This window comes from Adiantum capillus-veneris, chromosome 3, assembly GCF_014529385.1.
Source record: "Adiantum capillus-veneris isolate H3 chromosome 3, ASM1452938v2, whole genome shotgun sequence".
NCBI classification, from domain to species: domain Eukaryota; kingdom Viridiplantae; phylum Streptophyta; class Polypodiopsida; order Polypodiales; family Pteridaceae; genus Adiantum; species Adiantum capillus-veneris.
In genome coordinates this window covers 96346589-96418677 of record NC_140933.1, presented here as the reverse complement: position 1 = coordinate 96418677, position 72089 = coordinate 96346589, and the positions used below count along the sequence as shown (strand labels likewise).

Genomic DNA, 72089 nt, shown 5'->3' with positions numbered 1-72089 from the left:
GTTTAGGTTGTGAAATGTTGTGCAAGGACAAGGTTAAAGATGGAATTGATATTCCCAAAAAAATGTCGAGTTTTTTTCAGCTAATGAGACAACTTTTTAGATAGATAGCACCTCAAAATCAATAATTCAATGAAAATGGTCACTTAACAGGACATAAAAGTGTCCCATTACCAACCTAGTGTTAACACCAACATAAGTCAACTTCGATCGGTGAAGGTCAATTTTGAAGAAGTGTGAGCCCATCTTATACTATCTTCTGTACCGGATAGTTGGGGACAACCTTGTGATGGCTATAAGTAACTCTGTCTATGATACAAAAATTCTTAAGTTTGATGATGTTGTGGGTGTTCTCCTAAGCGAGGAAATGCGAACGAGAAGCATAGGTGAATCATCAAGTGCTGCACTATTAGTCAAAACAAGATTTTTTCCGCAAACCTCAAGACTGGCCGAGAATTTTTGGTTTTCCAAGAATGAATTTGCTTCATGCATGATGGCTTCTCCTCATAAATTCATAATGGCGTCCTTACAAATGTGCATTTTTAATACAAAGAATTACAAGGGGTAACTCAAGCTCCATACTTAACAAAAAGCTCCACTCTAGGCCTGCTTTTGAACATTTGTTGAATCCGATGGATAAGTGAAAAATGTCTCAATACCTTCTTGCAGGGTGAGGGAGCCATGCTCACACCGCTCTTGTAGCGTGTATCTCCTTAAATAGGATAGGAAGTAGAGATTGCTTCCTCGTTGTGGTAGAGTATGCAATCATTGATGCAAGCATGGATATGCTCATCTCTCCATGCCAAGTGCAGTGACATATGACCTCGCTTCTCAACGATCCGAAGGCATGTGGTGATTTGTGGGAAGCATCTTGTCCATTAAACTACAACAAAATAAGGAATTAATTAATACAAATACTAGGAGGATCTAAAGAATTAATTGATACAAAATTCATTTATTCGAGTAGTGCATTGACACTTGTATTGCTCCAACCAAATTTGCTTGCAATTTGAGGACTTCCAATGATGCTCGAAGCAACGAGTACTGTGCGCCATTGTAGAGGGGTGTTCGGGTGCTCAATAGCAACATGTCCTCCATTTTTTGTGCCCGATTAGTGCATGGTCTGCAATCCTGTTCACACATGTTTGCCTCGTGTTCCAACAAATCCTCAACCATATTGAACATATACTCATACTCAAACTCAGAGTGCCCCTCAGGTGTTTGTTGAGGAGCTAATGAGTTAGAATCCCTGTCATGCACCATGCATTGGGTGAAGCTCTCTTGCCATTGTACTTTGGCCTTTCGTGCCATTGCATCACCGTCAAACACCGACCAATGAGGAGCATCATCAAGGAAGGGGGGACGGTGCTCCCATAAGTGGCTCGAGCACTCTACCGAGGGATCCAAAGCCCATCCTTCTCCACATGCTCCACGGCAACGCGTCTCAAGCGAGGAATTGTCCTTTTGCACTTGGCGCAAGGGTACGGGAGTTTATCCTTGAGCCAACAATCGCCGTCTAGATCATGCAGAAGGCCACGATCGTCCCAATCCTCTTGCACGCACGTGAAATGGTGTTAGATTTTTAGAATCTTCATAAAAGTAATAGGACCTACAAATAAATAGTTCATATTCTATAACACCTAAATTTCCAATAGCGATAACACTAAATGACAATTAAATAGTTTGTAGAGACCCTAAACCCTAAATTTTCAATAGTGCAATGACTTTATAATTATTGAAAAAGCAATGATAAAAATAAAACAAAAAAATATTTTAAAAATTTTAATGGCACAAAAGGGATGTTGAAGCGATTGGAGGTTGAAAAAAAGAGGTATCTACAATATCAGATACCTGGCAACGTCCCTTTTATTGTACGCAATAATAACTGGAAAAATTTAAAAGACTAACAACAAGGCATGCCACGTATTCGGCATGCCCTGTTGTTCTACTTCTTTCCCCGCCATCGCACCTACTCTATACATAATCTTCATTTTCAATTAGTCTTTGTATTTGACATGTTTTTGCATAATTTCTGCCTCCAATTAATCTCTCCATCAGCATGTTTTCATAGCATTACTTGTGTGTGGAAGAAGCTTTGACCAAGAGCATTATGTTGACTATGTCCTTGCTGCATGTAGACTCCGTCAATGCAATTTATTTCTCAACCAAATTTTTCATAATTAGTGCGTAATTAGTCTCTGTCATTTCTGTAGAATTGCAGCTCAAAGCATTTGTGTGTGTGTGTGTGTGGGGGGGGGGGGGGGGGGGGGGGGGGGATCATTTAACAAAAAGATAAAGAACTCTCTCGAGCCTCAGGGGCCATGTGAATATCCTCCTAACACTAGGAGGATCAAGCCCTAAAATGGTGCCTACACACACCAAATTGCACCTAAAGCGGAGTTCAAATTAAGCCTCTAACTCATCAAACGTATCCGCCTTCCTGGCCTGCAACACCATACAGTGTTGTCGTCAACCTACGTTATCACACGTCTTGATTGGCACACACTTAATAACGAAGCTTCAAGTTTTTTTTCTAAGTGCAGCGTGACGCTTTCATTGCGCATCGACTCCACCTAAGCACGCATTCTCGTGGCTTGGAGCTTGAAAGCATTCAACAAAGCAAGTATTTCCACGGCTTGCCATTTTTTAGGGGAGTAGTCCCACAACACATTTCACACTTCCACAGTCCCTTACAAAGTCTATGTTCCCACAGCCACTTGAGCCCAACTTCCCCACCTACACCTTAGAGGAGGTTCCAAGTTGTTGTTTTGCCATGTCAAGAGGAAGTCTCCACAAAGTCATTGTCCCATACCTCGGGCCTAAGAACCTAGCCTAGTGTCATCACCAAGCACTAGCTACATTGATATGTATGGCACTTTGATCATATGATGAGCTTTATACAAGGGATAGACACTTCCATTGGGAGTGGTAAGACCTCTCTTCACACAGATTTTGGCACAATCATGTTATGTATGCCATACCTATTTGTTGAGAATTACACTAAGCTCTTGTGCTTCATACATGGAAAGAAGCACAAAATCTCGACACACACATTTTTATGGACACAAAGCATGACCATGCTTGGCTTCACAAAAGAAAATTTTGTACAAGGATCAGACAATGCCCGACATTGGGTAAGGCCATCCTCACTTGCACACATATTTGCACAACATTTTGGCACACATGTCATGCCAACATCAGCATTTTCATTGAAGATTTTGACTAAACTTTTGGAGGAGGAAAAGCATTGACGACAATGACAATTCACACTCGACATTGGCAACACAACACAAATTCTATGAACATTTACAGTAGAAATTCACCTCCGATCTCCAGCATTGGAGAAGTCCCATTTTTATCTGACCTACCACCTAGTTGTTTACCATTCTCTAAACCCTTTTCTTAAATTCTCAAGGGACAAGCACTTTTGATCCTACACCTAGTTAACAATTCTTTGGGGAGGATTATTTTGTACTTTTGAGTGCTACTATGACAAACAGGGGGAAGCTTGTTGGGGTGTGTGACACATCCGCACCACCAAAAATGAGAATCCTCTCTAGTTGGGAAGACCTAATCACTAAAATCAATGCTTACATCATTGGATGCCCTCTCCCAACTCTATAAAAGAATCCTATCCTCTCATTAGCCATCATTTGCATCTACTTTGTATCCACCATTTGCATGTAGTATTTGCTATCAATTTAATCATGATATTCTATTAACACTACTCTCTCTCTCACTCTCTCCCTCTCTCTCTCTCTCTCTCTCTCTCTCTCTCTCTGTGTGTGTAAATAACTAGCTAAACATATCATAAACAAATCATTAACGTTTCCACCATAACACCATTCCCTTTCAAAATGGACCCCATCTCTGCACTTGAAGATGTAATCAATTGACTTCAATTCAACAAGCAAGGATACAGTCCACAAGAATAGTAACAACCTCAGTCAAGCATGTAGCTACATTAGGTACCAGTTGTACATGCACACACAACAATGAAGTAGCATGTAGCAAGCAGCTCAAAAGGTCACGGACTTGATCTGGAAGTGATCGACATCAACAGGGTAGTGCAACAAAAGGTTCTTCATAACAATTGGGATTGCATCTACAGGTCTCTCTCTCTCTCTCTCTCTCTCTCTCTCTCTCTCTCTCTCTCTCTCTCTCTCTCTCTCTGTGTGTGTGTGTGTGTGTGTGCGCGCACGCACTCTACATGATTAAGTTTTTTTTCATTTTTGTTCCCTCAGTGATTGGCTCTCTCTGTTCCTCACATAGGTTCCTCCATACATTTCATAATGTTAAAAGCTATCTCTATACTAGGGTAGTTGGTCTCACACTCTATGGGTTGAAAGACTTTAAATGAAAATAAACATGTCAATGTTTAGTTGAGAATTTCCTTCAAGGGATTCTTGCAACTTTGGAAAAATGAATGATCTTGAACACTACCTTGGAGTCAAGCTCCAAGAATGGCTATAACTTGATCATATCCAATTCTATTCTAGGTTTTTTTTAAGGGAGATTTTTTTATATTTGAGTGATGTTTTCACTCCTACAATTTGATCTAAATTTTATTGAGAATATTTCCTACTTTTCTTTTTTCTCTTCATCAACATTATTAAATTATGAAGCGGGCACAAAATCTGAGGCACACTTTTCCTAAATGCAAGACCACTTTTATTATTCTAGAAATATCATTGGAGGTAGACGATGAACAAATTGGTGGATAGTGAAGCTTCAGAGTCATGTGGGAATCTTGAAAGTTCTTTTCTCTTTGTCTTTTTAAGAACAACTAAACAAGAAGAGTGTAATTATGAAGGATATATAGTTCGTTCTCTCTCTCTCTCTCTCTCTCTCTCTCTCTCTCTCTCACAGATAGTGTATGTGCAAAAGAAGGCATACCTAAACACAAGCATATATGCACATGTGAGCACTAAGTACTTTAAAATAGTCAAAGTGAGGACAAAAATAGCATAAATAATAAGGATATTCAATATTCTAGTGCTAAACTTGTACTTATGTAGGATAACTATATCATTTGCAACCTTCCACATACCTCAATGAATAGAAATATTGTAGGGCATATTGTAGAGATATTGTAGGGTGTATAAAGATATTGTAGGGTATATTGACTTAGAGAGGTTGAGCTATTTAGCACATCCTAGGAGTCTCAAGTACATAGGAGGATGACCAATAGCAGCAATTAAGGAAGAGGTGTCAAGAACCTTTATGTTAAATTGTAACATGGTCAAGTAAAGTTACCCTAAAGGGCTAAGCTAGTAGATGTGGACAAGATTGATAGGGAAGGGGGTAGCTCTTTGAAATATTTGAGAATATCCATGTAGAGAATGAGAGCTACATTGACTACATTCAACTTAACTTTCAGATAAAGCTTCTTATCGTTAGAGGTAAGTTTGGAAATCTTTGTGTGGGATTAATATAAAGATGTGGTATAGGGGAACGCTTGATTATTTCTCCACTTGATTCTTTGCTAACCCACTTAGGTTTCCACCGTTGCTTGCATATTCCGATTGCATAGTCTTTTTGGGATTGAAGGCCCTACATAAATGACGGTAGAAAGTCAATCTATTGAAGGGCCTACCAATGACAACTAGGATGCATGATATTAACCAAATTATTAGTGTCTTTTCTTAATCAAATATAAAATTTAACACAGATTGTACCTGCAATGCTCTTCCTCTAAGATAAAATCTACAATAATATGTGAAATTGAAAGTGGTTTAAATGTAAGAACCCTTCGTAGATCATGTAGGTAAATGCGAGAGAGAAACCCTTCCCTATTGATAGGTTAGGCTAGTTGATGCTAGATTATCTAGAGCTTGGGTTACATTTCCTTAGACTTGGATTTACACATGAAGTTGTTAGCATGGGTGCCTAAAGAGGCACTAACACACCTCTTGGTTTCACATGGCAAAAAATCTTAGATCAATCCATCCTTTGGGTCAAAATCCATTGAGTCTTTACTATTGGTCTATCTGGTTATCTTTTTTTGGGCCCCACACATCAAGATTGTTGGAGTAGTTGTAGTGTAGTGCATTGCTTCAAGTCAAAACATCCATAGGTGTATCCCACAATCATTTAGTGAGATTCCTTCTCCATCCATTGCATGGTTTCCTAGCTTCAATTGCTACAATTGACACACTACTCTAGTTCCATGGCAAAAACTCTTGGTTTCACATGGCATTGTATTGCACATTTGAAGCGGGATCAAGATGGAATGAGGTCTCATTGCACTTCATCTACAATTGTGCAGCTCTCTCTCTCTCTCTCTCTCTCTCTGTGTGTGTGTGTGTGTGTGTGTGTGTGTGCGCGCCTCAAGTCTAAACATGGAAAGGTGCATCATGTATGTATTCATTCCCCCCATTCTAGCAAGCCATGTATCAACATTTCCAATTAGATCTCTCCTCAAAGACCACTATTGGAGGTGGCATGGACTAGAACTTTGGCCTATGTGAAGCTTTGAGTCTTCTCTCACACACACAATATGAAACAACCATGGTCAAGGTCTACCTCTTCTAGGCCCCATAATCACTCTAGTAGGGAGCATCTAGTCTTTTAAAGACAAGGCCTATAAAATGATGACAATCTACACAAGTATGTACGTCCTATTTTGTGACAAATATTGCAAATAAGGCTTCTTCAAGTAGATGTCACAAACGTTTTTTGGTGTTTGATTAAAGGGAATCAAGGGAGATGCTCCCTTTGAAATGGAGGCAAAAGAGAAAATAAAACGAAAGCCCTTGGTAGAGTCCCATGAGGGAGGACAAAGGTAGACATTAAAAAAATGTTTTTGTATTAGATATTTTTGCATCGTCTATAAGCAATAGAGGGTAGAGTGGATGCAGATTGGCATAGAGGGCACATGGCACAATGGGAGGTAGCATTGAGGCTCGGTTGCGAACCGTAGACAACTTCACAGAGCAGGGAGGCGGGTTGAGCTCTCCTAACCATTTTCATAGAAGGGTGGATTAAAAAGGGGTTCAGTTGGCAATTTCGGTCTCTCTGTAGGTTTGTAGGAACAAGACATGCCCGGCTATCTCTCTGTCGTGCTGCTTCGAGTTCGTACCTGCAGATGGAGTTCGCCTATATGTTACGCGTTGTTCAGTAGGCGCGGACCATGCAGACAAGGGAGGAAGTGCCGCATGGTGGACAGAAAAAGAGAGGGAGAGAGAGAGCCAGCCACTCCGCTGGTCTGCAGCCGATAAAGTCCTCCCCATTGTTCTCCTGTGCATCAGCAGCTGCTGCCCGGACCCTGCCTTTGCCAGCTTCCTTGGTTTGCAGTATAGCTCTGTGTGTCCGGGTCCCGAGATGAATCTGCTATGGGGAGGCGCAGACAATGGGTCACCAAAAAGACAGCTCAAGGATTTTTGCCTTCTAAATGCGGAGATTCCCAAGATTCTCGACAATCTCCGAAAGAAATCAATGGGAGTGTAGAGTTTTGGACCCGGTAGAGCCAATAGTTTTGAAATTGAGAATTCTAATGCCACAACAAGGGCTTTCATTGATTACTCCCTAAATGAAAAGGACTAAGAAAAAGAAAGAGAAGAGAATCCATCTACCCACCATATATGCTTCACACAAACCAAACAAAGATACAGGCACCCAAAAATGTAGTAACAATAATCCAAACTCTTATGGAGAAATTATGGGTATTTAGTTGATATTAGAATCCCATTTTGCACAAAGATTTTTCCATTTCCTCTTTAGAGAATTTGGTTTTCCATTAATGCTATCAACATCCAAAAGTATAGTCAATAGTATCGCACACAAAATTATCTCTTGCAATATGAGAGTAATCAAAATAATTAGCAAATTAATCAAATTAGCGGTTTCTAAATTGGATATAAATAGAACCTCCTAAAAAGTGAAAAATAAATGGACCTAGTCCTCTCTAATACCATCTACAAGTTATAAGTTTATGCCGGCTAAGTCAAGTAACAAAGTGTGTGCAAAAGTGTGTTGATTAGTGTCACATGGCAACAAACTTTATTTTTTACTATTTCTTGTAAGATTTTTAAGAGGGTGTTGACATTTATGTACCTCCCTCTTTAAGACGAGGCATTGAATACTGGGTCACACATTCTTTCTCATTATGGTTTCCCTCTTTTTCTTTTTTTCTCAATTTATTTTTCAATCACTGTTTTTTATGCTTCTAAAATAGACTAAAATCTAAATAGTTCATTGTTACACTTGTTCTCATAAAACATAATATTTACTATGATAACAAATGTTTTAAAATATAAGTGTAACTTTTTGGGTTTTCTCTCACAAAGAAGCTTCTTATTATTAAATTCCTCTCAATATCCTTGCTTTATATACTTTAAGGTCACACACTACCAATGGGAGGGTTCATGATGAAAATGTTTGATTTTCATTCTTATTATAAAGAATTTATTTAAAGGTCCATTAGATCTCCCCAATCTCAAAAAAATAAAAAGCAAGTGCATAAGTGAAGGGTGAGTTTAGGAAATGAAAAGATAAATGAAAGTGAAAAGTCAACAGATATATAGATATATGAAGGTGGAAATCAAAACACAAATGAAGTTGGAAAGTCAAAAGATCTTTTGTTTCTCTTCTCTTCTACTTTCATTTTAGCGTTTTCTTCTCTTCAAAATGAACTCCCTCTCTCTTTCTCTCGCACGCGCGCAATGTTATATCCTTCTTTTATAATAACATTGTTGTAGATCTTTTTGCTTCGCCGTTGCCCGTGGCTACGTGCTATTGATTAGCATATCATTTTTGTTTTTGTTGAGGGAATCTTTGAATTAGGAATACCTTTTAATTTATTTAAAGGACCATTAAGTAAACTATTCACAACTAGAATAAAAAAAAGTAAAAGTTGTGAAAAGTTTTAATTACATCATCGTATTATTATCAATTAAAGTCTTGGGTTTCTTTTGGCCATTATGAAGGCTAGATCTAAACATCATTGCCCCTAAGAGGAGTCTTTATAAAAGGTGTCCTTGTATTGGGTGTCGGGTTGTACTAATGCACAGAATGCTTTGAGTTGAAGAGGAAGCTCCAAAGCTTGCAACATAACAAGTAGTATTACTTAGTATGCAAGGACAAAGGTAAGTGGTACCCTGAATGATGTACATACATACACGCCGAGTGGAAAACCATCTTATTGAGGGGAAAAGTGGTCTTGACACTATAAAAGGCTAAAACCACTACAACAGTATTAGTCACAAGTGGGACTGGTGTCAAAGTTCATTGTTGTTATAAGAAAACTAAACATTTCCCCACATAACCAAGAGGGGTGCATTCAAAATTAAGATGTGTTTTGAAGAATCCTACAATGAACTTCAAAAGCAAATGGATAAAAAAACCGACATGATATAGAGAAGGTGTAAGCTGGGGGCATGTGTGTGTGTGCACACGTACACACATGCAAGTCAAGCCTCAAGGACATTGCTTCATGTGCCCTCCCCAATGCCCCCCAAAACGTCCGGTTAGTTTTGTGTTTCATTGTCTAATCTTGGTGTGCTCCTCATTATATCCTTGCATGCATTTCCAAATCTTTATAGTCTCTGCCATTGTTTGCTCGATGCGTTTCTTTGTCTAGTTTTGTAGTGTTCCTTAGTATATCCTTGAATGTGATTTCAGAGATCCTTTTGGTCTCTTCCATTGTTCTTCTATCCTAATGGTCCAAAATATAGAGATGTGTTTATTTGTTGCTTCCACCATATGTCCTTAATGGCTATTGGGGCAAAAAATGAAAGTGCTAGTTGAGGTCAAAACAGATATGGTAGATATAGCACCAATGTGTCCCTTTCAAGGATAGGCTTCTTGGCCAAGCCTTCTTTCAAGTAGTGCTAAAGAAACCAACTACTTTTTAGGTCGAGGCTTTCAGAATTGAGGTTTATAGAAACAATTGATAAGAGATGATGCGAGGTATGATGGACCTGTATAATCAAGGATTCTAAATAATAAGCAACGAGAAAATGTGGTGGAAGTTTGTTTTTGCAGAATCAAGGGTTCCAAATAATGAGCAAGTAGAAGATTATTTTGGATCCAATGCTATAATCTATCCACATTATTGACAGACGTATTATTTCTCTATAGTTGATATCCACAATCCATGTGGAAAGATCTATGGTTGGTTGGACAACCTCACACCATTTTTTGTTTAAGCCTCAACTCTAGGTTTTATCTGATCTTTAGTTCTCACCATGCCTTAACATTGAGATGCCTTAAAATCTCAATGTTGTGCTTATTATATTAATGGAATCTTTTCTTCTGAATTCCCTTGTTCATATTGAAAAGTGTAATTTAAAAACATCCAAATGAGCCTATGAGGGGTGTGTCAATTTAGTGTACGCCTAAATGTCCATTATTTATATGCATTCTCTTTTTTATCTTCTACTTGATCGGTAAGCATCTATCTTTGTTTCAATCTACCACAACCATTATGTGTTTATCTCTTCTCTCTCTCTCTCTCTCTCTCTCTCTCTCTCTCTCTCTCTCTAGCTCAAGCCCCATTGGATAGATCTATGAGGTCTGTTGGAATGGTTCATACGACGTTAAAAACTTCTCTTGTCATGGGTGGGAGTGTCAATGAATAAGTACTTTTCTAGCCTTTAAGTGTGGTAGGTTGGTTATCTCGGTTCCCTCTTGAGTAGTAGGACTTGAGTTCAAGCCCGGTAGGATATATCTTTGAGGTCTCTTGGGATTGTTTCCTATTTCATTGAAAATTTCTCTTCTTCTCTCTCTCTCTCTCTCTCTCTCTCCCCCCCCCCAAAATTCCTCTTTCACATCATCTTGGTAATGCCAATTCTCCTCTCAAAATACCTCTTTGACACCATCTTGGTGATGACAGTTCTTCTTTATGAAGTTGAAGTACGGGGTGGTCATTCCTTTCCCAAATAACTTGCTCATTTCCATCATTCTTGACTCCCAAGTCCCTAATAAACTCCACACACCCAACATGATATAATTCTTTTAGTCCCATAGGTCAAGTTTGACAATAATGAAATCTCTCTCTCTCTCTCTCTCTCTCTCTCTCTCTCCAAACTAAGAACTACAAATACAATGCAATTATTAAAGAGCATTCAAGTTACTTGGTGTGAGGATCATCAAAGCTATTGCAAAAGGATGTCTATTTCTATAATAGATTCAAGAGAAACACTTTCATTGGATTAAGAAAGTTTAATTGCAACAAATGTGTCACGATCCATAAAGCAAGGTAGCCAAATAACACCATCCTTTGCCAATTTTGTTCTTGCTTGACTACGCAAGCTAGCAATCACAAAAGTAAAGAAGAGGCCCACAATGCTTAAAGAAGTTCTTGAAAGTGAGGTAGCCAAACAGCACCGTCGTTTGCTAAATTTACTTTTGCTCGACAACTCAAGATCGAAGTCATGAAAGTAAACAGGTTTGTAATGCTTAATGAAGGTCATGGAAGGGACACATGATTAGTAAAAAGTTGAAGTGGCTCGAGAAAAGACTTGAAGGGGCTCAATGCTTGCCCTCACATGAATGTGGGAGAATGCTAACTACAATGAGGGCCCTTTTTAGCAAACATGCATAGGACACTTGCCAATATTCTCTCTCTCTCTCTCTCTCTCTCTCTCTCTCTCTCTCTCTCTCTCTCACACACACACACACACACACACACACACACACAAATGTAAACCACTATAAATGAGGCAGCATATGATGGTTCTCTTATGTCATATGATGGGAGGGGATTACAGGGACAAACCAAATTTTACCATCCGCACTTTTCCATTTGGGGGTTAAAAAGAGCACGTAAACAACCTTCAAAAGTCTTGAGAAAGAGAATGAAAATGTAAGCATAAGATAAATTTCCTTCATCTCCAGCCTTTTGCATAATTTAAATTCTTGGCAAAAATTTGGATAATCCATTTTGAAAAGAAGAGTTCCTTCATAGTGGATAAGCATGAAACCATCCATGTCAGTTTTTATCAAGTAGAAAATTGATTTCTAGATTCTTGCATTTGATATTATATTGCAAAGCGGGATCTTGATTCGTAGCCCTTGAAGCCTTGATCTTGGCTCCTAGATTGGTTGCTTAATTTAAAATGAAATCCTGGAAATTACCTTTTGTTTGCGACGCTGGAAGAAGAACACCATGCTGGAGTAGCTTACAAGGGAAGGCAGAGGCCATCCATGGTGGTTGCAAGCATTTGCAACCACGTGGATGGAGCTCCAGTCTTTTTAATAGATAGTATAGATTATAAAAGGCCAAAACCACCACACCATTAATATTCACTTAAAAAATATAAAAAATAAAAGTCACCGAAAGAAGTGAAAAAGAGCTAAATGCTAGGTTGCTTACATATTTGTCTTTCTAAGCGGGCGTGTCCTGGGCCAAAGTGATCAGGAATTTAGGTTGCATGTATCTCTCTCTCTGTTGTTTCCATTCAAAATGATCATTGCTACTTTCTCGTTGTTCTTCTAAACAATATATATTCCCCATCTATATCTCTGCCTCAAGAGTATTGTTGGGGCTCCAAAAAAATGTGGCTACAACTCGATCAATGGTTGATTACTTGTTTTTCAAAAATTCATTGATGAAGCACTTCAAAGAACCACTAGCTTCTAAAGTGTTCAGTCTCTAAGTTTAAAAATGCTTGCTCGACATAAGCATGCTCAAGATCTTGGTCTTTGAGTTTTTAAGTAGTGTCCATAGGTGGAGTGGATAAGAGTCTGCAAGTGACACATGAAGAGAATGCCTTGATCAATGCTAAAATTTGCATCATCGATGTGGTTGATACGATACTAGAGACCATCACATCAACATTAGGTGTGATTGATATGATATTAGCAGTTGAAAATATCTAGATTAGTGTTGGAATTAGGGTTGTAGGAAAATACACACAGCTTGGAGAAGACGAAGGAATCTCAAGGCACACAGCAGAGAGGATATTACTTAGTGTGCAATGGAAAGATAGATAGCTCTAGAATGATGGATGTATATACAATGCACAAAAGAAAAAACCTCCTAGTGAGGGAAAAAATGCCCCGATGGTCCTAAGTGTGTTCACACACATCACTACCACATGTATATGGTAACAAATCCCCCATGGGAATGATGCGGTGATTGAGAGCTAGCACATAGAGTATGGGGAAGTGCTATGCCCTGTGAGGACATGATCACTCCACAAAAAGGATTAAGCCCAAAGCTTTGCGGAAAGCTTCAACTTCTCACAAAACAATGCCTTTCTGAAAATATTTGCAAGATTGTCGTGTGTTGGCACATGAGCCAAGTTGATCTCTCTTGCTGAGAGCCTCGCCTTGACATAGTGGTAATGCACCTCAATGTGCTTTGTGCGAGCATGAAAAATTGGGTTCCTCGCAACTGTCGATGCACTCTGACTGTTAGTGTAGATAGTGTTGGCAATGTCTTGTTCAACACCCAAATCATCCAAAAGGCGTATGATCCATACACACTAGCTGTGAAGACTACCGTGCACTCAGCCTCATAACTAGAAGTGGCCACAGTAGGTTGCTTCTTGCTAAACCATGATATGCATGAGTTCTTGAGCATAAAACAAAAACCACTCATGGACACTCGCGTGTCAAAATAACTAGCCCAATCTGAGTCCAAAAAAGCATGTAAATCTGGTGGCAATGATCTCCCCTTAAGATAAAACAAGCAAAAAATACTCTTAACAGCATGTCAATGCTTAGACCCTGGTCTATGCATAAATCTGATGACTTGTGAGGCTACAAACTGAATATTCGGCCTCATGTTGCATACATAAATAAGGCACTCAACAACAGTTTGGTAAACAGTGACATTAGTAGGATCACCAGCATCATGAAGAATCAATTTCAAACTTACATAGCAATAGGTTTGCAATCTTCAAGTCCAAACTTACATAGCAATGTCTCTATGTAATTTGTTTCCATGGGAGTAGCAATAGGTTTGCAATCCTCAAGTCCAAACTTACATAGCAATGTCTCTATGTAATTTTCTTGACACAAGGTGATACCACCATCACATTACTTAAATTGTATGCCCAAGTAATGATGCAGAAGTGCCAAATCTTTCATCTTGAAAGTAGCATTCAAATTAGCCTTAAATTCAGCAATATGTCTCTCATTTGGTCCAGTGATTAGCAAATAATCCACATAGAGAACCGCAATGAGAAGTACATCACCCTCACGCTTTACATACAATGTACTTTCTGTTGGACTGTTATACGAAAGCCTCGTTTGACCAAATGAGTATCAGCCTTCTCATACCAAGCATGAGGAACCAATACAAAGCTTTCTTACATTTGCACATTTTATCTTCCTGCCCTTTAATGACAAACCGCGAGGTTGGGTTACATAAACTTCCTCAAATATGTCACCATTCAAGAAAGCAGTAACAATGTCTGACTGATGTGCATCGTAACCAAAATGAGCTGCCAATGCACATAGAAAATGCACAATAGTCATACGACAAGTGGGAGAAAAAACATGTTCAAAATATATGCTTTTTTGCTATGCATAACCCTTTCCAACAAGTTCAGTCTTATAGCAATCAATCTCACCATCCAGCGTGCGTTTCAACTTGTAAACCCACTTTGTACCAATGATCTTTTGGCCAGGAGGCAAATCATATAAAGTCCATGTGTCATTTTATATAAGTGCATCAGCCATCCAATTTTTAGAATTTTGTGCTTCATCAAAAGACGGAGGTTCCTCAACATCATCTAAGCTAGACATGGCCAAAGCATAACAATCTAATGCATAACATGCATGGCGAGAACCTGAACGAGTACAAGTAGACAAAGGTGCATCCAATTTACTATCACGCAAAGTATGCACCAGTCAGTTTGGCATACATCTAGCCTACTCATTCTCAACCCTTTCCTCACCAAGTACATCACGTACATCTGCATCAGTAATAGGGTGATTTGTAACATTTTCATAAACCCCCACAGGTTGTACATTTTCCTCATTGGAATTTACACTCGAGCTTCCACCAGTGAAAAGAGGCAACAAAGTGTCATGAATGTCCTATGAGCTTACAATCTCTAGTACATGACAGCAAGGGCTCAACAGAATCTTCCACAAACAAAACATCCCGTAAGACCAAGATATGCTTTGTTTGCGGATGCTACAACCTACAACCTTTTCTTTCAGTACTATAACAAAAGAAAAATGCATTTGATAGCCTTGTCATCCAAGTTTTTGCATCGTGTTTGTGGCACCAAAGCATAAGCCAAAGAACCAAAACCACGCATGTGCTCAATAAAAGGCTTTCTATCGTGCCATGCTTCATATGGGGCATACAATATATGTTAAGTACATAAGTGGCACACATATTAGCCTCAAGCCAAAACCAATGTGGTAAAGCTTGACTTTTGACCATATGTCTTGCCATTTTTGTAAGAGACTTGTTTTTCCTCTCACAAAAACACCATTTTGTTGAGGTGTATATGAAACTGTACATTGGTATTTTATCCCACAACTAGCCAAAAATGCATTAAATTCATGAGACATATACTCCCCTCCTCAATCGGAACGGAGGTGACCATAGTACATTTCGAGACATTTTGAGCCATAGTCAAAAATTTCTTGAAGCACAAAAACACTTCGGACTTCGCCTTAAGCGGATACACCATGCATGCCTGGAGTAATCATCAATGAAAGTCACAAAGTAAAGGTAATTGCCCAAGGATGGAGTTTGCATAGCTCCATAAACATCACTATGCACACGCTTTGCATGTGGTCCTAATTGAACCATCCTTTGGAAACTTCAAATGTTGCATCTTACCCAAAATACAGCCTTCATAAACATGTTTGACAGGTGCTTCAAGAGGCAGCAAAGAAGAAACCGTATCAAATTTTTGTAAACGTAGTAAACTGACAAAATTCAGATGCCCAAATGTGCATCCCAAAGTTTTGCATCTGAAATAGCCTTAGAATCCACAATTGCCTTTGCAAAAAATTTCCCACACTTGTCGTACAAAGTGAGCTTATACATCCCACGGCATAAATGTCAGATGCAACAATTTCATCACCAAAATTGAGATCATGTATTGTACATCTGTCATCCACAAATTTGACTACAAGGCCAAGTCTAGCAAATGCAAATATAGACAAAAGACTTTTCTTGATCCCAGGTACATACAATGCATCAACAAGTGTGAAAGACCTGCCATTTGTAGTAATAAGCACAATCTTTCCAACTCTCTGAACCGGATAAGAGGTATTTTTGACACAAATGACTAAATTCCCATGACAAACAAACTCAAGAGAGGTAAACAAATCATGATGTGAGGTAATGTGCTTTGTAACACCACTGTCAAAATACCACACATGTGAATCTGCAGCTACTGACAGCATGCATCATGGATTGAAGGATCATAAGTGCACTCTGTACTAAAAGCCCATTCTGCATCAATTATCTTCTTTCACAGAAGATAACAGTAGCTGCATTTGTAGTGGAACTAGCATTTGTTGTGGAACCATCCTCTTTCTTCTTAGTCTCTTTGGTCTTCAACTTAGGACACTCGTCTTCTTTTTACCCTTTTCACCATAATTCCTAGACAAATTTCTGCCAGCAGAAGCATAAGGAACATGTGATTTACCACTCATAGAAGAACCATGAGAAGTGACTACTTTACTATTATCACCTTTTCTTTGAGGAGCAATAAAGGCCTGTTCAACTGCACATTGTTTAGTCCCTTTTTTTTTTTTGAAAAGTGACTCTTGCAACAACAATGTGCATAATGAATCAAACTTCACAACTTCTTGATTTCCTTAGGTCATAAGTCTCCAAGTACTAGCAAAAGTCTAGTAAGAATCTAGCAAAGTATCAAAAACAGTCTACACAAGGGAACTCTCAGAAATGACTTTGCTTGCAAAAATAAGTTGCTCATATCCTTGACACTAGCAAGGAAATTTTCCATATCATCTTCCTCACGCATAATCTTCGACTCCAGCTTTTGACGCAGCAATGAAATTTTTGCCTCATTGCGACTTGCATAAAAACCAACCATAATATCCCAAGCTTGTTTTGCAAATTTTGTTGAACGAATGTGAGGAGTAATAGTGCACTTCACAGACAACGCAACCAATGCATGAGCGTGCACATCTTTTACATCCCAACAAGCTTGCTCATTCGTAGGCAAAACAGCTCTGGCAGCAGCAATCCTACCACCAAAACTTGCAACATCCTCAGCATCGCCTACATCCTCTGAATCAATGCCCAGCACAATATTTTAGACACCCTTTGAAACAAGGATGTTGCATCATATAAGCCCACATAGGGTAATTGTCCCTATCCAATCTATCCTTAGCAACAAATATCTTGAACACATATGTGTTGTTGTTAATCGTGGCAAATACTACACCTGATGTGAAAACTGCTCGAAAAGAGGAGAAACACAGCAGGAACAACATGTGCTCTATAGCACAAATTGTAGAAGATTATAAGGGACCTGCTATGCAAAAAAAGGTGCTGGAAAAAAATTTGCACAAAATGATGAAATTGCCTGCGTAGTACTACTTGTAGTGGAAACGGAGGCCGAAATGAACCCAAATCAAAAACATAAGTAGACCAAGCTCTACGAGCTTGTCCAAAATATTTGTCAACCTGCTCACGCTCGCCAAAGCTCACAGAAATTGGAGAAAGTGAGCATGCATGTGCTCGAGCTACTGACGGCTAAGCCCGGGAGAACGTAACCTGGTCCGATACCAATTGTTGGAATTAGGGTTGCAAGAAAACATGCATATCTCGGAGAAGATGAAGGAAGCTCAAGGCACACAATAGAGAGTATATTACTTAGTGTGCATTGGAAAGATAGATAGCCCTAGAGTGATGGGCGTATATACAATGCACAGGGGAAAAAACCTCCTAGAGAGGAAAAAAATGCCCTTGCAATCCTAAGTGTGTTCACACACATCACTAACACATGTATCTGGTTACAATTAGTTGCATGATGGTCATGTGACTATATTGATGATGTGGATGCTTGGTGCTTGGTGAAGTCTCTCTTCCAAAGCAAGAAATCCAAGAAGAACCACCACCACAAGAGGAGTGGTAATTGTTGCCTTGCCACGATCAACAGCCTTGAGATAACTCTGAAGATGAGTGTCACCCTATGGAGACCAATGAGGCTTTTTCCTATAACCATGTCTAAAAGAGCTCTTTTGTATTATGGCTAAAAATGTGTTCATATGTAAAGGTAGACCTTCTGCTTTTTTTTAAAAAAATGCTCATTCGAGCTATATTTATATTATCTCAAAAAAATACATGTAGTTTCGCATATCCTTTGCAAAAGGATTTCCACCCAATACAACACAGTTCCTTCAATGGGCACGAATCCCCTTATGGGATTTGACACCACTATCCACACACGAATCCTTACAATAAATTTCAAACTACAAGAATTTCATGATTGATTTCCCCAACTCTTTGAGAAGCTTGCTCTATTGCTTTCTTCTACTAAGAATAAGCCACCAGCACTTTTTCAAAACTTGTATTTTGCCCAAAGGATCACACTTCTTTTGAAAGAGTAGAGCGTTTTTAGACTGCCAAATTACTCAGAAAACCATCACTCTTACTAAACATAAGTCAGTACGGAGATCCTCATTATCGATGCATCTACAGCCCATAGCCAGGTTGTGTCTAAAGAAGGGAGTCACCAGCTGGGAGTACACCCATCTACAGACTAAGCCTGTGAAACCTCTAATTGCCAAACATTCTCAAAACAGGTGTAAGAGGATCTCATTTGGGTGTTTACATTTGATGCAGAAACCTTCTCCTAAGCCTCTTGCTTTGGCCTTCTCCCCTTTACACATTACTCTAAAAAGCACCTTCCAAAGGAACACTTCATCCGATCATCGCATTTGTCCTTCCAAATGTTGCCAACTACCTGGCTCCATTTGTTTAAAGTCCACTTTTTAGCTCAGATTCTATTGAGGTGTTGGACCCAATCATCAAATTTGCACATCATCTCATAAATAGCTTTAGTACTGGGTGAATGGAAAGGTCATTCCCCATGCCACTTCCAAGCTTTCCAATCAATTGGTGTGAAAGAGAGAGGGAGAGTTAGGCTTGAGATTTTTGTCAGAACTCTTTCGATGAGGATCTCCTCCTGGATAGAACGTTTGCAAATCAATCTCAAATGCTCCAGAGGGTACCAATCCCCTTTTTTATAATCCCAAAAAGCCTCTATGGAGCTAAAGCCCTTGTTGTTGAGATTCCTGGTAATTTCAATCCAAGCCTAGGTCTTTCACCATGGGGCCCCAAGGAGACCAGTGTCTTATTGTTCCCTTCCAGTACCTTGTTTCTTCCTTCCAAGTGAGTGAGGAAGAGGCTTGACAACATTTGTCAATAAAATTCCTCGTAAATCCTCCTATTTTAGCCTTCACACCGATGGGCGGGAGAAGCCTATTCTGTAAGTCCAGGTCGTGCAAAGGCCCTCCTTTAGGCTCCATGTGGGACTCCATAGTCATTTCCCTTGTCATACGTGCCCAGCTTTCTTCTCTTTTTTATCAAGATGGAGAGTATATGTAAAAGGAATTTAACACATTTCTTAAATATACGATGGTGATACTTTCCATGTTTGAAATCATCCATATGGAGATTAATATAGAGAAGGTCAAGCCTCAAAGATTTCTCATGAATCATGTTAGCACTTTAACGTCAGTAACGGCCCACTTAAAGGACTATTGCACCTTTAAGCTAGTTATGGATCTATATACATTATTTGTAGAGTTTGCATCTCTACCCCATGCACATAAGCACTCCACAATGTGCAAAATGCTCAAAGCATATACCCTTAGTGACAATATTTGCTTCATAATTTCCTTCCAATAGTACCAAACATGTGACTACCAAGTTAAGTCTATTTATGCTTCCGTATGGTTTCCAAACTAGATCAGTTAGGATCATATGGATATGTTACGTACGGCTCGTCAAAATGTTTAGCAAGCTCACAATCGTCACACAAAGTATGCAAATGAAAAAAGAGGAAACATTACTTTCAAAGAAGGTGACGAAGGTTTTTTGAAGGTTCCAAAACATCCAAAAGTCCAAAAAAATACAGCCACTCCTAAATTATCTCCATGGTATTGAGGCGATTTAAAAAACTCGTGCAAAGTAGAAAAAATGGCCTACAAATTATCTCTTCCATTAAACTCTCACGTACATCAAGTAATTGATTACAAAAATGCTTACATCTATATAAACATGTTATTAATCAAGATGTCTTGGTATTGAACCTCTTAGTTTACCGCATGAACTAAAAAAATCATGGATTCTCATGAGTTGGAACACAAGACATCATGTTCTTCATCAAGTACTAGTCGTGGAAAGGTATACCTAAAGAAGGTGCCACTTGAGAAATCATTGGTGTTCTTAAGAAAAAAAAAAAAAAAACACCTTTTTTTAAGCATAAAAACTTTTCTCAAGGCAGCGACGGGGGGGGGGGGGGGGGGGGGGGGGGTTTGGGTAAGTGTCAAACTAGAATAGCAATAAGAAGAAAATGGAAGATGAATCCTTTTGGTCCAAATATAGTTTTCAGAGAAATAGAGGTTCAATGAGATGGTGAAGTAACCGCGTGACACCAACCAATGGAATAGGAATGCCTTGTGTATTACCTATTTACCAAAGCAGATCGTTATCATGTCTAGTATATGATTTAATGTCGCATCAATTGACATAGAAATTTTAAGTATATCTCAGCATTCTCATCATGAATTCAACTAAATGAATATTCAAACTTATTGGTCACTCATATTTTGAATTAGTTTATAATCAAGGTTGATGCCTAATTGCCATGGGATCCCAATCCATGAATTGTCCCACTAAGCCTCTGCAAAACAATGTGCTTAGTTTTCCACTATCAATAGTATATGTGAATTAATAGCTTATATCTGTATTATGTATGTTTTGTATAATAAATGTGCAATTCACAAAATGTACCGAAGTTCTATAATAGAAGTCGAGCATTTTATATTAGCATGAAAGAATCGTCGTCTTGGCATGTGATAGACTCTTTATTCTTAGCCTATTCCATAGCCAACAAAGTGAGTCTATCAATGACCTGACTAATAGCCTACACTAATTGCACCTCCTTTTCTTGGAAAGATTCCTATTGTCAACGTTTTTGTCTCAATGGCTATTCTAGACTTTTTATTTCTAACTAAGTGATAGCTCTAATTGGAAATGACAAATTCAACATGCATAATGAAGTCAATGAAACTATGTTCTTTCCTTGCACAATAATAAACACAACAAAGGGCCCGTAAGATTGCCTTTCATCACTCATGACTATGAAGGCAAAAGCTTTGATTGAACTTTAAAAGACACATTATTGATTTGCTCAATAAGGTCTTATAGAATAAGGGATTAAGAGGTGCATTAGAAGTTTAATCCCAAGATGATGTGAAGTATTGACTCATTAAAATTTTTCAATATTTTAATTTGTAAATGAGCCCTTTCATTTAAGGATCTCATAAAGGTCTATATCATCAAACTATTTTATTATTTTATATGCTTATTGGACTTACTTTTTCTTTTTAAAAAATAGAAAAATAATTTTTTTATTTTAGTTTGTCAATGGGTTTATTATTTTATCGTTTTTTACTTTATTTTTTTCATGTTATATCGTTTTTTCATGTTATTTTAGGATGCGCAGGCTCATGCATTGACTGCGTTGTCTGTGAAGCGCACCATTGTTCCTCACATTCGTTCAGCAAAATCTGCAAAACAGACTTGGATATTTTGGTTGGTCTTTATGCAAGTCGCAATGAGGCTAAAATTGTTTTGTTGCGTAAAGAGCTGGAGTCGAAGATTATGCATGAGGAAGATGATATGGACACTTTCTTTGCTAGTGTCAAGGATATCAATGAGCAGCTTATTTCTGCAGGTGAAGTCATTTCAGACAGTTCCCTTATGCAGACTGTTCTTGATGCCTTATCAGATTCCTACCAGACTTTTGTTAATACTTGGAGACTGATGACCCAAGGAAATCCTGAAGTTGTCAAGTTTTATGCATTATGCACATTGCTATTGCAAGAGTCACTTTCCAGGAAAAACAGGACTAGGCAGCGTGCAGTTGAACAGGCTTTTATTGCTTCTCAAAGAAAGGGTGGTAACAGTAATGCAGCCACTTCTTATGGTTCTGCTGCGAGTGGCCTCTGTTCCTAATGCTTCTGTTGGCAGCACTTCGTCTGGCAATTTTGGTGATAAGGGCAAAAAGAAGATGCGTTGCCATTATTGTAAAGCTAATGATCACTTGATTAAGTCGTGTCCTAAGTTGAAGGCCAAGGAGGCTAAGAAGAAAGAGGGTGGTTCCACTGCAAATGTTGGTTCCACTACAAATGCAGCCATTGTTGAGTCTTCTGTGAAAGGAGACTGTGATGCTGATATTGATGGAGAATGGGCTTTTAGCGCAGAGTGCACTTACAATCCCGTTGTCCATTATGCATGCTTGTCAGTTACTGCAGATTCACATGTGTGGTATTTCGACAGTGGTGCTACAAAGCACATTACCTCACATCCTGAATTGTTTACCTCTCTCAAGTATGTCCCTCATGGGAATTCAGTCACTTGTGCAAACAATGCCTCTTATCTAGTTCAGGGAGTTGAAAAGATTGTGCTTACTGCTGCAAATGGCAGTTCCTTCACACTTGTTGATGCACTTTATGTACCTAGGATCAAGAAGAATCTCTTGTCTGTATCCGCACTTGCTAGACTTGGACTTGTAGTCAAATTTGTGGATGACAGATGTACAGTTCACGATCTCAGTTTTGGTGATGAAATTGTTGCATCTGGCCTTTTGTGCCGTGGGCTGTATAAGCTCACTTTGTATCACAAGTGGGGACAAAATTTTGCAAATGTTGTTGCAGATTCAAGGGCTATTTCAGATGCAAAACTTTGGTATGCACGTTTTGGTCATCTGAATTTTGCCAATTTGTTGCGTTTGCAAAAATCTGATATGGTTGCTTCTTTGTCGTCTCTTGAAGCACCTGTCAAACATGTTTGTGAAGGCTGTATTTTAGGTAAGATGCACCATTCTAAGTTTCCAAAGGATGGTTCAGTTTGGGCCACATGCAGGTTGCAGCTTGTGCATACTGATGTTTGTGGACCCATGCAAACTCCGTCCTTGGGAAATTACCTGTACTTCGTGACTTTCATTGATGATTACTCCAGGCATGCATGGGTATTTCCGCTTAAAGCGAAGTTCGAAAATTTTATCTGCTTCAAACAATTTTTGGCTATGGCTAAAAATGTCTCGAAATGTACTATGGGCATCCTCCGTTCCGATCGAGGGGGGGAGTATATGTCTCATGAATTTAATGTATTTCTGGCTAGTCGTGGGATAAAACACCAATGTACAGTGCCTTATACACCTCAGCAAAATGGTGTTGCTGAGAGGAAAAACAGGTCATTGATGGAAATGGCACGATGTATGGTCAAAAGTCAAGCTTCGCCGCATTCTTTTTGGCTTGAGGCCATCATGTGTGCCACTTATGTACTTAACAGGTGTCCTACGAAAGCTTTGCAATCTATTACTCCATATGAAGCATGGCATGATAGAAAGCCTTCTATTGAGCACATGCGTGTTTTTGGCTGTTTGGCATATGTGCAGCGCAGGAAATCGGATGATAAGGCTGTCAAATGTATTTTTGTTGGTTATAGTGCTGAAAGCAAAGGTTACAGGTTATATCATCCGCAAACAAAACGTATTCTGGTTTCACGGGATGTAGTGTTTGTGGAAGATTCTGTTCGGCCCTTGCTGTCATATACTAGAGACAGTAATGCAAGCTCATAGGACATTTATGACACTTTGGTACCTCTTTTCAGTGGTGGAAATACGAATGTAAGTTCCAATGAGGCAAATGTACAGCCTATGGGGGTTTCTGAAAATGTTTTAAATCAGCCTATTACAGATGCAGATGTACATGATGTTCTTGATGAGGAAAGGGCTGAAAATGAGCAGACTAGAGGTATGCCAAAATGGTTGGTGCACACTTTGCGTGATAGTAAATTGGATGTAGCTTTGTCTAGTCGTACTCGTTCAGGCTCTCGACATGCATCTTATGCATCAGATTGTTATGCTTTGGCTGTGTCTAGCTTACATGATGTTGAGGAGCCTCTGTCTTTTAATGAAGCTCAGAATTCAAAAAATTGGATGGCTGCCATGCAATCAGAATATGATGCACTTATAGAAAATGACACATGGACTTTATGTGATTTGCCTCCTGGCAAAAAGGCCATTGGTACGAAGTGGGTTTACAAGTTGAAACGCAAGCCGGATGGTGAGATCGATCGCCATAAGGCTCGACTTGTTGCAAAAGGTTATGCACAGCAAAAAGGCATTGATTATGAAGAGACTTTTTCTCCCACTTGTCGTATGACTACTGTGCGTTTTCTATGTGCATTGGCAGCTCATTTTGGTTGGGATGTACATCAATCAGACATTGTTACTACTTTCTTGAATGGTGACATATTTGAGGAAGTTTATGTAATGCAGCCTCGCGGTTTTGTCATAAAAGGACAAGAGGACAAAGTGTGCAGATGTAAGAAGGCTTTGTATGGGTTGAAGCAATCTCCTCGTGCTTGGTATGAGAAAGCTGACACTCATTTGGTTAAACGAGGCTTTCGTAACAGTCAAACACATTGTATGTAAAGCGTGAGGGTGATGTACTTCTCATTGTGGTTCTTTATGTTGATGATTTGTTGATCACTGGACCAAATGAGAGACATATTGCTGAATTTAAGGCTGATTTGAATGCTACTTTCAAGATGAAAGATTTGGGGCTGTTGCATCATTATTTGGGTATGCAGTTTAAGCAGTGTGATGGTGGTATTTCCTTGTGTCAGAAAAGTTACATAGAGACATTGCTATGTAAATTTGGACTTGAGGATTGCAAACCTATTGCCACTCCCATGGAAACAAGTTTGAAGTTAAGTCTACATGATGTTGGTGATTCTGCTGATGTCACTCTTTACCAAACTGTTGGTGGCTGCCTCATTTATGTATGCAACACGAGGCCGGATATTCGGTTTGCAGTCTCACAGGTCAGGAGATTTATGCATAGCCCAGGGTCTAAGCATTGGCAGGCTTTCAAGAGGATTTTCCGCTACCTTAGTGGTACTTTACATCTTTGCTTGTTTTATCCCACGGGGGGGATCATTGCCACTAGACTTACATGCTTTTTCGGACTCAGATTGGGCTGGTTGTTTTGACACGTGAGTGTCCACAAGTGGTTTTTGTTTCATGCTTGGCAGTTCATGTATATCATGGTTGAGCAAGAAGCAACCTACTGTGGCCACTTCGAGTTGTGAGACTGAGTACAGGGTAGTCTTCACAGCTACGGTTGAGTGTGTATGGTTCAGACGCCTTATGGCTGATTTGGGTGTTGGACAGGACACTGCCAACACTACCTACACTACCTACACTGACAGTCAAAGCGCATTGGCAGTTGCGAGGAACCCAGTTTTCATGCTCGCATAAAGCACATTGAGATGCATTACCACTATGTGAGGGAGAGGCTCTCAGTAGGAGAGATCATCTTGGCTTATGTGCCAACACAGGACAACCTTGCAGATCTTTTCACAAAGGCATTGTCTCGTGAGAAGCTTGAAGCTTTCCGCAAAGCTTTGGGCTTACTCCCCTTTGTGGCTGATCATGTCCTCAAGGCATGGCACTTCCCTTTACTCATGTGCCAGCTCTCGTTCACCGCATCACACAGGGGGGATTTGTTACATGTGGTAGTGATGTGTGTGAACACACTAGGACCGCCAAGGCAATTTTTCCCTCTTTAGGAGGTTTTTTCTCCCGTGCATTGTATATACGCCCATCACTCTAGGGCTGTCTATCTTTCCATTGCACACTAAGTAATACACTCTCTATTATGTGCCTTGAGCTTCCTTCGTCTTCCCCAAGCTGTGTGTGTCTCTCTGCAACCGTAATTCCAACAATAACACAACAAAAGTACTACCCTTGTGTATCATGTATAGATAAATTGGTTATAAAGTGATCGCCATCAATATACCGTATAGGAAAAGTATTGTCTCTCGATAATTCTAAGTGTACTCAAAGTCAACACTACCATAATAATATTGTAATCTGGACCACAGAAAACAATGCCTCGACAATATCAAGTGTGTTCACACACCACAACATAGTATGGTAATACATAAAGAAATCGATTCGTAGCTAGATCCATGCGTATGTTTTCCATTTCTTACGTCATGGTGACTATGATAAAGAGTGTGAATGCATGAGTATTGATTTTCAAATAGTACCTTTCTCAAGCATGATGTATCGATACTTTGCAAAAAGTTGCTATCCGTTATTTGTGTACGCCCTTTAGGATCACCATCAACTTCCCTCTGACCATTTGCAATACCTCAACTTTCATTTGATAGAAGTTTTTTTTTTAACTTATTAATGATTTTGGATTCCTACTTGCTTGTCATTGATAAGAAACCGATAAATACTTCACTGGAATTGTACGCTTGAGAAATCCCTATAAATGATTCACCCATGAGACTCAAAAAGATTCAACCAAGTGAAAAGGAAAGCCATATCAATCCCTTGTTCATTAGTTTTCAATTTAAGCAAGAATGGTCATTGTTTACTTGGAAAGCACCATGTTCTCTTTCTTGAGTTTTGAAAAGAGAAGCCTTTGCCAAATCAAATCCTTGTGCACTAGAAAGTAGCACCATCATAGGTTGCTTTTAGTGCAAGAATAGGCCCTCTCAAGAGTAAAGAGAAAGGAAATGGCACTCGCTCCATATTTGGCATAGGAATGAGAACCATCTCACTAGAAATAGTATCCCTTTTATCATGGAAAAACAGCGGTTTGAAAAACAGTAGTATTTAGAAATCAAGTCTCAACTATCTAGCCTTATTTTCTATGGAGTACGCCAAGATTTTTTGGCAAGGTAAAACAGCTTGCTACGCACCATTAAAAATGAGAATATGGAGCGAATATTCATCTATGAAATGCATTTTCGGCATTGCGATGAGTGGCAGTACTCCATGTTGCAAGGAGCTTTAGAGAGCACTCAAAACACATTAGTTACCAAGGAGACCAAGACTTCAGTTGTCTCAAAACAAAGTTGTACTCAGTTAAAGTGCATATATATATTCACTAGAGAAGACAAAATGCTCTACAAGAGCATAGCATGCAATCCTCCCATGCTCTGAAATTGTCCCCCATATTTTAACTGCGACTTGCGACTTTCGCAAGTCGCAAGTCTCCAAATGAACATCATGAGGTTTATTCTTGCTTTCAGAGAGAGACCCTTCCATTCATAACATTTGCACTGATTCTCCTTCAGTTAAATGTTTCCCTATAATCCACCAATACCTTTCACCTCTTCTATTCCAACTAAAAGGTTGAGCTAATTAAGCATTCCAGCCTCTACGGTTCACTTAATAATCTATCAACGCGCCCAAACGAATCCTTTGGTTTAGCAGTTACACTGATCAGTAACTTCGACTTGTTACTTTCCCTTCAGGAAGAATTCTTGTGAGGATATAATTTTTGATAACACCCAAGGAGAAATCCCTATTTTAGAAAAAAAATCTTGACACACACAATGTGTTGTGGATGACCCATATCCGCTAGCGAGAGCCAACAGCAGAGCAGGATACGGCTCCTTCTAAAAGGGCCATTGCTGGAGTCAATTTACCCTTGCAATGGACTTCCAACAAGGGACATGGAAAGAAGATGACAAAGGTATAGCGACAATTGCAAGCACTAGTAGAATCTAAGAATGTTCTGTACATTTCTGTCTCTTCCCTCTCGAGGCACAACTGCTTATTTCAGTGTCCCTTCCTTGGTCTCTGAAACTACATTTGATTATAAAGCTACCTGCTTTTTGTGAATGAAATGCAAATTGAATATTGTCTGTAGGACCACACTACTCTACAAAATAGTAATTAGTGCACATTATCTCACTGAAAAAAGATTAGGTGCAAATCATGACACATTTACAAATCCTTAAGGGCTACCATTAATAACAATGTGGACAAGGACCTGAGGGCAGGGCCATTGGAAAAGAGCACCCTCTGAGACGTAAAAAGGGGTGTATAACTTGGAAGATCTTTGATTTCTTGTCAGCAGAAAGGAGTGTTTTAACTTGCAACATCTTCGCCTTCCTGTTCACAAAAAGCTCCTCTCCTTGTGGGATGCTGCAAACCTTGACGATAAGCCCTCAGCCATATTGGACTTGTCTAAGGTCACTTTCTGCCTGCCCGCCGTCAAATCCTTGTCTCTATCCCAAGGCTTCCATGGATGACTAACTTCCCACTCTGCAGGTTGCGGTGCTTCCTTCTTATTAGGAGCCTTTTTCACCTTAGTGTGCTCCATCTGATGCTTTTCCACAGGGGACATGCCACGCTTCGCAGAATTGAACTGGTCCATAATTCCTGCAGTAGCTGGGTCTCTCTCTTCTTTGTGGAAGACGGCGCTTTCATCGCCCAACATTGATTGTCTCTCTCCTTCTAAAAACCTGTTGTAACATTGACAGAGATAAAAGAGACCTGACAACATTTAAGATAATCAATTAAGAAAATTGCAATGATCTTACGCCATCTTTGCTTTCCGCACTTTGTCCATGGGAGTATCCATCCATATACTTGTGTCACCTCGTCCACTTTTGGCATACCTACTGAAAAAGGTCGATTGCTGTGTATGTAGCTCATTCAAGTCCTTTGGGCCTACTCCCCGGTTGCAAAGAGCTTCATCCTCCAAAAAGGAAGTGGAAAATCTCTTTTTGACAGCCACATTTTCCCAAGAGGAACCTTCCTCGGGTCTATCTTCCACTTGACAAGTGCTTGCGTTCGAACATAATGACACAAACTCTGTTCATGATAATCCAGAATGAGCTCTAGGCCATGTAGATAAACCAGAGGTTTACTAACTAACTTATGCCAAAGACATTACATGCAGGGCCGAGTCATCTACTTAAAAGTTTAAACTGCTCACATGGAACACTACATGAACCAGCGTGCAGCTAACTATAACTTGCAGGGAATCTGGCCTCCCTTCTTTAGATTGTAGGCCCACAATACCTGGAAGGGCAACTCAATACCTAAAAGGCAACAGGCGGTAAATCACTGCAACAATACCAAACTGAACGGAAAATAGCAAACTTGAATTGAAAGAGTACACAATAGACATGAGACATAAGAGTGGCGGAGTTCCACTCTCAAAAGCACTGGCCCCTCCACTAGGTGCCTCTTGCGATATTTCTTTACTCATTGACCAAAGTTGAGGTCACAACCACCGGAGAGCCTACACTCTCCTCTTGAGTCACACTCCGATGACATAATGGTGCATTGGCCTCTCTTTTGTTCTCTTGGTAACCTTCCTTTTTATTGCTCAAAAGACAAGTCTTTAGATAGATTGAGACTTTTTGGTTTGTACATGTAGAAAAGTTGCAGTGTGCATGAGCTTTTTCAAATGGTAAAGATCATAAGTGAATACAAAACATATGTTCATGTCATCATTAGGTGCAAGTGAAAGACCATTCATGTAGTGAGCCACTTGAGTTGGGACATGTTCAAAGAGAGATCTTCTATTAAGTGGAGATGTGGAGTTCCTAGAAGTTTGGATTAGAGGGGGACAACTTGACAAGTGTGATTAGGATATGAATGCTCAGAGCGAACTATGTGAATGTAGACTATTATCCGAAATCTAGGGTGGATTAAAATATGTGCGGATGCATGCTTTGTGAATTTTCTGTCTTGAGGGGATGCTCATTGGCATTTCTGCATGGAGTCAGTGTCTACTGAAGAATTGGTTTTATTTCTGTTTTGCAAGCATAATTGATGTCAATTACTCCTTTTTTTACCCCGTTGGGGGGGTGGGGGGGGTTCCCACAAAGTGATGACATGGTATGCTTCTCGAAGTGGGCCCACAAGAGTTTAGCCGAGAAGGAACCAAATTGGAGGAACAAAATCTAAGCACATGCACCCAGTTTTGCGCCACCAATCGCGTGATTGCTACCGCAACATTGTATGGATCCAAAAAACGGAGCAGTTGAGAGTTCCTTTGGCATCGATTATGGAAAGCAGATGAGTTTGAGTCGCTCTTGAGCGACAATTAAAGTTATGAGATGAGTTTGGTGCTTTTAGCACTCGTAAAAATAACTTGTGATTTTTAAAGTCGCTTTTTTGGGCTTTTTAGGTACCAATCAAGTAAACCATGTCTTCCAAGGCACCTTATCTGCTGGAGTCTTGGCATTCTTTGCTTTTCTTTGTGCAGCCTGAAGTTCCCTCTTGAAAAAGCACTACGCAACAAAATATCGGCAAGAGAAACACTTGACTTTGCTTGGACCATTCTTGTTGAACTCTCTTCTATGCTTCAATAGTTTCGCATCTTCAATCATAAACTTAGCAAAAGTCGAATCCTTCAAATAAACAAGGAAGTGATTTAATAGCATATCAGCCATTGCTTTTCTATCTTGCTCTATGTGTGAGTAAATCTTCTGAATCTAAAACTGCTCTTCCTCAGCATCTTCTTCCACTACTACAACTTCGATCTCCTACACTTTTTCAAAGTATTTTGTTTCCCCAACTCTTCATCCACATGTTGATGATTTTCTTCTTCTTCCCAAAGATGAAAAGATGTTGCTTCCATAGTTGATTGCTCCAATTCTAGATTGAAATATTCTCACAAGAACAATTGTCTAAGCTCTAAAAACCAGTGTAATCATCGAGTCACTTGACAAGGGAGTAAATCATGACAATGATACCAAACCGAACGGAAAAGAAACAAACTTGAACTGAAAGAGAACATGGTAGACAAGAGGCACATAGTGGTGGAGTTTCACTCTAGCCGCTAAACTAGGTATCCTTGGTGGCCTTTCTTTAATTCATTGGCCAAAGTCGGTGTTACAACTGTAAGAGAGCACCCTCCCTTTGAGTCACCCATAGAGTCTCACAAATCAGCCCTAAAAGTGAGGCGCATAACACAAATCAGCCCTAAGAGTTATAAGCCAAGGGATTGGACAATTGAAAAGCCAAAAATCGGACATCTGAAAAGCCAAAGGTTGCGGACAAATGAAAAGCCAAGGGTGCCCAAAAGGCTAGGCTAATGCCTATATAAAGACCTCTTCGGGGCATTTGTAACCATCATCAGTTTTTGGGTGATCTCTCTTTGAGCATTTCTTGAAGACCATAAAGGCTTGAGCACTTGTGAAGATCAAGAAGGCCTAGAGCACTTGACAACAACGTGTATTGACCATCTTTTGCAATATAAAACAAATACCTTTCGGGCCCGCTTGTCTTGAGGGCCAATGCTTCTAGGGAAGGAACTCTGCCTTCCTGTGTCTCTTGGTTTGGTTTTCTCTCTCTCTCTCTCTCTCTCTCTCTCTCTCTCTCTCTCTCTCTCAGGTGCAGCAGAAGCGTTTTAAGGATTTAGCTCGGATCTAGTGTTGGGTTAAAGGCCCTAAATGACCTCTATTGTATATCTTTATACTTTGTCCACGTTCACATTGAATCTAGACACATTTTTTAAAGTCACTTATAATAAAAGTGGGAAAGCGATCACAAGATAGAACCAATCATATACTATCTATCGTACAGTAAACTCAATATAGAGAAGAGGTCGAGCTCGCTGCTACTGCACGCTCCCCCCCCCCCCCCCCTTGTGCCATCGCTCCCCCTCACCCCCCTTCTCCTTCTAACCCTTGCGCTGCCCTCAGCCACCCCCGTGCTGCCCCCCCCCCCCTCGCCCTCGCGCTGCACCCCCTCCCTCCTCCCGCCTTCGCGCTGTTTCCCCCACCCTGCCCAGCCCGCCTCCTCATTATCTCCGAAGGGTTTTCTGCGCATTATCTCCGAATTATCTCCGAAGGGTTTTCTGCGCCGGGCTCTGCAACACCTTTTCTTCGGACAAGTGTTCGGCGTTCTCGGCTGCAGATTGTTCTTCTCCGTCCGCTTCTTCGACTCAGCAGTAGACACAGATGGAGGCTCCAGCTCCGCCACAGAGGGACTCGCTTGAAGCCCCCTCGCCCGACCCCGCTGAGCCCACCATTCGACTTGCTCTTTCGTCGACAGAGCAAACGAGCCTTGCCGCAGAGGTAGAGCGCTTGCAGGCGACTTCTGTCATCTGCAAGGTTCTCGGCACCCGTCCTAGCAGAGGAGAGCTCCGTGACCTTCTCCAGGCCCGCCTTCTCACAGAGGTGGGCAAGATTTTGGATGTCCAGATCCTCGGACGGGGGTACTACCAGATCGAGTTCGAGACTTCCGAGATGGCCTCCAAGGTCATAGCTATGAGTCCACTGGCTATCCGAGCATCACGCGCCCACTTTCGACAGTGGCGACACGGTTTTGACCCGACTTCGGATGTGCTAGTAGAGGAGGCAGACATCCCCATCTCAGTCTCCTTTCCGGGTTTACGGAGGGAGTACCTTCCACTGCTCTCCAAGATTGGCTCCGCCATCGGGACTGTTCTGGAGACACCTCGTACGGCAGCATCAGTAGCTGCCAAGGCGGCCGGCATCCCTTCAGTTCGAGTTTTGGTCAGAGATACCCACACGCTCCCGAAGGTCATCCTTCTGCCTCGGGTGAGTGGGGGTTGGTTTAGGCAGAGTGTGGAGTACTCGGGTCTCCCGAACCAGTGCTTCATTTGCAGACAGATGGGCCACCTAGCGAAGGCCTGTCCACGGAGGAGGCCTCGACCTGCACCTCAGCCTCAGCCCCAGCCTGCCAAGGCTGGGCCACAACCTCAGCCAGCGACACAGCGCACAGATTCTGAGCCACCCTCCGAGCCTGGGGCTCCAGCGGAGGAGGGGTGGCAGCAGGCCCGTGGCCATCGACGCCAGGGGCCACAGCGACAGCCTGGCACTCAGAGTGGCCCTCAGGTGCCTACTCAGCAGCAGTGGGTTCCCACGGGGAACCGCTTTGGTCCTCTTGAGCAGGAGGAGCCCCCTACGCCAGCCTCCTCTTCCGCTTCTTCCTCGCCAGCCCCCCCACCACCTTCAGATTTCCCCTCTTCCTCCTCATCCCCTCCGCCGCCCTTTGCTCCCACCCACTCCTCACCTCGCCCCCCTGTCTCTGTCGCCCCGCCCCGCTTCTCTTCTCCTCCGCCCCCCCCAGCTCCTTCTCCCCCCCCTCCTGCTTCAGTATCACAGTCGACTCAGGAGACTGGTCCCTCGCCGGCGGCTAGGAGATCTCTTGGCAGCGCTTTTGCCACGAGTCGCCTAGCGAGAGAGGGCCAGCCCTTCTTGCGGCCCCCTTTGCAGATTCAGACATCTTCCCTTGCAGCTATCCCTCGTGGTCTGACGAGCATTGACCTCCGACACCGCTGGGACTTCTTCGATTACGGATTCACTCGCTTTCTCGGCGATTCCGCAGCAGACCACGAGGCAGCCTACTTCAGGGTCCACGCTCTGTTCCTCGCCGCTAGGGGGACAGAGGCCTTGGACTCAGCAGTTGGTTTCTCCTTTCCCCTCTGTGGTAGGACCGAGACAGAGTGGTCCCTCGACTCAGTGGTGGGATGGTTGCATACACAGGTTCTCGAGTTCTCTCACCACATGGGAGAACTTGGAGTTACAAATTTGCTGCAGACTTTGTGGCCACTGGCCAAGTTTGCGGTGACACCCCCAGACTCAGCAGGATGTAGGCACATTGTGGTGTACTTTTTTGCTGATACACAGTGTTTGCCTTGCTATGTATACATACATGAGGACTCCTGGACAGAGGAGGTTGCTTTACGCACGGCTCGCTCTGCTTGGGCTTGGGCCAGGCACTCACTACAGGCTCGCCTATCTAGAGGACGCTCGGATGCGGATTACTCCCCATCCAAGCCTGCCTCGAAGATAGCCCGTCTTGCTGCTACGGCAGCATCTGTTCTCTCTCGCTCCCCATGAGGATCGTCTCGTGGAACGTGCAGGGATTAGGTGGGCCCCAGTTTCAGCGACAGCGGGGCCGATTGCGTCAGGAGCTTCAGCGTTGCCTTGTGGGAGGAGAGATTGATCTCCTTATGCTTCAGGAGCACCATTTGTCTGAGAGCCGCATTTGTCGATGTGGTCAGATTTTGCGTGGACGTTATGATACCTTTTGGTCGGCTACTTTTGGACCTAGAGGCATCCAGGGTGGGGTATGTATGACTATTGCGGACTCATTGCAGCAGGCCATTGTGGACAGAGGGATTATTGTGCCAGGCAGGGCTCAGTGGATTACTGTGCAGGTTCAGGGTGGCCTTGTGGGCTTCCTGAACATCTATGCGCCCAATGTGGCGAGTGCTCGTGCAGAGTTTTGGTCACAGATTGTTGAGTCTTTGCCACAGGTTGACCATTGGTGTGTAGGAGGGGACTTCAACATGTTGGAGGACCCCTCTGACAGGATCGGAGGCAGCCATGCTACTGTGCATGGAGTCGAGTTAGCAGCTTAGGAGAGGTTGTGTATGACTTTGAGGGTCTCGGATACATGGCAGCATTCTGGCTTTGTGAGGCCTCCAGAGAGTCTTGCCTTCTCTAGATCAGACCGCAGAGTGGGAGGAGTGAATCTATCGCGGATAGATCGCTTCTACACTAGTGACCACTTCAGTGACTTGGGGGGATCAGTGGGCATCCTGGCAGGGACATCCTTCTCGGACCATGCACCAGTGATCCTCACAGTGGCAGACAGGCAGAGGAGTGGGAGCACGATGCTTCGCATCCCAGAGCGGGTCTTGTTGGACACAGCACTCAGAGAGAGGGTAGAGGCTCTTTGGACAGAGGGCATGGACAGCCAGGCTCTACCGGCAAACAGAGTGGCCTTAGGCCTAGCTCAGCTTAGCCACTTTTTTCTCCAGGAGTCTTTGGCTCGACGGGCTGCAGCGAGAGAGGTGGAGCAGCGTCTCAGACGAGGCATTGCTTCACTACAGAGGATGCAGGAGCAGCATCCAGACAGTCCATGGTTGGAGGAGCAGTTACAGCAGGCTCGACAGGAGCTTGCTTGCACATAGGAGAGGCGCCATGAGTTTGCCTTTCACCGACAGGCATCTCAGTGGACTCAGGTAGGTGACAGAGTGACAAGTGCTTTTTTTGAGACAGTAGGACCTTGGCACTCGCATGCCAAGGTCAATCGGCTGAGGAGACCCGATGGGTCAGTTGCTTGTGAGCCTGAGGATATGCGTGCAGTTGCTACTGACTTTTACCGTGAGCTACTGTCGGCTGAGCCCCAGTCAGAGAGACAGGATGCATGCAGGGAGCGAGCAGGTTTGGGCGCAGATGCCTTGTCTTGTGACTGAGGAGATGCGCCAGAGGTTGGAGATACCTCTTCAGCTTGAGGAGCTGCACACGGCTCTTAGGGCCCTTCCTCGTGGTAGCTGTCCAGGTGAGGATGGGCTGACTCCCAGCTTCTTCTTGGAGTACTGGGACTTGCTTGGCCCAGATCTTTGTAGTGCCTTTCAGTACATTCTGCACACAGGAGTGATGCCGGATAGCATGAGTGAGGGCCTGATTTACCTCATTCCAAAGGAGGGTGGCTCCTTGGATGAGATTCGACAGTGGCGCCCCATCACCATCCTCAACTCAACCTACAAAATTCTTGCCAAGGCTCTGAGTTTGAGGATTCAGCCACTTTTGGAGAGCCTTATACATGGGACTCGGACAGGTTTTGTCAAGGAGCGCAGTATCCTTGACAACATCTTCACTTTCTGGGAGGCTTCTGCCCTGGCACATCTCCGTGGGGAGGACCTTGTGATTCTTCTTCTCGATTTTGAGAAGGCATACGACAGAGTTGACTGGGACTTTCTAGAGGGCACGCTTCGCAGGATGGGCTTTTCAGATGCTTGGATCAGAGGGGTGTCAGCTTTGTACAGACAGGCTCACAGTCAGGTGCTTTTGGTAGGAGGTAGAGGTGAGCGCTTCATGCTCACACGATCGGTCAGACAGGGTTGTCCTCTTGCCCCCTTTCTCTTTCTGTTCTATGCGGAGGCGATGAGCAAATTTTTGGTGTCACAGCAGGTTGGTTTGAGGGGCTTAGCACTCCCTATACGGGGAGATGAGCTTCTGGACGCTGAGTTTGCCGACGACTCAGCCTTGTACTTAGAGGGCCAGGAGGCCAATTTACACAGGTGTGGGCAGGCTCTAGAGACCTTCTGCTGTGCATCGGGCGCACTGATCAACTGGAGAAAGACAGTGGCTTTCTCGGTTGGCAATGCTCCTGTGCCAGAGTGGATGCCAGGAGAGGGTTTCAGGTGGATTCCTCCAGGGACTGCAGTTCGATACTTGGGTTGTCAGGTTGGTTTGGATTTATCCCCCGAGCAGCAGATTGCTCCTCTTCTCCTGTCCATCAGGAGAAAGCTGTTACACTGGAGCTCAGCACGACTTTCGCTGGCTGGTAGAGTAGTAGTTGCCAACCAAGTGTTGTTGGCAACTATGTGGTACATCACTTCTTGCTGGATCTTCTCGAGTTCTTGTATCAGCCAAGTAGAGAGGCTGATCAGGAACTTCCTTTGGTCAGGTCGCGACACTCAGGTTGCCCGAGCCAAGGTGGCTTGGTCGGTCATCACACTCCCTTGTTCTCAGGGAGGGCTTGGGATCATTGATCCAGCACAGCAGAGCAGAGCCCTTCTTGGGAAGTTCGTCGTCAGAGGACTTCTTCCAGGCGAGGAGCCCTGGAAAGAGTTCTTGCTGCAGAGGCTTCGTGCCAGGGTGCCTCAGTCAGGAGGCCCTTGGCAACCGTCGACCAGATGGATCTTTACAGAGTTGCGCCGAGTTGGTTTTAGCAGGAGACTGGAGGACCGATTCGCTGTGAGTTTGCTTTGCTCTTGGGAGCTCTTACGGCGTGGCCTAGAGCAGAGACAGCCGACATGCACGGAGGAGCGCCTACGACAGCCCCTCGTCTGGAACCCCATGGTTAGCACTCAAAGAGGCCACTTGGTTGGGAGTAGGCCTCATGTTTCTTGGGGTCCCATCGCAGCAGGTCCAGCGCGCTCTCTAGGTGACTGGCTAGAGTTCACATGTTTGTCAGAGGAGGTGCAGGGTGTCCAGCTACAGGGCATGAGAGGGGTTCAGAGCATGTGTCAGGACATCTCAGAGTCAGTTCCAGCTGAGTGGCTCACGCCTCTCGAGCCAGTAGCACCCTGATGGATGGGAGCCTTCACACGACTGGAGGTTCTCATCTCAGTTAGGGCTTGTTCAGAGACTGTCCCAGCCCTGTTCTTCGAGCTTCAGGGTGGGGGACGATTACAGTGAGTTACAATAGAGGCCCCGCAGGTAGCAGAGTGATGTTTCCAGAGGATACGAGTTGTGGGCATCTGTGGGAGGACTTGCGTCATAGACCCTGACCCTCTCGAGACAGGACACTGGAGGCTATGGGCTTGGGAGTGCTGTCCACTGGCACGAGTACAGTGGGATCCTGGTGAGTGGCTTTGGAGAGACCCCTTCTCTTCTGCAGACCGCCCAGGAGTCCCTTTCTTTCAGTACACTGTTCGGCTTGGACGTCATATACTTGCAGCGCAGAGAGAGGCCCGCCCCGCTGCAGCACGGCATTGGCAGGAGGAGGGTCTCACAGTTGAGTTCTTGGCAGCTTTTTGGCAGAGGCTGTGGGACTCCAGACAGTCGAGGCGCGTCACTTTGTTCCAGTGGTTGGTTGCACACAGAGCCACAGCAGTAGGGAGCTGGCTTGTGCATAGTGGTCTCTCGGCCGCATGTACAGCCTGTGACCAGTTGGTGGAGAGTCAGCGACACTGTCTTTGGGACTGTCCCTCGGCCCAGCAGGTGAGGCTACGAGTTCTTCGGCTGATGCCTGCCCTCTCCACGGCTCGACAGTACACTTGGGGGGCAGCGGCTTGGTCCACCCTCACGGGCCCGGCACTACAGTTTGAGCTACCTTCCACCAGCAGGATGATAGTGATACAGGGGGGGCGACCTACACTCCAGCCTGCTACAGACCTTACTCCACAGAAGTGGTGCAGTGAGAGAGAGGAGTGCTGGGAGCTCATCAGCGGCCTAGCTCTCTGGTTCATCTGGCGGGCCCGTTGTTTCCGCATCTTTGAGGCTCGCCCTGTGCCACCAGTAGAGACTGTTCGTGACTTTTGGCTAGAGCTGATCCATACTCTCAAAGGACAGCTTGAGGGACTACAGGGCAGCTCCGACCGCATGCGGGAGCGCCGCGAGGCTTTCCTTCAACTCTGGCGCCCTAGGCCTTTCTACACCATGGTCCAGGGGGTGCTCAGATGGCACTACTTTCCACCTGTGTGGCTCTTCCCTCCTCCCATCTCTTGATTTAGCCCCATTGTATATATGTTGTTTTTTCATTGGGAGAGTCTCCCCATCATGCTTGTTGTAGCCCTCTCTAGCAGAGGTGGATGTAGCCCTATGGGCAGTTTTCACTAACTAATAGAAGGATCTTTTTCTTGGAAAAAAAAAAAAAAAAAGTGGGAAAGCCCAAAACTCAATTATTAAGTTTTTCCCAAATCGTACGAGCTCTCTCTCTCTCTCTCTCTCTCTCTCTCTCTCTCTCTCTCTCTCTCTCTCTCTCTCTGCTTTCAATCTCTAGCGCTAGCTCTCTGCTACCCCTGTCGCCTGCTTCCTGTCCCAATCCTGTACTACATCGTGACACGCACCTACCGGTACCCTCTGCTTCGCGCTTTCAACTGGTATCAGAGCCCTAGGGTTTCAAAACAGCCCTGTGCAGTCTGCTGGACAGGAAGTTAAATTTGCTCTCCCACAATCAACTTCGCTTCCATCGCGAAGCCCCTTGCTTTCGAGGTCGGAAAGGTCACCAAAACTGCCAAAACAACCCAAAACAGTTGTTTTTAGGTCAAAACACGTGATTTACAGGTTATTACAGGTCAAAACAGCAATACGTAGGTGTACCAAAGTTGTGGGATCACATGTATTGATGTTTGTCACGACAAATTGAGTGAAAAGCTGAGTACAGGTGCTTGAAATTGCACATTTCAGCTGAAATTTCAGATTAGGACTGTTTCATGTAAACGAACTGTGGCTCTTTGTATGCAAAATCTTGTGGTTGCTACTATTTGCTGAAATTTTCAGCCTATTGCATCTCTCTTGTATATGCACTTGTGGTTGAATTAAGATAGCTTCTTCCTCTTCCGCATTTGACACTAAAAGTTTGATGCAAATCAAACGGTTTGATGGTCAAGGCTTCGATCTTTGGCAAGAACGCATGCAAGGTATCATTTTCTTAAAGGATTGTGAAGATGCATTGGAACAGAATAAGCCACCAGGTTTGTCTGACGAAGAGTGAGCCAGGTTAAATAAGAAGGCTATAGCCTACATCAAAATGGCTATCAATGATGATATTCTGACGGACATCCAGTGTTTAGACTCTGCTTATGCAATATGGCAAAAGCTAAAGTCCAATTATGAAAACACCACGCCTCTGAACCGGGTGAATTTGATGCGAAAGTTGATGAATATGCAGCTTGATGACTCGAAGTCAGCTTCTGAGCATTTGAGTGCTTTTACAAGTGTGCTTTTACAAGTGAGAGGGTCTATTCTCAATGAAGAGATTAGACGCAAGTCTAGTAGGGAAGGTGGCAATTCAGCCTACAATGCAAGAGGTAGAAATCAAAAGCGTGATGCGGGCAACAAGACTCAAAATAGAAGTAAGAGCAAAAAAAAGGATAAGGATGTCACTTGTTATCAATGTGGCAGAAAGAGCCACAAGAAACCCGATTGCAAGTATTCAAAGAAAGAGCAGGAAAGAAAGAAGGAAACGCAAGATAAGAAGAAGAAAGACGAGAAGAAAGGGGAAAAATCAGCAAGTGATTCCTCCAGGGATGCTGAGAATGCAAATGATCCTCTAGTGTGGTCATTGAGGAGTTGTTAGACGTTGAGGAAATTTTGGTCGCGGCATCATGCCCCTCAAATTTGGTGATAGCTAATGCAGAAGATATGCTTATCTAGAAGAAAGATGTCATTGATGCATTGCTTAGTGCTAACGATGGCCTATCCCAGTCATGGATAGTGGATTTTGGTGCTTCATTCCATGTGACTCCATCTTTGGAGTGTTTTGCTACATATGCTGCAGGCAACTATCTTGGTGATAATTTTGCTTGCAATATTGAGGGAATGGGTACTATGCGTTTGGCTCTTAACAATGGTCAAGAGCTTGTGTTGAATGAAATCAGGTTTATACCAAGCATTAAGAAAAATTTGCTATCTGTTGGCCAATTATATGCACATGGTTATACTACCATCTTTGCTGGGGGTTCATGGAAGTTTCTTAAGGGCTCTATGCTTGTTGCAAAAGGGTCTAAAGAGGTACTTTGTACTATCTTCGATGCTAAGGTTTGCTTGGCAAGTTTCTTGTTGTTGCTGAAGTTGCTTCACACACGGAATTGTGGCATAGGAGACTTGGCCATATTTGTAAGGTGCAGCGGAATGAATGTTGTATTTTCTCAAGATTAGTGATCTTTATTGCTCAAGGTTCCTCTTAGTTCTTAGGGAAGGAGAGAGCCTTCCGTCTTTATGGAGAGTGCTATGATCATGAACAAAGTGAGTGGATATTGTGCGTGCAAGTGAATGAGACTGAGAGAAGGAGAGAGAAGAGATACGACACACGAGAGGTTGTAAAACCCTCCTCCGAAGGCCCCACTCTCGTCGGCGAGAGTGGTCTACTTTGATTGCACAAAGGTGTACAATGCGTATGCAATGGACAGATGCAATGGGACTGTGCCGATGACGACGACGGTGATGACGACGACGACTTGATGGCTGAAATCTGTGGTCTTCTACCTGCTGAATTTCGGGACTGTTTCGATGGCTGAAAATGACTGTTTTGGCTGCGTCTTTATGGCTGAAAATGAAGGAACATCTGCAACCAATCTGGGGCTGATCTTCTATTGGGTCATAGGCTAAAAACGCTCTGTATCTGCGGTCGATCAGGGCTGAAAACCAAAAACGTTGATGGGTCCTGCTGCTAGCCAAAAACGCTAGGCTGATCTGATGTTGCAAAGGAAAAACGCTGAAGTGCCTGATGCAGGCGGGAATGATCTGATGAAATCGCTGAGAATCTGCAATGGGTGGCTAGCGTTAGTAGAAGCCTGCTGCTGCTGCTGCCGATAAAGGGGTAAAAACGCCAAACACTGGAGGATGTTGGCGATGGCTACTGGAGGTGGAAACGCCAGGGAATGGGACTTGATGCTAGGGATCTGCTGTGGTAGAAAACGCCAAGGATGAGGGAAGGATGGAGATGGTATCTGCTTGAAAAACACTAGGGGGTCATGAGGGGGTATTGCTGAGAAGTTGCCTGTTGAGCGGGAAGCTCCTGCTACCTCTCCTGCCAGAAAGTACTAACTTGGGTTTGCTTATATATTAACTTAGTAAAATTGCCCTACCTACTTTTGTTGGAAAGTCACTTAAAAATAATAAGTGAAAATACCACAAATAGGGAAAATAGGCTAAATGCACTGGAAAATTCCCATGACTGAATTTGTTGGATTCTGAAGGGAATATTGATGATCATGCTGTGTGCAACCGGAGGATATGCATCTATGCTAAGTGACTGGGCATGCACGGTCTACGAATAGACTCACAAAAGTGCCAGATCACTGCTACTCTAAACTGACTTGACTGACTGAACCCTGTTGTGGTGTAGCTTGTCCACGGACACATAGGGTTGGGATGTGTCATGTGACATCCCCTCCTTTTCAAAGTGAGGTACTGGTACCGAACTGTATGGCGTCGAGGGAGATCGCCAATAGCATCCGGAGTCCCGGAAGGGACTCTTCGCTGGCCCACTCTGATGTGTGGGTCGTGCGGTACTTGAACTTCATAAAGGTCTGGAACGCTTGCTTCTTTGGGTTGCGCCGAAAGCGACACCAAATCTTTTGAATCTCCTTCCTTGTGTCAACTTCGTCTAAAGTCCTGCTTCTTCCGTCTTCAAGAATCTCCATGGCTGAAAATTCCTTAAACCATCTCCAACACAAAACCATGAACATACCCATTCCATGTAAAGTGAAGGAAAAAAATCTTGTCTTTCTCAAAGACTATGCATGCAATGTAGATGAACAAATAGACGGAGTGCGAAACCGTTCACCATATACACGCAAACAATGAGGTCGAATCTTTTCTGTTTGATCGAAATCAATCAACTGTGGCAAATCACAATGGAAATCCCATGCTTGGTGCTCATACTATCATGTGTTCTTTCAGAAACTGTGTCATGCCAAGGAAGAGACCTGGAATGCGAAATCCTGACATACAAACTTTTCAGCTTTTCATGAACCATCCGCATACATTCGTGCTCATTGTACAAATTAAAATTGAATAATTGCTCGGAATGGTAGAAATTCGCCAGTTGATATTATAGAGAAAGATTACAAATCTCATGAAGAGAGAGTACATGGGATAAACTACACCTTATGAAGGCATCCTTCATTTCTTAAATTTAGTGCTAAGGCTAAATCCGTATTTTTTAAAGTTACACGCTTTGCATGCACCATACAAGAGACGCCATCTTGAAAAAGCTGCACCAAAATGTCTTCAGCGGCATCCTGTAAGGCCAATAAAGCTGCGCGTTATATTCTTGTAACAGAATCATTGTATTCATCTATCATCTCTCTCACCACCCGAGAGAAGGCCACTTTGGGTATGATTGGCTCAATGCTCTTTTGGTATTTCCTGATTTCACGCAAAGCAAAAACGTGCCCAACATACAATATGTCATGCCTAGGAAAAGGGATCACATAACGATGTTGACTAAAATACAGGAAACCTTCACGAATGAAACACTCGAACAATGCGTGCGTATCAATCATGCGAACACATAATACTTCTTGTGAGGGTTCTATGGACCTAGGCTCGAGAGCCAAGATCGGTTCTTCTTGAATGATCGAATCGTCATGTGGGGGTTCTTTCGACCTCGACTCGAAAGCCAAGATCGGATCTTCGTGATTGATCGAATCTACAACGAAGTTAGTTTCGCTAGGAAAAGCATCCACTAACACATCATCCTTGTGAACAATCACATCATCTTCATGCAATTCATCATGCTTGTCTTTATCATCCAAATCACCATGCAAATCATTATCATTCAAATCCTATGTGTCACGCTGTGGAGAAAAAGAGATTGAGAGAGTCTCCTTATCCGAATCCTTTCAACCTTGTCCTGCATATTAGCAATGAGAGATGGAGAAGGAGCAATGTCCACTCCATGAAAGACAGTAGGAGAATCACTGTCGGCATTGAGAGTTATAGTGCTAGCCGAAAATTTTATGAGAGCATCATTATCACGAAACCATCGAATGCACAAAATCATCACATCCTGAGAGAGGAGAAACAACAAATCTTCTAATGAAGGTAGTCTGTTGAATTGCAAACAACACATCAAGGCACTCCTCCGTGATGAGAGCGTCCATACCAGGACGAAAGCCAGAGACCTCAATAGGAGATCTCGGACTAACTTCAAGGCGGGCTCTCTCAACTGATCACATCATGCATACTACCTGGGTCAAACAATATGACAAAACGGTGCCCCGACGTACGAACATAACATTTAATGAGAGAATCATCAATGGGAGGGTCCTGAGAAACTTTGGGCACAACCGTGTTATCATTCATTGCATTGACAGATGTAGTGGGTGTTGTGGGTTCTTTAGATTCATTCGATTCAACCTTAGGACATGTTTTTTTTATGTGACCCTTAATGTGACAATGAAAACAACGACCTTCCTTAGAATAAGTGCTTTGTTCTTCCGACGTGATATATCCTCCTACAATTCCTTGTGCTACCTTTTCATCTGGAGTAAGCTTAGGTTTAGCAGTTGTGTTAGCCTTATCCTTAGTTTCATTGGAAGAATTCTTTGATGAGAGACTGTTGAAAGATTGGTTAGAAGAGTTATCATTCTTACCATTCTTACCGTTCTTACCATTCTGAGGGTTCTGAGAAGTCTGCGAGGTACTTGTGGAAGTCTTGTTCTCCTTAGGCTTTCCTTTGTTGTGCTTCATCTCGTGGGCGAGAGCAATTGCTACCGCTTTGTTGAGATCGATTGGATCGAGTACCTCCACATCATACTTGATATACTCGTCCAATCCGTAAATAAATGCCTCCTTGCGATTCGCATCCGATTTGCGTAATTGAGTACCGAGCTGCAAAACACAATTAGAGAAAGACATAACCGCCATACAGTTTTGCTTGAGAGCACGCCAATTGTCCTTCAATCGTGCGAGGTACTGAGGTGGCATAAACCGCGCCTTGAGCTTGTCTTGGAAATCAGCCCAACTAAAAGAGGGGCGTGAAATCGTCGGCTGCCTCTAGGTGCGCGGCTAGCTGTGCCTCTTGCCATGCCTGGTACCAATTAATGGCATCACCGGCAAGGTACATAGATGCCATCAAAACTTTGTTATTGCCGGTTTTCTTAGTTGTCGCAAAATAAGCATTAAATTGATGCAACCAAGAATGAATAACAGTAGCATCCATCTTACCGTCATACTTACTGAAAGTCAACTTTTCTGTGACTGGATGATTGGAATCCGCATCGTGGCTTGCACCACTTGACGAACTCCCACGATCTTTGGGTGGTTCGTTCTTCGAGGCTAGGACTTGGGCAAGCAATTCTTGAGTGCGTAGCTCTCGTCGAGCTTCACATTCGGCCTCCAAAGCCAATCTATGAGCGGCACGATCGGCCTCCAATGCCACGTTTCTTGCTGCCGCTTCCTCCTTCCTTAGTTCTTTTCTTTCTTTTCCTGCGTCGCGCTCGCGTTCTAAAGCAAGGCGCTTGTCTTCCTGTCTATCCATCATGGCCATCATCTTGGTGGTGTAGATGGCGAAGGAGGAGGGTTGAAGAAATCATCTCCGGGTGGGGACGAGTCTTCGTCGCCTCTCTCATGCTCATCACCTGTATGCGGAGTATCCATTCCGCTTCGGGTGACGACCATGCACTATGATCTTGGGGTCTTAAGCTCGCGAGGAACTTGGGTTCTTGAGGGTCTTGAGGTTCTTGAGGTCCTTGATTCGTGAGAATCTTGGATTCTTGAGGTTCTTGATTCTTGAGGGTCTTGGGTTCTTGGGGTTCTTGGGGTTCTTGAGGTTTTCTTTCGCTTGCAAATCGCGTTGGAGAAGGATCTTCTCTTCACCCGAGTTCTACTCCTTTCTGCGGTCGCACCCCTTGGCGGCCTTGCGCTCACACCAAGATTGCTTTTTCCCACCTCACGTCGATTGGCCGGCCGCTAAGTGCACGGTCCGCTCTCAATGAGTTTAGCAATTGTGTTAGCCTTACCCTTAGATTCATTGGAAGAATTCTTTGATGAGAGACTGTTGGAAGATTGGTTAGAAGAGTTATCATTCTTACCATTCTTACCATTCTTACCGTTCTGAGGGTTCTGAGAAGTCTGCGAGGTACTTGTGGAAGTCTTGTTCTCCTTAGGCTTTCCTTTGTTGTGCTTCATCTTGTGGGCGAGAGCAATTGCTGCCGCTTTGTTGATCGATTGGATCGAGTACCTCGACATCATACTCGATATACTCGTCCAATTTGTAAAGAAATGCCTCCTTGCGCTTCGCATCCGATTTGCGTAATTGAGTGCCGAGCTGCAAAACACGATTAGGGAAAGACATAACCGGCATACCTTTGTGCTTGAGAGCTCACCAATCGTCCTTCAATCGTGCAAGGTACTGAGGTGGCATAAACCGCGCCTTGAGCTTGTCTTGGAAATCAGCCCAACTAAAAGAGAGGGGCGTGAAATCGTTGGCTGCCTCTAGGTCCGCGGCTAGTTGTGCCTCTTGCCATGCTTGGTACCAATTAATGGCATCACCGGCAAGGTACATAGCTGCCCTTTGCTATTGCCTGTTTTCTTAGTTGTCGCAAAATAAGCATTAAATTGATGCAACCAAGAATGAATAACAGTAGCATCCATCTTACCGTCATACTTACTGAAAGTCAACTTCTCTGTGACTGGATTGTGTGAATCCGCATCGTAGCTTGCGCCACTTGACGAACTCCCACGATCTTTGGGTGATTCGGTCTTCGAGGCTAGGACTTGGGCAATCAATTCTTGAGTGCGTAGCTCTCGTCGAGCTTCACGCTCGGTCTCCAAAGACAATCTATGAGCGGCACGATCGGCCTCCAATGCCGCGTTTCTTGCTGCCGCTTCCTCCTTCCTTAGTTCTTTTCTTTCTTTTCTTGCGTCACGCTCGCGTTCTAAAGCAAGGCGCTTGTCTTCCTGTCTATCCATCATGGCCATCATCTGCTTGACCATTGCCTCCATAGGGTCTGGTGCACTTGGTGACGTAGATGGCGAAGGGGCAGGGTTGAAGAAATCATCTCCGGGTGGGGACGAGTCTTCGTCGCCTCTCTCATACTCATCACCTGTATGAGAAGTATCCATTCCACTTCGGGTGACGACCATGCACTATGATCTTGCGGTCTTAAGCTCGCGAGGAACTTGGGTTCTTGAGGGTCTTGAGGTTCTTGAGGCCCTTGATTCGTGAGAATCTTGGGTTCTTGAGGTTCTTGAGTCTTGAGGGTCTTGGGTTCTTGGGGTTCTTGAGGTTTTCTTTCGCTTGCAAATCGCATTGGAGAAGGATCTTCTCTTCACCCGAGTTCTACTCTTTTCTGCGGACGCACCGCTTGGCGGCCTTGCGCTCACACCAAGGTTGCTTTTTCCCGCCTCACGTCGATTGGCCGACCGCTAAGTGCACGGTCCGCTCTCAATGAGTGAAAAGAGACACAAGGGGAGGCTGGACAAGCCCTTCTTTCTTGGGATTCCTATCACTCTTCAACAAAACACGATTAGAAATCGCCACGCCCAAGCAAACTTGGGTTCGTGCGATCGCAACAAGCAAAAAAAAATTCTTGTCGTTCTTGTGGTTCTTCCCTTGAGTAATGCAGAATACTTCCAAAGCTCTGATACCAATGTCAGGTGCAGCAGAATGAATGTTGTATTTTCTCAAGATTAGTGATCTTTATTTGCTCAAGGTTCCTTTTAGTTCTTAGGGAAGGAGAGAGCCTTCCGTCTTATGGAGAGTGCATTGATCATGAACAAAGTGAGTGGATATTGTGCGTGCAAGTGAATGAGACTGAGAGAAGGAGAGAGAAGAGATACGACACCAAGAGGTTGTAAAACCCTCCTCCGAAGGCCCCACTCTCGTCGGCGAGAGTGGTCTACTTTGATTGCACAAAGGTGTACAATGCGTATGCAATGGACTGATGCAATGGACTATGCCGATGACGACGACGGTGGTGACGACCACTTAGGCTGAAATCTGTGATCTTCTATGGCTGAATTCGGGATCGTATTGGGGCTGAAAATGACTGTTTTCTTGTTGTACTTATGGCTGAAATTCTCTGCTCTTGTCGAAGGTTTTGTGCTGAATAAAAACGCTGAGATGAGACACCTTATGGCTGCGTTTTTATGGCTGATTTGTACCTGCTGAAAACTGATGTAAAAACACTGAGTTTCTAGGTCAGAATCTGCGTTTTCATGGGCTAAACATCTGCTGCCAAAAACGCTACCATGGCTGAAATCGCTGGGTTATGCTGCTGGTCTACAATCCCAAAAACACTGGTCCTTTGGGGCTGCTGCTGAGGTCAAAAACGCTAAGGGCTGATGCCTGTGGGTCGCGGGAAAACACCAGGGATGGGGCTGATCTATAAGGGACACAAACGCCGGGAAGTGGAGGTTGTGGGTGATGACTGTAAAGAGGGAAAACGCCAGAGATGGGGGCTTGCCCGGCGAGGATGGGGATCCAAACGTTGGGGGTGCTGGGGGGTACTGCTGAGAAGTTGCCTGTTGAGCGGGAAGCTCCTGCTGCCTCTTCTGCCAGAAAGTGCTAACTTGGGTTTGCTTATATATTAACTTAGCAAAATTGCCCTACCTACTTTTGTTGGAAAGTCACTTAAAAATAATAAGTGAAAATAACCAAAAATAGGAAAATAGGCTAAATGCACTGGAAAATTCCCCTGACTGAATCTGATGGATCCTGAAGGGATACTGATGATCATGCTGTGTGCAACCGGAGGATATGCATCTAAGCTAAGTGACTGGGTATGCACGGTCTACGAATAGACTCACAAAAGTGCCAGATCACTGCTAATCTAGACTTGACTGGACTGACTGAACCCTGCTGTGGTGTAGCTTGTCCACGGACACATAGGGTTGGGATGTGTCACGTGACACACAAGGGGAGGCTGGACAAGCCCTTCTTTCTTCGGATTCCTGTCACTCTTCAACAAAACACGATTAGGAATCGCCACGCCCAAGTAAACTTGGGTTCGTGCGACCTCAACAAGCAAAAAAAATTCTTGTGGTTTTTGTGGTTCTTTCCTTGAGTAATGCAGAACACTTCCAAAGCTCTGATACCAATGTAAGGTGCAACGGGATGAATGTTGTATTTTCTCAAGATTAGTGATCTTTATTGCTCAAGGTTCCTTTTAGTTCTTAGGGAAGGAGAGAGCCTTCCGTCTTTATGGAGAGTGCTATGATCACGAACAAAGTGAGTGGATATTGTGCGTGCAAGTGAATGAGACCGAGAGAAGGAGAGAGAAGAGATACGACACCCGAGAGGTTGTAAAACCCTCCTCCGAAGGCTCCACTCTCGTCGGCGAGAGTGGTCTACTTTGATTGCACAAAGGTGTACAATGCGTACGCAATGGACAAATGCAATGGGACTATGCCGATGACGACGACGACTTGATGGCTGAAATCTATGGTCTTCTAACTGCTGAATTTCGGGACTGTTTCGGTGGCTGAAAATGATTGTTTTGGCTGCGTCTTTATGGCTGAAAATGAAGGAACATCTGCAACCAATTTGAGGCTGATCTTCTACTGGGTCATAGGCTGAAAACGATGTGTATCTGCGGTCGATCAGGGCTGAAAACCAAAAACGCTGATGGGTCTTGCTGCTAGCCAAAACCGCTAGGCTGATCTGATGTTGCAAAGCAAAAACGCTGAAGTGCCTTCTGCATGCGGGGATGTTCTAATGAAATCGTTGAGAATCTGCAATGGGTGGCTAGCGTTAGTAGAAGCCTGCTGCTGCTGCTGCCGATAAAGGGGTAAAAACGCCAAACACTGGAGGATGCTGGCGATGGCTACTCGAGGTGGAAACGCCAGGGAATGGGACTTGATGCTGGGGATCTGTTGTGGTAGAAAACGCCAAGGATGAGGGAAGGATGGCGATGGTATCTGCTTGAAAAACGATAAGGGGTCATGAGGGGGTACTGCTGAGAAGTTGCCTGTTGAGCGGGAAGCTCCTGCTGCCTCTTCTGCCAGAAAGTGCTAACTTGGGTTTGCTTATATATTAACTGAGCAAAATTGCCCTACCTACTTTCGTTGGAAAGTCACTTAAAAATAATAAGTGAAAATACCACAAATAGGGAAAATAGGCTAAATGCACTGGAAAATTCCCCTGACTGAATCTCTTGGAATCTGAAGGGAATACTGATGATCATGCTGTGTGCAACCGGAGGATATGCATCTATGCTAAGTGACTGGGCATGCAGGGTCTACGAATAAACTCACAAAAGTGCCAGATCACTGCTAATCTAAACTGACTTGACTGACTGAATCCTGCTGTGGTGTAGCTTGTCCATGGACACATAGGGTTGGGATGTGTCACGTGACAATATTTGCCAAAAGGGTATTGATGTGCTTTCCTCTCTGAAGAGGGTTGATGTAAAAGGCAAAAACTTGGATTTTTGTAACGATTGTCTTTATGGAAACTCTGGTGTCTCTCGCAAAGCTAATCCTTTTGATCTTATTCACTCCAATATATGCACTATGCCTATTAAGTCTTTTGGTGGTGCACTGTATTTTGTTACGTTCATCGATGACTGTACTAGGAAAGGATGGGTGTATTTGTTGAAAAGTAAAAGTGAGACTTTGAATGTTTTTAATGCTTTTAAGAAGTTTCACACTTTTGTCACTACGCAAAAGAGTACTAAGCTTAAATGTCTCCGATCTGATAATAAAGGACAGTATGTCTCTGCTGAATTTCAGCATTTTTGTGATGACAATAGGATTCAAAGGGAGTTGACAACCCCTTATAATCTGTCTTCTAATGGTGTGGTTGAGAGATATAATCGTAGTTTATGTGAGAGAGTGCGTTGCATGTTGTCCATCGCTTATCTTTCCCAAGAGTTTTGGGAGGTGGCATTAAAAACTGCAGTTCGTATTTGCAATCGCTCTCCTAATAGTACGCTGAAAAATGACATTCCAGAGACGGTTTGGTCTGGCAAACCTGCCTCTTATGATCATTTGAGAGTATTTGGCTGCGAAGCTTTTGTTCATGAACGCAATGACTTGAGAACAAAGCTTGATATAAAGTCCATTAAGAGAGTCTTCCTAGGTTATGAAGAAGCGGGTGAAATGGGCTATAGAGTGTGGTTACCACAATTTCGAAAGGTACTACGCAGCCGAGATGTATTATTCAATGAAGAAAAATTGCTTAAGAATGCTACAAAATCTGATACTGACAAGAAAACAGTCAGATTTCTACCTTCCGTGCCACCCGTTGAGGCTGAAAAAGAGTCTCATGATGCATTACCGCAAGCTGAAATTGATAATCAGCCGGTTAACCTTGAGCCAGAAGAGGTAGGACATGATCTGGACAGCCACCTGAATTGGCTGAAAATGATTTTCAGCAGCATGATAGAGCTGAAAATGAGTTGCCTTAGATATAGAACCGTTGCCTGAGAATGTAGATCATTGGGTACGTAGGTCAACTCGTTTGAGAAGGCAACCGCAGAGATGTAACCCCTCTTTGGATCATGTAATGTTGACAGATGAGGGTGACGCTCTTACATATATAGAGGCCAAATCATGTAAGTCAAGCAGTAAGTGGAAGCTTGCAATGCAAGAGGAAATGAAATCATTGTATGCAAATGATATTTGGGATCTTGTGCCATTGCCTAAAGGGAGAAAGACTCTTCCTAACAAATGGCTGTACAAGATTAAGATTGTGGATGAAAAACCCAAGTACAAGGCAAGATTGGTTGCAAAAGGATATGCACAGAAAGAAGGAATTGATTTTCAAGAAATCATTCCCCCTGTTGTAAAGCTTACAACACTTCGTGTCCTTTTTGCTCTCGTTGCGGTGCTTGATTTGGAATTGAATCAAATGGATGTAAAGACAACATTTTTGCATAATAACATTAAAGAGGACATATACATGAAACAACCTGAAGGTTTTGTAGTTCCTACACACGAGGAACTCGTATGCAAGCTGAAAAAGGGCTCTGTATGGTTTGCGACAATCATCACGACGTTGGTATAAGAAGTTTGGCACTTTTATGTTGTCTCAAGGCTTTAAACGCAGCCATGCAGATCATTGTTTGTATACGAGAAGAGATGAAGATGGTAGTCTCATCATACTTGTTCTCTATGTTGATGACAAGCTGAAAAGGGCTCTGTATGGTTTGCGACAATCATCACGACGTTGGTATAAGAAGTTTGGCACTTTTATGTTGTCTCAAGGCTTTAAACGCAGCCATGCAGATCATTGTTTGTATACGAGAAGAGATGAAGATGGTAGTCTCATCATACTTGTTCTCTATGTTGATGACATGCTGCTTGCCGGGAAACATAAGACTAGTCTTGATGCTCTGAAACGTAAGCTAATTTAGCATTTGCTATAAAGGATTTGGGTGATGCAGAGCATATTTTGGGCATGCGTATTAAAAGAGACAGAAAGCTGAAATTGCTGTTTTTATCTCCTCTGTCAAATCTTTATTACCGTAACCTCTGTCCAACTTGCCTTTGACTTTGTCTTCAAGTGAATTCCTGCTTTTGCCTTTAGCTTCCAACTCCCGAGCCAAACAAAGTGTCCAATCACAATCATAACTGTGGTCGTAACTATCGCATACCGTGGTAGCTAACTGAGTACTGGTATTGCTTAGCAAAGCAGATTGCCCAAAGGATGAGGTGGCATTGAAAGCAATGAAGGGAATCCCTTATGCATCAGCTTGTGGTTCTCTCATGTATGCTATGGTTGCCACTCGTCTCGACATTTCTTATGCAGTGGGAGTTGTTAGTCGTTACATGTTGAATCCTGGCAAAGTGCATTGGGAAGCTGTCAAATGCATTCTGAGATATTTGAAAGGTACATAATGTTCATGCACTTCAGGTGTTCCTCAGGCAATCTGACAACCAAAGCATGGTGCGTTCTGTGCAACAAAAGACAATAACTGAAAAAATTATCCAAAAACTAGGGAGATTCGGAGTGTGTGGCTTTATTGGGCGAGTCGGCTACTTAGAGGTCTTCCCATCTGCTACGGTGGGAATGTATCTCAAAAATAGAGCTTCAAAGACAGTAGCAAAGCTCTGTTGCAGCGTGCAATACATGCATGCAATGTCTGAAACTTCAAGGATCAATTGATGCTTGATGCAACAAATCTGGACTCCCAAGCAACTGTGGAGAACTGTTGTAGAGTTCCTCAGAAATGCAGTTTGTCAGCATGCATAGCGAAATCTGTGTTAAACTTCCTGCTCACACATAAATAATTGGATTAAGCAAAAGATATTTGGAACAAACTCTCTTGGGTAGAGTCCCTCTCTGGTTAAGAACGGGAGAGAGCTTCTCCCTCGCTACTTCCTCTCTTTCGTGATGCTCAGAAAAGTCAAGTAAGAAAATCTCAGCACTTCCCTCCCTTCTGAGAAGCGGTTAACAACTTCTTCTCCAGCTCCATGCCATGCAACCGCGGTACATTGTCGCTTCTATCTAGCAGAGCTGGAATGGTGTGAGAGCGCCCTTCAAAGCGTGTGCATACAGCAAGTAGCGGCCTTCTTGTGCCGAGCTTCAAAACTCTTCTCAGACCTGACAGCCTTCGAAGTCTCCAAGAGTGCAATCTTGTCCTACGTGAGCACCGATCACTCAGGAGCAAAGAACAGATGCCGCAGGTGTTGCAAATGTTATCAATAGATTATAGAAATATAGCACTGGTCATTGTCAAATCTCTTGTTGGCATGCGACAAATGGAAGGCTTAAAGGAAAGCAGTGTCATGATGTACAATGGAATGACTAGCCATAATTGAAGGCTTAAGCATATGCAACCAATTGAACTCGCATGCAACACAAAATTGATGACTAAGAAAAACTAGGTCAAAATTGACACTACTTAAGAGCATGCATCTTGCATGCAAAAAACAAAATTTAAATAATTTCTCCTGAAGACTCCTGGTTAACAGTCGCACAGAGGATTAGGCTTCAATTAAAAATCTGTCTGGGAATGATTCCTTGTCATCGCATCTCTCAGAAGTCAAGAATTCACTCCAAGAACAGCGAAAGGCTGCCGGTAGCCCTAGCTGCCAACAGCCATATCCAGATACCGACTTAGTCGCCCAGAGCGTAGAGACAGACTGCAGAAACAACAGCCAGCCTGCCTACATAGAGCCCTCGTCCTATAAATAGCTCTTTCCTTCGGGCCCTGTCCCCCACAGGAGCCCTGTCCTAACAGAAACAGGATTGGCCCACAGGAGGTGTAGCATGTGGGTGAATATGTTGTAGATACATGGGTCTGTAGAATCACGAAAGGTCATATTCATGCATGCAGGCATGCATGTTGCTGCCAGTACATAATTAGCCTAGAGGCATAGTACCATGAGGGCAAAGAATGTTGTAGATACATAGGAAAGTACAATCACAAAAGGCCAATATAAAGAGCAATGACTGACACGATCGTACCTCTAGTTTTACGCCATTCAGCTGCCTCTCTTTTTGCCTTCAGTTCTGCCTGCAGAAGGAAAGGAAGTCAACCAGTCAATGCTTGGTTGCACCAAAAACACACATTCCTCCTAAACAGAAAGAGCATGCAGGAAACAGTTGCTCAAAACAGAGGCTCAAGATACAAAAACTGAAGCCTCATCACATGCACACAAATGTGAAATACTCTTGTAGCATAAAACAAGTAGGTTCCTGCTTTTTAAAGTATATTCAACCAACATAGTATAGTTCTGCCTAAAGATTTCACTTTTGCTATTGAACTTCATATATCTAGTCAGAATTTCCAAGCAAACCTAGAAAATAACACAAAAGCCACACTCCTTTATCTAAACAAAGCTGACACAAAAGTCTCACTCAATTATACTAACTAAAACAAGCTAAGAAAAATTTATTTTGCAGAGAAAGTAGGAGCCTGCAGGCAGATTCCTGAAGTTTCTATTAAATCCAAGTCCATCTATTTTTCTCAAGTTCTCATGCTCTAACTTTGACCTCTCTATCTCTATCAAACTCTCAGGCCTAACCTTCCCGTCTCCACATTTTCACATATTCAACTTCTCCCATCTCATTTCATCATCCCTTGTGACAGAATAGCAACTGTTTCTTCACGAAAAAATTACCTTCCATAGCTCGTTTATGTGACAGATCAATTACTAACCTAAGACCAAACTAAGCCATCTCACTGCTATCCTCATCCACTTATGCGAGTTAGTGAATTGGACCATGTAAGGTAAACTTAGATGACAACGTCCACAATTATTGTCACGATGGGACACTTGATCAGGAAACAGGAAATTCGAAGTGCTTTTTGATCAAATATCCGCAATATCCACACATAAAATCTATGAAACATAGACTGGAAAAGGAGTACCTCTAACTCCTCCCTTGTTTCTTTCTCTTGAATCTGCTGGTCGGCTCTCTACATGAACAGAAAGTGTTGTTGATACAATCAACTGAAGTCCATCACCATCTAAGAATACCTATAGATAACCACTGAAACCATTTGTAATCCATCAAAACTGGAGCACCTACCTTCATCGGATCTTGAAGATCTTTAAAAGCTTGATTAAGTGCTGTAAATGCTTCATGAGCCTTAGGATGGGTGCATTTGTCTGGATGCACCAGCAATGACAGTTTCCAATAACTGCGGAGAAGTAAAGAAATGAGCATCCTTGGTTTCTGAACACAAAAATTGGGTGGCTCCCGCAATTTTTAGAACGACAGTTGACAACTAAAAAAGTAGCCAGAACAGGTAGGAAAAACAGTGCACCCTTCCTTCAGCACCAACTCTAAGCCCCAGCAACCCATAAGCATTATCCATTATATACCCAGCAAGATAAGTGCCCACTCTTGAATGTGCTAGAGCTTACAATAAGCTGACTAGAAAGTAGCAAAAAGGGGTCGAAAAAGGGGTGCACCGTTTCTTCATCAATTCAGCTGAGGCACCAACTTTAAGCCCCAGAAAATCATAAGCATTTCCAATATCCGGTCCCAAATCCTCTCCACCTAAGAACCGAACAAGATCAGCAGATAACAGTCAGAAAATTTTATGCAAAATGCCTCGGGAGCTCACTTCTTCAAAGCGCTCGGCTTCATTTGCAGATTCTGCCTCCTTAACAGCTGCTGGAGGTGGAGGACCATCGAAAGGTTCCATAGAAATATCTTCATCAGCTTCTCTAAAAAAGACAAAAATACCTGAGCTCATGAGAACAGAAGTTTATGCAGAATGCATTTCCCCACCTCTGCAACGGACCTGCTGCAGTCAGTCTGGCTGCAGCTTCCAACACTTCAGTTGATGGCATAGTTGGACCTAACACTCTGCATAGCCAAACACACAAAAAAAAAAAAAAAAAAAGCAAAAGGCCAAGACAGTTCAGCCATGATACTCCACATAGAATAAACTAATACTCTGCAATCAAACATCATAAGAAATTTGGTCATGAATAGCAATAATGGTCATGTATGAGAACCACAATAAAAACCTGGGAGACCATGTGCATGCTTTTGCAAAGAGAAAACAAGATTGTGGTGGAAAATTACAGTGTAAAGACCTCATATGATATCTCGCATAGGGAAGTCTTTGCACTTGTAACTGCTCCTTTAATTTGAAACAAAAAGGTGACATTGCAAAATTCATTGCTGAACTTGCTTTCTCATGGTTGGCTACCCTTCCATATGAGGTTCATTGTCAGATGCAGTAAAATTGAAAGAACAGGTAAAATCAAGAATTCACACTTTGTGTTCTAGCTGACTTTTTGGTCACCCAAGACTCTAGTCCTAGGATTCTGTCAACCCGGAAAGAATGCTATACTTATTCACAAGCCATACAAAACGTGTCAGCAAACAGCATACACATGGTTTTGAGCGGGTGTCCCCGTCTCCCAAAACTATTCATGGCATTAAAGCAAGAAGGTAGCATGCAAAAATAAGGCACGCGAGCACATATATATCCTATGCAACATTAGGGAAGTCCCCGTTCATGAGCCTATGCCTAGAGGATGTTCCCGTACAAGTACACAATGGTACTAGACACGGTGGAAAGTCAGACAACATGGCATTTTGGGGCATGTACATGCGAGCACAAATCCCAGCGGAAAGCCAATTCCATTGTTCCGTGCATGAACTCAAGGTCCAAGACCCAACGGAACACAAAGTCTGAACACCTAAAAAAAAGGTGTCAAATTATGAGGCTCTTCATTTGATTTTTCCTCATAGCAAACATCACATATAAGATACAATGACCCTTTGAATAGTCAAAAGGGTGACACTCTTATTCCATTTCATCTTGATTTTGGCCTTTTTGTATCCTTCTTACAATGGTAAAATTGTTATGGGCTCATACATTCTTGGTCTAATGTTCCTTCATAACTGATGAGAAGGGGTATTCTACAAAACAGAGGTAAGAGCAAAATGTCAAATGTACATTCAGTACGTATAAATACATACTGATTCGAAAGTACGGCTCAAATCCTATAGTACAAGTACTGGACCCAACCTTGCCAAACAAGCACCCAACAATGGACCTCACAAGCAAGCTTACATAGCCATGCCAAAAACTGATTTGATTGACAGAATTCGAGAGTCCACAGTCTAAATATCCATGCCAGATAATAAGCATCCAAAAGAACCCAAACACAATCAAATTACCTATAAATGACATAACGGAAAGGCCAGCCCATCCAAACTAAAAGTCAGTCATAGAATTTACAGCAAGGTAGCACGATATGATGCATTCTCAAATGACATGAGCAGAATGGCGAGTTCATCCATGCTGATACTAGCCATATAATATATAGCAATGTACCATGCAATGATGCAGTATGCCCTGATATGAAAATATAGGCACTCTAAGCATTTCTCTCTCTTTTTCTCCTTTACTAATCTTGCATATAAGATCATAAATTCTTTGCCAACAGACGCAGTTGATTTAAATTAAAGGCTAGATAAGTTGCACCTCCGTTTTTGCTCAGTAGGCCCATATTGATCCCCGAGTCTGTCCTCATTAGTTGTCTGCGTACAATCTTTTTCTTCTTGCTGTACTGAATCTTTGATCCTTTCTGGAGGAGAGAGAACTGAACTGAGAACATCTAATGTCTTCCTTGAGGCTCCATCTGGTAGAAAATACAGGCCTTGTACAGTTTTCTGGAGTCGCAATGATTGGAACAGTTGCTTCAAGTATGCAACCACATGCTCGTTTGTAAGCCCAGTTAAATCAACTGCTTGCCCATCATCAAGCATCTTGAGTAACGGCATATATAATTTTGGTTAGAATATATGCATATATAAAACCTCTTTAAACAACCTCTAAAAAGAAAGAACATAAAAACCTCTTGCTCATCCCGATATACAGATATTTTTTTCTCTCGCTAGTTACAACAAATCATAGAAGTAATTGATAATGATGTACTAAAACAGATGCAATTTGTACCTGAGGCAACAATTAATCCAAACCCGCCCCACCCCCCTTGTGTGTGCGCGCGCGCGAGAGCAAAAGGAAAGGAGGTTGATTCTATTACTTGAAAATCTCCCAAAACGCCCACATGGTACCTATTCTAAGAGCAAATACATTGTTGTTTACATGCCAAGCCCGTAGGCATCTGTCGCACGGCGGGCACCACGTGCCAATAGAAAAGAACAGACTGAAACAGACTTTTGGCACTTCAATAACAACTGAATTGAGAGAGAGAGAGAGAGAGAGAGAGAGAGAGAGACGACACACGACACGGAGTGGCGGAGTTCCAACCCAGAGAGTATTGGCCCCAAACCTTGGCGCCCCTTTCGGTATTTCTTTATATTGCATCAACACAGTACAAGCCGGTACTCGAGACTCTGCACCTTCTCCAGGAAGCATGCCAGCCCTAACCTCATATTTAAAGGCCCTAGGCCTCATAAGCAGATTACAATAAAAATCCTTTAAAACTCAAAAGCTTCTGGTCCAAAAAGCAATGCCAAAAGCTGCCAGTGTAATTTACGGAAATTCGTACAGCCTGCCACGTCATCAGCCAGCGCAACTTTGGGAAATCTCCATGCTGCCCTTAAGGTTATGGTTAGGGTTTTTGCAATTTTAGGGTTAGGGTTTCCAGAATTAGGGTTTGCAGGTTTTAGTTTGCAAGTTTTAGCGTTAGGGTTTCTAGAATTAGGGTTTCAGCAATTAGCATTTCTAGCAAAAATTAGGGTTAGGGTTTCTACTCTCGGACAGCCACGTCATCACTTTGTGACAGTTTAGACTTTGACACGTCAGCAGTTTGTTACATCTCCCCTTCTTGAAAGAGAGTAATCGTCCGCGACTACAACATATCTGCAAAACAACTCAAGTTAGCTCAAAAATTTCCGAGGGACAATCAATTTGCTCTTTTTATTAAGGAGTTAGCTTCTCCTTTCGACTGTTTTGATCAAGGAGTTAGCTTCCCCTTTCTGCTCTTTTGATCAAGGAGTTAGCTTCTCCTTTCGGCTATTTTGATCAAGGAGTTAGCTTCTCCTCTCTGCTCTTTTGATCAAGGAGTTAGCTTCTCCTCTCTGCTCTTTTGATCAAGGAGTTAGCTTCTCCTTTCGCCTGTTTTGATCAAGGAGTTAGCATCTCCTTTTGTCCAGATCGGAACTCTTGATATTCCAGCATAGTAAAATTAGCCATCACACCCAGATCGTACTGATCTTCCACGGGTGTCTTGAAGCACTAAAATTACATACCCAGGCAATCTCATCCAATTAGGAATATTCAGTAATTGGTACATCACAATGCGACACAAATGCTTACATGTGCATGTTACAAGACACAACAAACAGCGCCACTGAGCACTCCCCCGAGAAAAACGGTCTGCAGTATGAAGCTACTCAACGACTATCTCGTCACTCCCCCCGCAAATAACCTAAAAAGGTCCAGGCCATGAGCTCAGAAGAATGTACAACCAAATGCTCCCCATACCGTAGTCTGCGTCGCTTGGAGGTTCAAGCATACAACCAAACGCTCCCCAGGCATCGGCCTGCGTCGTTCGGAAGTTTTCTAGCATACAATGGAACGCTCCCCAAGCATCGGCCTGTGTCGTTCCGAGGTTTTCAAACATACAACGGAACGCCTCCCAGGCATCGGCCTGCATCGTTCCGAGGTTCAAACAATACGAAAACAGTATTTTCCACTTCTCCACCCGGGAGTAAAATCACCAATCATTGAAACCGGTATCAAACCAGAGTCAAAACAATTCAAATCGGCACCAAAACAGGTTCAAAACAGATACCATCCATTTCAAACAAATTCCAAACAGGAGCACCAAACAAGATCAAACAGAACTCAAACTTAAAAAGCAATCTCGACAACAATCGAGCTCGAAAAGTCGACTGACTTTCCATCTTGAAACCTGCACGAAAAATTAGGGTTAGGTTCCTTCCATGAGGTCGTAGCCGAGCACAGCATGGTCCGTCAGCTCTTGGACAAACAGTGTTGCTTTGGCAGCGATGGTAGTCCCAAGATAGCAATCGTAATAAACCTCCAAGGTCATTTGCTCGTGAAGAGGCATCTACTGAGAGATGTCGAGAAATTTCAAGATATAATCTGCTAGGGTTTCCATGGCAAGCATTTCACAAATACCCCACTCTGCCAAAAGTTGCACTCCGAAGGAAGATGTCAGAAACCATATAACTTCGGACAAATTTTTTTTCTTGAAAGCTTGCCAAGTACTTGGAGTGTGCGGCTTGGTAGCTATAGACATCAACATCTGCATGGCACTGCTTTTGAGAAAAACAGTGACTCAAAACAAATATCGGATCCTTCTTTGCAAGTGATCTTAATGGCTTATGCCCTGTAAGACACTGCGGTGAAGACGGGAGCGCGCCCGTGCGCGATGAAGTAAGGGTGGGAGTGGCTAATAAGCCCAGGTTGGAGGGCGAAGATACCTCAAATAAAATTCCAATAGCTTTGTCTGCTCTTTTGTAGGACCGGTATGCTTTTAGAAAAGCGCACACCTGATGCTCTAATACCACTGTCACACGGCGGGCACCACGTGCCAATAGAAAAGAACAGACTGAAACAGACTTTTAGCACTTCAATAACAACTGAAGTGTGTGTGTGTGTGTGAGAGAGAGAGAGAGAGAGAGAGAGAGACGACACGCAACACGGAGTGGCGGAATTCCACCCCAGAGAGTATTGGCCCCAAACCTTGGCGCCCCTTTCGGTGTTTCTTTATATTGCATCAACATAGTACAAGCCGATACTCAAGACTCTGCACCTTCTCCAAGAAGCATGCCATAGAATGAGCCCTAACCTCATATTTAAAGGCCCTAGGCCCCAAAAGCAGATTACAGTAAAAAGCCTTTAAAACTCAAAAGCTTCTGGTCTAAAAAGCAATGCCAAAAGCTGCTAGCATAATTTACGGAAATTCGTACAGCTTGCCACATCATCAACCAACCCAATTTTGGGAAATCTCCCTGCTACCCTTAGGGTTAGGGTTTCTGCAGTTTTAGGGTTAGGGTTTCCGGAATTAGGGTTTGCAGGTTTTAGGGTTAGGTTTTCCAAAATTAGGGTTTGCAGGTTTTACGGTTAGTGTTTCCAGAATTAGGGCTTGTTTTAGGGTTAGGGTTTTCAGAATTAGGGTTTCAGCAGTTAGGGTTTTTGGTAGAAATTAGGGTTAGGGCTTTTGCTCTCGGGCAGCCACGTCATCGCTTTGTGATAGTTTAGGCTTTGACACGTCAGCAGTTTGTTACACCATCAAAGTGAAAAATGAAAAGCTGGATACAACTAGGCACATGGCCAAATGGAAAAGATTGAAGGCCAGGGTAAATAACCTCTGGCACGAAGATGGCTTTCTATAGAGAGCATCTCCTCCAGCTTACGAAGGATGGTTTTGTGACGAGGCCTAGATACATGGACACTCACCTATCTCATGGGATACGATGTGCTATTGGCCAGATACGCACATCTTCACACCAGCTGCGGATCGAGACTGGGAGATACAGCGGAGTACCAGCAGAGGCCAGGACATGCCCCCTGTGTGACATCGAGCCTGAGACAGAGTTGCACGACACCTGCCACTGCCCTGTCTACTACGAGATACGAGGCCGCTTCCATTGCTTGTTCAGAGAGGGCTTTGGACCATTCTCTAGAGTCATGCGGTACGAGGATCAGAGATGCCTGGGTTTGTTTTTAGTCGAGCTGCGCAGACACAGAGAGAGCTTGATGAGAGGCAAGACTAGCCAGTCTCAGAGACAGATCACAGACTTCTTTAGAGCTGCCACTGGACACCCGGAGGAGTTACTACCACAGCGGAGCTCGTCGCTTTACACCAGAGGGATACTGATCGACCGAGCGATTGAGCTGGGGAGATCCAGACACCCACGACTATGGAGGACTACACAACATCGACAGAGACTGCATCAGAGGATCCGGGTCGCTTTGGCTCGACATGCACAACGCCCGGTCAGACTACTGGCCATGGAGGAGATTGATGAGATCCGCCAGCGAGACTGATGCTGGATCTCCAGTGATCTAGCTATCCGAGCTAGCTGTTTTAGCTACTTAGTCCACACCCAACAGTCTAGGATTCCATAGTATTTTATTTTGTCATTTTGTCATCTTGTTACTTTGACTTTGTATCAAATCCACCACATTGTAACTTTCTGGTCTCATAGGTCACTTTGGCCTTTTGAAGACTTTAACATTTCATTTCATTCTCTCTCTCTCTCTCTCTCTCTCTCTCTCTCTCTCTCTCTCTCTCTCTCTCTCTCTCTCTCTCTCTCTCTCTCTCTCTCTCTCTCTCTCTCTCTCTCTCTCTCTCTCTCTCTCTCTCTCTCTCTCTCTCTCTCTCTGGCAAAAAAGTGGGGCTTGGTACCCTTCTGTATTACATAATCAAAATTGCAGGCCCGAAGGCATTACATCAGCCTGTAGACATACACACATAACGGATCTGATAGTGAAAAAACCCTTGGGATATTCATTTCTTCAGTCCGAGTACCACAGAGGCAGAGGGGCCACCACCACCACAGAGCTCAGTTCCGACCCATACACACACCAATGGTACTCTCATTGACCGAGCTATAGAGTTGGGGAGATCGAGGCGACCACAACTGAGGAGGGGAGCCACGCAGCACCGACGGAGATTGCGACAGAGGATCCATAGGATTCTAGCACGACACCTAGAGTGTCGATCAGGATAGGCTTCATGCTACTGCTATATTGTATCATGGTGGAATTATACCATTGCTCAGCTTACCAGCCACCCATAGGAGTCGGTAGCACTCCTATCTCAGTTTCTAGTTTGTAGTTTTCTTTGTTTGTACCTAGACTTGGTACTAGACTCACCATTGTAATCAGTTTGGTCTCATAGGTCATTTTGGCCTTTTGTAGACGTTAATATATCATTTCATTTCTCTCTCTCTCTCTCTCTCTCTCTCTCTCTCTCTCTCTCTCTCTCTCTCTCTCTCTCTCTCTCTCTCTCTCTCTCTCTCTCTCTCTCTCTCTCTCTCTCTCTCTCTCCTATTTTCAAGTCAGGAGATCCCATGATTCCTGGGAATTATCGCACCATCATGGTTGGTCACACATTAGCTAGGCTATATGCATCCGTTCTTGAGCAAGAGCTGAGTAGATGGGCAGAGCAAGAGGGCATACGAGCACTAGGGCAAGTAGGATTCAGGAGAGGTTTCTCCACTCTTGACCAGATTCTGACACTCTGAGGATATGGAAAGAGGATCTATTGTAGCTTTGTGGATTTCCGCAAAGCTTTTGACAGAGTGCCAAGAGCCAGACTTATATGCAGACTCCAGGACATGGGTGTGCCTACAGAGCTGATATGGGGTATTCTGGCTTTATACAGGACAGTGATGGGGCGGGTACACACTACTGAGGGAATGTCTGACATGGTCCACTCCACTAATGGAGTGAAGCAGGGATGCCCCCTATCTCCGACTCTTTTTGGGATGTATGTGGATGAGTTTTCTAACTATGCAGAGCATCAGAGAGACAGAGGGGCTCAGCTAGCAGGGACATGGATTCCATTGCTACTATATGTTGATGATATTGTGTTGATTTCTGACTCTCCAGAAGGAATGCAGCGTCATTTAGATGCTTTGCATACATTTGCTTGTGACACTGGATTGTCTGTCAACTTGCGGAAAACCAAGGTTATGGTGTTCAACACCACACCACAGTGGGTCAAGAGGTCATCACCCACATTTACGTATAACCAGGAGACTGTGGAGTACACAGATGCATATACTTATCTTAAAATAGTCTTCGGTGGACCGGTGTTTTCACTGAGGAGAGCATCAGAGACTAGACTGACAAGAGCATATGCAGCCTTGGGAGGACTGGAGAGGATGTGTTCGCAGGTTCAGTTTCAGGAACCGCAAACAAAGCTCTGGCTTTTTGACACTCTAGTGACTTCAGCTATGCTCTATGGAGTTCAGGTATGGGGACCCTCAGTAGACCATCATGGGAGATCTGGCAACACAGATGGATGGAGATCTATGGAGAGGCCTCTGGTCTCTATGATCGCTCGGATGATTCGGGCTAAGGCCTCAGTGCCGCATGAGATTATCCGAGCCGAGCTAGCCGCCCCCCCCTCTCGTGGTGGAGGCATTGACTAGATCAGTATCCTTTATACACCGTTTATGGGATCTCCCCAGGGACAGATATGCTCGGCTTGCCCTGGAGTCATCTCGACAACTAACGCTACAAGGCAATACAGCATGTTGGTATGGACAGATGACAGCATGGTTTCAGTCACATGGTTTCAACATGGATAGATTACCTCCGTTTCAATACTCCCTGGATGCACCCTCCCTGTCTCTCACACGGACAGAGATCACCAGACTCATACGCTAGGATCTCATTCAGCTAGATACTAGGAGCACATGGATACAGCCGACACAGGATTTGGGCACGAAGATGGCCTTCTACAGAGAGCATCTTCTTCAACTCACTTTTGTGACTAGGCCTACATACATGGATACACACTTATCTCATGGGATACGATGCGCTCTTGCGCAGATACGCACATCCTCACGTCAGTTCAAGATCAAGATTGGCCGATTTCGAGGGGTGCCAATAGGGGCCAGGATATGTCACCTATGTAACTTAGAGCCAGGGATAGAGTTGCACTACACGTCATTGTCCATCGTACTATGAGATACCCGGCCACTTTCACTGCCTGTTCAGAGAAGGTTTCGGACCATTTTCTAGAGTCATGAGATACGAGGATCAGAGATGTCTCAACTTGTTCCTGCTAGAGCTACGCAGACTTAGGAAGAGATTGCTAAGGACATCAGGGGAAAGACAGCCTCAGAGACGAATCACAAATTTCTTTACACCAGCCAGGAGAGAGCCAGAGGAGCAGTCATCACAGCAGATCTCAGAGCCCACCCACACTAGAGGTACGTTGCTTGACCGAGCCACTGAACTAGGCAAATCTAGACGCCCGCGACATCGGGGGCTCTCCCACCATCGATGAAGGCTACAGACAGCAGAAGATACAGATCACTCTAGTTCGACATGCAAGACGCCCAACCAAAGTACTGACCATGGAGGAGGTTGATGAGATTCGACAGCGACCGATGAGAGATTTCATTTGAACCCACCAACCCCCCTCCCCCCCCCCCCCCACCACATCTCGTGAATCAGCTTCAGATTCATTTCCTTTTCTCCTTAGTGTTTTAGTGTTAGTTCTTTGTAATTCCCGTACTCAGACATTATATCAGATTCTCCAATTGTAACTTTTTGGTCTCATAGGTCATTTTGGCCTTTTGAGGACGTAAATATAACAATTCATTTCATTTCTCTCTCTCTCTCGTTGGAATCAGGGTTGCAGGAAAAAACACGGCTTGGAGAAGACGAAGTAAGGTCAACGCACACAACAGAGAATGTATTACTTAGTGTGCGATGGAAATATAAGATAGCCCTAGAGTGATGGGCTATGGAAAGATAAGATAGCCCCGTGCATATATACAATGCACGGGGGGGGGGGGGGGAAACCTGAGGGAAAAAATGCCTCGGTAGTCCTAAATGTGTTCACACACATAACTACCACATGCATATGGTAACAAATCCCCCCTGGGAGTGATGCGGCAAACAAGAGTTGGCACATAGAGTATAGGGAAGACCCATGTCTTGAGGACATGATCAGTCCACAAAGGGGAGTAAGCCCAAAGCTTTGCGGAAAGCTTCGAACTTCTCACGAGACAATGCCTTTATGAAAAGGTTTGCAAGGTTGTCTTGTGTTGACACGTAAGCCAAGCTAATCTCTCCTACTGAGAGCCTCTCCCTTACATAGTGGTAATGCACTTCAATGTGCTTTGTGCGAGCATGAAAAACTTGGTTCCTCGCAAACTGCCAATGCACTCTGACTGTCAGCGTAGATAGTGTTGGCAGTGTCTTGTCCAACACCCAAATCAGCCATAAGGCGTCTGAGCCATACACACTCAACTGTAGCTGTGAAGATTGTCTAGTACAACTGGAAGTGGCCACAGTAGGTTGCTTCTTGCTCAACCATGATATGCATGAACTGTCGAGCATGAAGCAAAAACCACTTGTGGCCACTCGTGTGTCAAAACAACCAACCCAGTTTGAGTCCGAAAATGTCACAAAGTGATGATGTGGCTACCGACAACAGAAACCCTAAAAAGCCTACAAACCCTAATTTCTGCCAAAAACCCTAATTTTACAAAAACCCTAATTTCTTGAAACCCTAACCCTAACTGCTGGCTAAAACCCTAAGTGGCTGAAAACCCTAATTTCTTGTGCCAGTGCCACGTGGCACCAGCGTACGGAAGATCCCTGAAATTGCGAAGGCTGAAAAAAAGCAATGAGCGACGCATCCTGGCTGATTTTTGGCTACGTAAGAAATTGGAGAGAGAGAAAGGGCTGATTTGCTTTATTTTACTTACTCTCTTGAGAGAGAGAGAGAGAGAGAGAGAGAGAGAGAGAGAGAGAGAGAGAGAGAGATTTCTTTTTGAACTGAAAGCCTTTTTGGGCTCTGCTTTTGGGCATCCCTTGTAATCTTTATATTCACGGTTTAGGGCTCACTTCTCGGAGCATCTGGACGCAGAGTCTGAGAGTGAAACCCTACTCGCTCTTTGTACTTTGACATTGATTTAATACATAAAGAAATAACGAAAGGGGTGCCAGTCTTTGGGGCCAATATTTCTAGGCACGGAACTCCGCCGGGCCAATGCAAATCTATTGTGATCTGTGAATTGTTTTGAAGTGGTTATTGGTGCTGTCGTGATTGATTCTTGACTTGGAGTGTCCAAGTCTGTTACAGTGGTATCAGAGCACGGCCGATTTCTCTTCTACGGGAAATCCGATCCCCAATTATTATTTTTTCCGCGGCACCTATGGCTTCACGCAAGGATCAGTCGACTCCCTCTGCATCTGAAGATGCGGGCAGGGATCACAAAGAAAATTCAGACAGAGACTATGGCCCGCCTCGGCCTACTCAGCCTACTTGGCGATGCAACAAAGATGATGCTCAGCTTTGCGAAGGATCCGAAATTGGCAAAATATATGAGCAAGACTTCTTTTCAGGAAGTGCATGCGCAATGGCAGAAAACCACTACACCACTCCTGAAACCCGCTCTCAAAAAACCTTCTGATCAAAAACAGTATTCAGAGAAGGAATTACAAGAGGTCGTTGATGCACAGATTGCTCAGCTTTTTGACGCGCAAAAGAAAGCCAAAAATCACGGCAAAAAGCAGAAGAAAAGCATTGACTTCCCAAGATATTTGTGTCGTCAATCGACATTTGACAAGGCAAAAAAAACAGAAGAAGCGTGTTCGATTTGAAGGAGTACCCAGTTCTTCTTCTTCTTCTTCTTCTAACAGTTCTTCTAGCTCTTCAGATTTGAGCGAAGAAGACAGAAAAGGTAAAAAGCGAAGCAAGAAACAAAGCTTCGGAAAGGGCAAGAAAAAGGCAAAGAAGGCTAAATCTTGCCCAGAGACTGACAGTTCTACTGAGGACTCGTCTACAGACAGCTCAGATTTTGATGACGAAAACTTTTATACGAACAAGAAGAATTTTTACAAAGCCAACCAATATGACTTTCTCTAAGATAAAAGCAAGAAAGTCCGAGAGTTTAAGGAAGGTGGCCACTCGATCAAGTTTGATACTTTTCAGGATACTCAGATGCTTCGAAGGCTTTGTCTTTTATACAGCAGTTTGACATCGCTTTCACGAGAGGACGCTATTCAGAGCACTCCAAGATTCGGAGAGCTGCCTCTTACCTTAAGGGGAATGCTCGTACTTGGTGGTCCACGCTTCTTTTAAACAAGACTGCGCCAGTTAAATGGCTGAAATTTAAAAAGATTTTTATTTCTTCTTGGTTGACGCAAGAATATGAACGAGATATACGAGCTGCTTGGAACCATCTCTGGATGACCAAGGAAGATACAATCAATGCTTATTGTGAAAGATTCAGTAGCTCGTTTTCTACCCGCCTCTTCATTCAAGAAGATCTCGTTTAGAGAACAGATTGAGCGGTTCACCTTGGGTCTACCTACAAAGATCCAAGATCACTGCTTGGAGCAGAAGTCAGCTTCTATTCAGGAGTTGATGAGTCATGCGAAGCGGGGCTTTGCCATTCACTCTGGCAGTCTGATGAGGCCATGACACAACGAGCCGAACATACTTCTGGGAATGAAAGTAGAAAGAAAAAGAGCAACCCAGAGAAAAAGGATGCACGACCCAAGCTTACTCCTCAGGAGCGAGCTTGATTCATCAAGGAAGGGAAGTGCTTTGGATGCAGTGACATGAACACATCTCTGCGAAGTGCCCTAAAAAGGCACAGAAAGAACAGAATGATAAGGACGACGACAGGCCTGAGAGTTCGAGAGCAGCTGAGGAACGTGGATGAAAAGGCAAGATGAAAATAGGACTGGTTCCAGATTGTGTGGGTACCAATCCCGACACCATGGATGAGAGTACAGAACTTTGCGAAGCTTGGGGCAAAGTGAAAGATCAAGAGGCCCTAATTTTCTTTGATGGAGGAGCCAAGGCCAACTTCATTTCACCGAAATTGGCGGCGCGGCTCGAGGTTACTCCCGATCGGATGGGACCACTTGCGGAGGCAGTTCTAGCGGCACCCGGCAGGGATGTAGCCATTGCACCTGTCATTGGCAAACTTCGGTTGCATTGTCAGGGGTATTTAGGGTATGAGGACTTCTTCATAATGCCTTTGGAGGGTTGTGATATTCTCTTAGGGATTCCCAGGTACCACAAGAACAACGCCGTGGTCGATTATCGTGCGAGAAAAGTGACTTTGACTACAGAAAAGGGCAGAACAATTGTACTTGATATTCAATTGAAGGATGAAACTGTCCCTATTGTATCGGCTTCGGCCATTTCAAAATTAATGAAATCCAGTCTGTTTGTTTACTCGATCTTTATGAAAGAATTGAGCGATAAGGATAGGACAAATATGTCTAAACTTGATAAAGAACGCCAAGATTTTCTCCACTCTCACGCCGATTGCTTCTCAGAAGGCCTACCACAAGAGTTACCACCTGCTCGTCCTGAAGATCATACCATTGATCTGATACCTGGAAGCACACCACCGAATCGGCCACCTTACAGTGTGAGCCGAGCACAGAATGAAGAGATTATGAACCGAGTGAAAGACCTCTTGGAAAGGGTCTTGTCCAGCCTAGTACTTCATGTTACCATATACATGTGGTAGTGATGTGTGTGAACACACTAGGACCACCGGGGCATTTTTTCCCTCTTTAGGAGGTTTTTTCCCCCGTGCATTGTATATACGTCCATCACTCTAGGGCTATCCATCTTTCCATTGCACACTAAGTAACACACTCTCTTTTGTGTGCCTTGAGCTTCCTTCGTCTTCTCCAAGCTGTGTGTGTTTCTCTGCAACCCTAATTCCAACAATTGGTATCAGAGCAGGTTGCGTCCTCTCGGGCTTAGTCGCCAGCTGCTCCAGTACACGCCTGCTCACTTTCTCTGATTTTAGTGAGCTTTGGCAAGCGTTAGCAGGTCGACAAATATTTCAGCCTCCGTTTCCACTACAGGCATTACTAGTAGCACAGGCTATTTCGTCATTTTGTGCAGAATTTTTGTCAGTGCCGTTTTCTGCATAACAGGTGCCTTACAGTCTTCTACGGTTTGTGCTATATAGCAAGTGTTGTTCCCGGTCCATTTCTACTATTTTTGGGTAGTTTTCACATCAGGTGCAGCATTTACCATGGCTGACAACAACAACACAGATGTGTTCAAGATGTTTGCTGCTGAGGACAGATTGGATGGGGACAACTACCCTATGTGGGCTTATATGATGCAAGATGTTCTTGTGTCAAAGGGCGTCTGGAACATTGTGCAGGGCATTGATGTATGTCCTGGTTCTGAGGATGTAGGCGACGTTGAGGATGTTGCAGGTCTTGCTGCAAGGATTGCTGCTGTTAGAGTTGTTTTGCCTACGATAGAACAAGCTCGTTGGGATGTTAAGGATGCGTAGGCTCATGCATTGATTGCGTTGTCTGTGAAGCGCACCATTGTTCCTCACATCCGTTCAGCAAAATCTGCAAAACATGCTTGGGATATTTTGGCTGGTCTTTATGCAAGTCGCAATGAGGCTAAAATTGCTTTGCTGCGTAAAGAGCTCGAGTCGAAGATTATGCATGAGGAAGATGGTATGGACACTTTCCTTGCTAGTGTCAAGGATATCAATGAGCAACTTATTTCTGCAGGTGAAGTCATTTCAGCCAGTTCCCTTGTGCAGACTGTTCTTGATACCTTACCAGATTCCTACCAGACTTTTGCTAGTACTTGGAGACTGATGACCCAAGGAAATCGAGAAGTTGTCAAATTTGATGCATTATGCACATTGCTGTTGCAAGAGTCACTTTCCAGAAAAAACAGGACTAGGAAGTGCAGTTGAACAAGCTTTTATTGCTTCTCAAAGAAAGGGTGGTAATAGTAATGTAGTCACTTCTTATGGTTCTGCTGCGAGTGGCAAAAATTATGTTCCTAATGCTTTTGCTGGCAGCAATTCCTCAGGAAATTCTGGTGACAAGGGCAAAAAGAAGATGCGTTGCCATTATTGTAAAGCTAATGATCACTTGATCAAGTCGTGTCCTAAGTTGAAGGCCAAAGAGGCTAAGAAGAAAGAGGGTGGTTCCATTGCAAATGCTGGTTCCACTACAAATGCAGCCATTGTTGAGTCTTCTATGAAAGGAGACTGTAATGCTGATGTTGATGCAGAATGGGCTTTTCACGAAGAGTGCACTTACAATCCTGTTGTCCATGATGCATGCTTGTCAGTTGCTGTAGATTCACATGTGTGGTATTTCGACAGTGGTTCTACAAAGCACATTACCTCACATCGTGAATTGTTTACCTCTCTCGAGTCTGTCCCTCATGGGAATTCAGTCACTTTTGCCAACAACGCCTCTTATCCAGTTCAGGGAGTTGGAAAGATTGTGCTCAATGCTGCTAATGGCAGCTCCTTCACACTTGTTGATGCACTTTATGTACCTGGGATCAAGAAGAATCTCTTGTCTGTATCCGCACTTGCTAGACATGGACTTGTAGTCAAATTTGTGGATGACAGATGTACAGTTCATGATCTCAGTTTTGGTGATGAAATTGTTGCATCTGGGCTTTTGTGACGTGGGCTGTATAAGCTCACTTTGTATGACAAGTGTGGACAAAATTTGGCAAATACTGTTGCAGATTCAAGGGCTATTTCAGATGCAAAACATTGGCATGCACGTTTTGGTCATCTGAATTTTGTCAGTTTGCTGCGTTTGCAAAAATCTGATATGGTTGCTTCTTTGCCGCCTCTTGAAGCACCTGTCAAACATGTTTCCAGAGGATGGTTCAGTTTGGACCACATGGAGGTTGCAGCTTGTGCATAGTGATGTTTGTGGGCCCATGCAAACTCCGTCCTTGGGCAATTACCTGTACTTTGTGACTTTCATTGATGATTACTCTAGGCATGCATGGGTATTTCCGCATAAAGCGAAGTCCGAAGTTTTTATGTGCTTAAACAATTTCTGGCTATGGCTGAAAATGTGTCGAAATGTACTATGGGCACCCTCCGTTCCGATCGAGGGGGGGAGTATATGTCTCATGAATTTAATGCATTTCTGGCTAGTCGTGGGATAAAACACCAATGTACAGTGCCTTATACACCTCAGCAAAATGGTGTTGCTGAGAGGAAAAACAGGTCACTGACGGAAATGGCACGATGTATGGTCAAAAGTCAAGCTTCGCCGCATTCTTTTTGGCTTGAGGCCATCATGTGTGCCACTTATGTACTTAACAGGTGTCCTACGAAAGCTTTGCAGTCTATTACTCCATATGAAGCATGGCATGATAGAAAGCCTTCTATTGAGCACATGCGTGTTTTTGGCAGTTTGGCATATGCTTTGGTGCCACAAACACAACGCAGAAAATCGGATGATAAGGCTGTCAAATGTATTTTTGTTGGTTATAGTGCTGAAAGCAAAGGTTACAGGTTATATCATCCGCAAACAAAACGTATTCTGGTTTCACGGGATGTAGTGTTTGTGGAAGATTCTGTTCGGCCCTTGCTGTCATATACTAGAGACAGTAATGCAAGCTCATAGGACATTTATGACACTTTGGTACCTCTTTTCAGTGGTGGAAATACGAATGTAAGTTCCAATGAGGCAAATGTATAGCCTATGGGGATTTCTGAAAATGTTTTAAATCAGCCTATTACAGATGCAGATGTACATGATGTACTTGATGAGGAAAGGGCTGAAAATGAGCAGGCTTGAGGTATGCCAAAATGCCTGGTGCACACTTTGCGTGATAGTAAATTGGATGCAGCTTTGTCTAGTCGTACTCGTTCAGGCTCTCGACATGCATCTTATGCATCAGATTGTTATGCTTTGGCTGTGTCTAGCTTACATGATGTTGAGGAGCCTCTGTCTTTTAATGAAGCACAGAATTCAAAAAATTGGATGGTTGCCATGCAATCAGAATATGATGCACTTATAGAAAATGACACATGGACTTTATGTGATTTGCCTCCTGGCAAAAAGGCCATTGGTACGAAGTGGGTTTA

At 43.4% G+C, this 72089-nt stretch overlaps 2 protein-coding genes across 2 annotated transcripts; both read right to left on the bottom strand.

The window, feature by feature from the left end:
• Window positions 1-27869: 27869 nt before the first annotated feature.
• On the bottom strand, window positions 27870-55191 carry LOC147461349 (uncharacterized). Its single transcript, XM_086508914.1, has 7 exons — window positions 55141-55191; window positions 54986-55073; window positions 54600-54711; window positions 54439-54486; window positions 53532-53580; window positions 28538-28811; window positions 27870-28459 (listed from the first exon to the last, which is right to left on the bottom strand). The coding sequence occupies exons 2-7, from the start codon at window positions 54994-54996 to the stop codon at window positions 28111-28113; spliced, it is 843 nt and encodes a 280-aa protein (XP_086365040.1). The 5' UTR covers window positions 54997-55073; window positions 55141-55191; the 3' UTR covers window positions 27870-28110.
• Window positions 55141-57425, bottom strand: LOC147461348 (uncharacterized). Its single transcript, XM_086508915.1, has 3 exons — window positions 57022-57425; window positions 55308-55385; window positions 55141-55238 (listed from the first exon to the last, which is right to left on the bottom strand). Exons 1-3 carry the CDS (start codon window positions 57318-57320, stop codon window positions 55235-55237), a joined length of 381 nt encoding a protein of 126 aa, XP_086365041.1. The 5' UTR covers window positions 57321-57425; the 3' UTR covers window positions 55141-55234.
• Between the last annotated feature and the right edge of the window lie 14664 nt (window positions 57426-72089).

Coding starts and splice junctions, on each gene's coding strand:
- LOC147461349 (XM_086508914.1), bottom strand. Junction 53,581..54,438: donor AAACAAGGGAGGAGTTAGAG/GTACTCCTTTTC, acceptor TTCCTTCTGCAG/GCAGAACTGAAGGCAAAAAG. Junction 28,460..28,537: donor GTGCGGAAAGCAAAGATGGC/GTAAGATCATTG, acceptor ATGTTACAACAG/GTTTTTAGAAGGAGAGAGAC.
- LOC147461348 (XM_086508915.1), bottom strand. CDS start 57,320: ATGCCGTTACTCAAGATGCTTGATGATGGGCAAGCAGTTGATTTAACT. Junction 55,386..57,021: donor CCTACTGAGCAAAAACGGAG/GTGCAACTTATC, acceptor TTGGCTATGCAG/AGTGTTAGGTCCAACTATGC.